This window comes from Phyllobates terribilis, unplaced genomic scaffold, assembly GCF_046119375.1.
Source record: "Phyllobates terribilis strain yellow unplaced genomic scaffold, ASM4611937v1 Scaffold_2__4_contigs__length_985480577, whole genome shotgun sequence".
In the NCBI taxonomy this organism is placed as follows: domain Eukaryota; kingdom Metazoa; phylum Chordata; class Amphibia; order Anura; family Dendrobatidae; genus Phyllobates; species Phyllobates terribilis.
Genome location: NW_027362762.1, coordinates 388982303 through 389054391, shown reverse-complemented (window position 1 = coordinate 389054391; position 72089 = coordinate 388982303). Strand labels below are relative to the sequence as shown.

At 46.1% G+C, this 72089-nt stretch overlaps 1 protein-coding gene across 1 annotated transcript; it reads left to right on the top strand.

Moving 5' to 3' along the window:
- The first annotated feature begins 32979 nt into the window (after nucleotides 1–32979).
- On the top strand, nucleotides 32980–69337 carry LANCL3 (LanC like family member 3). Its single transcript, XM_073670512.1, has 5 exons — nucleotides 32980–33614; nucleotides 49935–50058; nucleotides 54089–54286; nucleotides 66654–66861; nucleotides 67568–69337. Exons 1-5 carry the CDS (start codon nucleotides 33084–33086, stop codon nucleotides 67725–67727), a joined length of 1221 nt encoding a protein of 406 aa, XP_073526613.1. The 5' UTR covers nucleotides 32980–33083; the 3' UTR covers nucleotides 67728–69337.
- The last annotated feature ends 2752 nt before the right edge of the window (nucleotides 69338–72089 follow it).

The following is a 72089-nucleotide window of genomic DNA, read 5'->3' as shown; positions in this document are numbered from 1 at the left end:
AGGAAGCTAGGTCAACTTGCAAATTGTATGGAAATCAAGCAATGTAGTCAAATGATGAAGTGCACTAGCTGTCTTAAATGGAAAATGTCCAGAAAATCCGTTCCTAAAGTAAGCACCACTAGATCTGCACATCCACTGGATTTGATACACACAGATGTTTGAGGTCCAATGAGTGTTCAAACTCCAAGCAAGAAGAGATATTTTCTAACATTTATTGATAACTACTCCAGATATACAGTCGCCTACCTGCTTCACAGTAAGGATGAAGTTCCACAGAAACTTGAAGAATATCTTGCCGTAGTATTTAACAAATTTGAAAGAATGCCAAAAGCCCTGCGTGCAGATAATGGGCCTGAATATACAAGTGGTAAGGTGCAAACCATTTTGAAAAAGAATGGAATCGTGTTCTAGACTACCATCCCATACAACCCAGAACAGAATGGCATTACAGAGAGAAAGAAGCGCACTCTCTGTGAAAGTGGAAGAAGTATGCTGTTTGATCCGAATCTACCTACAACGTATTGGGGAGAAGCCATCACGACTGCTTGCTATCTTCAAAATAGACTGCCAGGTAAAGCCACAAATAAAACTCCATATAAGCTATGGAACTGTGAGAAGCCTAACCTGAAGCACCTAAAGATTAGAGATGAGCGTTGTTCTACTCGAACTGTTCGCCAATCTCAAATTCGAGCTGTTTTGGGCGGTGTTCGAGCCGGTCGGCGAACACGAACAATTTGAGAAAAATTCGGCTGTTCGAGGTTATGTTCGATAACTGTTCGTGCACCAAAATCATAACTGGATTTTTTCTCAGTAATGATGAAAATTAATGTTAATACGCAGTTTGAGTGTACAGCGGGGAGGGGGGAGGGGCAGGGGATGGATCTCTGCAGGAACAATGAAGATCTCCATTTTTTTTTCTCTTTCCCGCATTTGCAGTGGGGAGGTGCAATCTGTCAGCCTATCAGCAGCGCACACACGGAGCGAAGTGCTTTTTTTCACACAAGCAAGGGCATGTGTGATTGGCAGTGTATGTCACATGTCCTTGCCCTATAAGACCAAGCCATTTTCCCCGTCGCCACCATTTTCTCACTGCTGCAGCTGCGTGTTAGACGGCACCGCTGTTGCTGTGTGCGCTATACCTTGTTAATTTCAAGCCAATTTTCGCACAAATATACAGATAGCTTGGGAGTAGGGAATAGTTGTGATTGCAGTCCTTTTAAGGACTAGGTTACAGCATTTCCTACGACTTTTATCAGGCAGGTCTGTGCTCTTAAATAGATAGATTGTGGGAGTAAAGACTAATTGTAATTGGAGTCCTTTTCAGGACTAGGTTACATCAGTTCCTATCAGTTTTTGCCAGGCAGGTCTGTGCCAGTGCTGTGCAAGTTTTTTTCACAGCATTTGGCTGAATCTAGCAAAGCTAATCCTTTTTGGCCTATTGCAGAGTGTGTTAGTCAGTGGAGTAGCCTATCTGTGTTGCAAGATATACCACCTGTGTATAGAATACCAATTTTTTTACTGCACCTAGTGAAGTAAAATCTTTTGGGCATAGCATCATTCTATTAGTCCATCTATACTGACCTCCATCAGGTTGCAAACTGAATATAATTTTTTTCTGCATCTAGCTCTGAAAAAATATTTGGGCTTCTAGCGGTGTGTGGGACTTGGTCTATTAGTCCATCTATACTGACCTCCATCAGGTTGCAAATTAAAAATAATTTTTTTCTGCATCTAGCTCTGAAAAAATATTTGGGCTTCTAGCAGTGTGTGGGACTTGGTCTATTAGTCCATCTATACTGACCTCCATCAGGTTGCAAATTAAAAATAATTTTTTTCTGCATGTAGCTCTGAAAAAATATTTGGGCTTCTAGCAGTGTGTGGGACTTGGTCTATTAGTCCATCTATACTGACCTCCATCAGGTTGCAAATTAAAAATAATTTTTTTCTGCATCTAGCTCTGAAAAAATATTTGGGCTTCTAGCAGTGTGTGGGACTTGGTCTATTAGTCCATCTATACTGACATCCATCAGGTTGCAAATTAAAAATAATTTTTTTCTTCATTTATCTCTGAAAAAATATTTGGGCTTCTAGCAGCGTGTGGGACTTGTTCTATTAGTCCATCTATACTGACCTCCATCAGGTTGCAAATTAAAAATATTTTTTTTCTGCATCTAGCTCTGAAAAAATATTTGGGCTTCTAGCAGTGTGTGGGACTTGGTCTATTAGTCCATCTATACTGACCTCCATCAGGTTGCAAATTAAAAATAATTTTTTTCTGCATCTAGCTCTGAAAAAATATTTGGGCTTCTAGCGGTGTGTGGGACTTGGTCTATTAGTCCATCTATACTGACCTCCATCAGGTTGCAAATTAAAAATAATTTTTTTCTGCATCTAGCTCTGAAAAAATATTTGGGCTTCTAGCAGTGTGTGGGACTTGGTCTATTAGTCCATCTATACTGACCTCCATCAGGTTGCAAATTAAAAATAATTTTTTTCTGCATCTAGCTCTGAAAAAATATTTGGGCTTCTAGCGGTGTGTGGGACTTGGTCTATTAGTCCATCTATACTGACCTCCATCAGGTTGCAAATTAAAAATAATTTTTTTCTTCATTTATCTCTGAAAAAATATTTGGGCTTCTAGCAGCGTGTGGGACTTGTTCTATTAGTCCATCTATACTGACCTCCATCAGGTTGCAAATTAAAAATAATTTTTTTCTGCATCTAGCCCAGCCAATAGTTTTGGCCTAATACCACAGTTTGGCCACTCAGCTCTGCTCGGTTACCATCCATTGTTTTTTTGTGCAAACAACTCCAGAGTTGTGAATTAGTTAACCACCAAAATGAGTGGAAAAAGGCCTGCTGCTGGTGGAAAGGGGAATAGGCGTGTTGGGAAGGGGAAAAAAGGTTGTGTCCGTGGGGTAGGTGCAGAAGAAAGACCATCTTCCAGCCAAACTAAAATGTCTACTTCTTTTAGCGGACAATGTGATAAGATCCCTTTCTTACGGCCACGCCAATCGCTACAAATTCCAGATGAGGCACAAAAACAGCAGGTGCTTCAACGGATATCAAGTGCTCCTTTAAGTGGGCTCTCCTCCACATCAACTTCAACATCACAAATACTCCAGTCCTCAAAGGTGTCACCCAAATCGCACTTGCTTCCTCACAGCTCCCAAATCTCCAGCTGCCCGTCTGAGTATGAGGTAGAACAGATGGTTGAGTCTGCAGAGCTGTTTACTCATACTATAGCCTGGGAATCAGAGGTCGACTCCAGCGCTTCTGTGAATCCAGACGAGGAAATGATCTGCACTGATGCCCAGAATCTTTATGAGTCGGATCCAGGACCAGACGCAGAAGGTTCTGACCATAATGTAGACCCTCATTCCCAAACTGTAACTCCTGTTGGTGGAGACAATGAGGAAGACGATGATAAGACTCAAATACCTGATTGGAGCGACAACTTTAGTTTTTTGTCAGGGCAGGAACAGGTTGGCTCTGAGGACGACGGGTGTGATAACGCACAGGGTGATGATGATGAGGTCGGAGATCCCACTTACTGTCAACCCACAGTCAGCCAAGAGATGAGGTCAGCAGAGGAGGTGGAGGAAGATGCTAGTGACGACGAGGTCAGGTTGCGCCTTCCTGGACAGAGACGTAGTACTGGAAGCACGTCAACAACTGCATCCTCAAACACAACTCTGCCTCTCACCACAAGTCGTGGTGGCTCTTCAGATCGCATGGGTGCTAAGCCTTGCATAGCCTGGGCATTTTTTCAGATCGATAAAGATGACCCAACTCGTGTTATCTGTAACATTTGTCAGCAAAAGCTAAGTAGAGGCCAAAAAATACATAGTTTGAGTACTTCATGCATGAACCGGCACATGGACATGAAGCATAAGTTGCAGTGGGAAGCTCAGTGTGCTACAATGCGGCCTAGCCGGCCAGGCCAATCACCGTCTGCCATATCTTGTGCATCCGCGGCCTCTTCATCCTCTGTGACTGGGGGGACAGCAGTCACACCTGTTTTGGGGCGCAGACCTGCCACCTCTTTACCCGCAACAGCCAGCGTGATTGGCAGGTCATCATTTTCTTTGGAGGTGGTAACACCAGCTGGTGTTGAGCGCTGTCCGACATCGATAGCACCACCTTTGGATCAAGGCAACCTAACATGTCCGCCTGCATCTTCCTCACAGACCGGCAGTTTGCCGGGGACACCCTTATCAACCCCGTCTAAGCACAATAGCCAGCCCTCGGTCCCTCAGATGTGGACAAGTAAAAGACCATTTCCTCCTAGCCATGAGAAAGCTAAGAGGTTGAATTTCACCATCTGCAAGCTCTTGGCTACAGAAATGCTGCCTTTCCGCCTGGTGGACACAGAGGATTTTCGAGACCTTATGTCCGTCGCAGTGCCCCAGTACCAGATGCCCAGTCGGCACTACTTCTCAAAGAAAGGTGTGCCTGCGCTCCACCAGCATGTCGCACACAACATCACCGCTTCTTTGAGAAACTCTGTGTGTGACAGGGTGCATTTCACCACAGACACTTGGACGAGTAGGCATGGACAGGGGCGTTACATGTCGCTGACTGGGCACTGGGTAACTATGGTGACAGCAGGACAAGGGGCTGCTGTCCAAGTCTTGCCGTCCCCACGAGTTGTGCGTCAATCCTCTTTATGTCAAAGTTCCTCCACTGCTTCTGCCTCCTCAACCTCCTCTCGGTCTTCCACCTGCACCCAAAGCCTGTCTGGTCATGCCACAAGCTTTCTAACTGCGCAGAAGGGATCCTGCACACCTCCTTACTATGCTGGCAGTAGGGCTCAACGTCATCAGGCGGTTTTTACATTGAAATGTCTGGGAAATGTGAGTCACACAGCTGAGGAGTTGTGGTCAGCTCTGGAGAACCAATTTCATGAATGGTTGTCTCCACTGGACCTGAAACCAGGGAAGGCCGTGTGCGACAATGCTGCAAACCTGGGTGCGGCCCTTCGCCGGGGCAATGTCACACACGTGCCTTGTATGGCTCACGTGTTGAACCTGGTTGTCCAGCAATTTTTAGCCCACTATCCCAGACTAGATGGCCTTCTGCAGAGGGCACGGTCGCTGTGTGCTCACTTCCGCCGTTCGCATCCCGCAGCTCAGCGACTTACATCTCTACAGAAGTCGTTGGGCCTGCCACTTCACCGGCTAAAATGCGATGTGCCTACCCGGTGGAATTCAACTCTGCACATGTTGCAGCGACTGTGGCAGCACCGACAAGCCCTGGTGCAATACGTTCTGACGTATAGCCTGGGCCAACGAGATTCAGAGGTGGGGCAAATCATGCTGGAGGAGTGGTCTCAGATCAGGAACCTATGCACCCTTCTGCACAGTTTTGAAATGGCGACGAAGATGTTTAGTGCTGACGATGCCATTATCAGCATGACTATTCCGGTGATTTACATGCTGGAGCACATGTTAAACAGAATTCGGAGTCAGGTGGTGGCACAAGAGGAGGTGGAGGAAGTAGAGGAGGAGGAGTTGTATGCGGAAGGGCTAACATCTGCAAGGTCCAGACGGTCGGCAGCACCAAGGCGGCAGGCATGTGAGGGTGGGGGAGATGGTTTTACCAGGGCGCATGGTAGCAGCCAAACTAGTGAGGAAGGTGCAGGAGCCCAGGAAGAAGTGGAGGACGAACTGATGGAAGACTCATCAGATGAGGGAGACCTTGATCACATTTCTGTTGTGCGAGGTTGGGGGGAGAGGACAGAGGAAGGAAGCATGATTGTTACCTCGCCACCAACACAACAGGGACTTGGTGCTCCTGGATGCGCAACACACATGAGTGCCTTCTTGCTGCACTACCTGCAACATGACCCTCGAATTGTGAGAATTAGAAATAATCCTGACTACTGGGTTGCCACACTGTTAGATCCCCGGTACAAAAGTAAATTTGCAGAAATTATTCCTGCCATAGAAAGGGATGCACGCATGCAGGAGTATCAGCAGAGACTGTTGCAGAATCTTACATGTGCTTTTCCACAAAATACCAGTGGTGCACGTAGTGAATCTCACAGTTCCAACTTGCCAACCGTGGGACCGTCAAGTGTTCAGCACTCAAACCGTAACAGAACCACAGTATCTGCTGGTAACATCAATTTTGCGGAATCATTTCACCACTTTTTTAGCCCATCCTTTGCAAGGCCACAGGAGACAAGAAGTCTGACACATAGTCAACGCCTAGAGACGATGGTACAGGAGTATCTCCAAGTAAACATTGAAGCCATGACTGTGTCACTGGACCCTTGCTCTTTTTGGGCTTCCAATCTGGATAAATGGCCGGAGCTAGTCACTTACGCCTTGGAGATCTTGTCATGCCCCGCAGCCAGCGTTCTGTCTGAACGTGTGTTCAGCGCTGCTGGTGGTGTGCTGACAGATAAGCGCACGCGGCTCTCCACTGATAATGTAGACAGACTCACGTTCATAAAGATGAACAAATCATGGATCCGAAACGACTTTTCTACCCCTGTGTCATCCTGGGGAGAGTAAAAGCTTGATGATTGGTTAAAATCACCCTACCAACCGTTTTAAGCTTTCAAATTACTAATCATGTTTATCTGTATCTTGACTGGAAAATAATTTGGGCTTTGTAGCAGTGTGCAGCACTGATCCTATTAGGCCATCTATAATAAGCTTCACCAGATTTAAAATTAAAAATAATTTTTAGCTGCATCTAGCCCGGAAAATAATTTTGGGGCTCCGAGATGCGCAAGACACATAAGTGCCTTCTTGCTGCACTACCTGCAGCATGACCCTCATATTGTCAGAATTCGAAGTAATCATGACTACTGGGTTGCCACACTCTTAGATCCCCCAAACTTTTCGATCAACCTTTTCATTTTAATAAAGACCAAAAAAATGGTCATTTTTGAAATTATAAGCATTAGCAGGTTGTTAGAAACTGAAATCAAACAGTTTTCAACTCAAAACTTTATTCTAGGTGATGTTACATTTTCACATAGGACCCCTTGTTCGAAAGGAGCTTCTGAACTCTCTCGTCCATTGAATTTGTCAGGTTTTGGATGGTTTCTGCTTCAATTGTTTTGCATGAGGACAGAATACCCTCCCAGAGCTGTTGCTTAGATGTGAACTGCCTCCCGCCATCATAGACACTCCTTTTAATGATGCTCCAAAGGTTCTGAATGGGGTAGAGGTCAGGGGAGCATGGGGGTCACACCATAAGTTTGTCCCCTTTTATGCCCATATCAGCCAGAGATGCAGATGTTTTATGTGCAGCATGAGATGGTGCATTATCATGCAGAAAAATGATCTTGCTGTGAAATACACGGTTCTTCTTCTTGAACCATGGCAGGAAGTGCTGTTTGAGAAAATCCACATACATTATGGAGTTCATCTTTAGCGCCTTCAGGGATCCTAAAGGGGCCGACAATCTCTCTCCCCATGATTCCAGCCCAAAACATTACTCCACCTCCTCCTTGTTGGCGCTGTAGCCGTGTTTGCGTGGGGTGTCCATCAACCAGCCATCCTCCACTCCATTCATCTGGACCATCGAGCGCTGCACGGCACTCATCCGTGAACAAAACAGTTTTGAAATCAGTCTTCATGTAATGTTTGGCCCACTGGAGCCGTTTCTGCTTGTGTGAAGTGGATAGAGGAGGTCGACAGGATGGCATATGCACAGCTGCAAACCTCTGAAGGACCCTGCATCTTGTTGTTCGGGGGACGTTGGAGGCACAAGCAGCTTCAAAAACTTGTCTGCTGCTATGACAAGGCTTTTTTGCCGCTGCTGTTTCAACCTGACGTAATTGCCTGTAGGAAAGAGTCCTCAATTTGCCCTTATCAGCACGCACACGTGTGTACTGTGAATCAGCTACATACTTCTTGATTGCCAAGACACTTCATCCTGACCATCGCACAATGTTGATTGTAGTCATGCCTTGACCTAAACACTCCACAATTTGTTGCTTCTCAGCAGCCGACACATCCTTTTTCTTTCCCATTTTGGCAGAAAATGTAGGCTGCTTAATAATGTGAGAGAGCCTTCTTAAGTAGTCTTGCCTTTCATTGGACACACCTGCCAAACTAATTAGCACAGGTGTCTGCAATTGCTTACAGTGATATAAAGAGCCCTGACACACATCACCATCAATGAGTTTAACTGACAAACAAACAAATTCTTCCCTTATCACTCCTAAACACTTTTTGCATAATAATTTGGAACGCGGTGTACATGTGCTTTTCCACAAAACACCAGCGGTTCACGTAGTGAATCTTACAGTTCTAACTTGCCAACCGTGGTCTGTATGGAATTGTTCAATAAAGGGCCCAAAATTAAGATAACATAGATGGGAGAGGTCTCTATGAATAGGAATTCCTAAGTATTTGATACCCTGTGAGGGCCAGGCAAAGGGAAAGTTGGACTGGATGGAATCCTATATGGATTTAGGGAGGGAGACATCGAGGGCCTCAGACTTCGCTGCATTGATTTTAAAATTTTACCATGTAACAAAGTGATCTATTTCAGCCATAACAGCAGGGATGGATATATGTGATTGAGTGATATATACTAGGACATCATCAGCAAATAGAGAGCACTTGTACTCGGTGCCTCCCACCTCAATCCACCTAATATTGGGGTTATGGCGAATTGATGAGAGCAGGTGCTCCGTCACTAGGATGTATAAGAGAGGGGACAGAGGACATCCCTGCCTTGTCCCATTGGTGATTGTGAAAGGTGATGAAAATGTTCTGACGCACCCCCTGGGCCTTGGGACACCCGGAGCCGGACCCTTTTTGGTGGATGCTGGTGGTTGTAGTCTTCGTGGCGGCGATCCGGTTCCGTGGCTCAGGGCGGTCAAACAAGTGGCGGAACTATTTATGTGGTTTTGATGTTTAAATGTCCGACTACGCCACCCGTGGATTGCGGTCAGAGTGAACCGCCGCTACAGGGCAGACCGCTAAGGCTGGTGTTGTGGGTGCAGCAGAGCGTAGCATAACTCCCCACGGGAGGAGTATAGCCTCAGGGCAGTGTATGCGGAGGATGGGGGTGATGGTGCAGGGCAGCAGCAGTAACGACACGGAGTCAGTGATGCAGTTCAGGGCCTTTACTCACAGTTCTTATTATCCAGACCACGTCTGCAGGTAACGGCTGCCCACGTCGTACTGTGCTCACCAGGTGAGGGGCTCAGACAACTCCCAGATAACTTTGGAGCGCTTCACAGGACCCCCTTTGTGTGTCCTTTGTCTGGCCTTTCTTACCAACACTTCTGTCCGGCTGCCTCGGGCCTCCTCTTGGTAAACTTGGCGCCAGTTTCCCTGACCCTATGTGGTGCCTTCCTAGCGGGTGGAGCAAGTGGCTGCGCCACATAAAATGTCAGAGCCTCCGTTTTCTAGCTGAGGGTCGTTTCCTGCCTCCACTAGTTCGGGGACCGGTCTCCCCCTTTGGCCTGACCCCTCCACGCAGGTGGATTCGGGCGTGCGGTGGCGACTCGCCCGTCCGCACCCCTGGGATCCCTTCATTCCTCGTTCCTGGAGCCTTCTCCGCTCCTCTTCCTTCCTTCTCCCTCTTGCAGGCCTGGGCCTCTGTTACTAGGCCCGCCTCCGGAGCAGAGCTCATGCAGAGCCCCTGCTCCCTGCCACTTCTGCTCAGACTTCTCTGCACTGAACTAAGATGGTGCCCACCTTTTATACTCCCTTCTCAATGCACCCAGGAACTGCTTCCTCCCTGATCCTGCACTGCAGGGTTCCCCTTCCTCAGTGTTCCCTCCCCCCACTCCAGCCAGGGACAGGGACTGTCGTGCCCATCTCAGGGGCATATTGGTCGCCCTGCCCCACGGCAATGTGGTGTAATGCATGCAGGTGTCGGGTCCTGATCCACACTCCATCCTTATCTGAGAGTGAGATATCACACCTCTGGGTGAGGTGCAATACGTCTGTAGCAACCGAGCCCTCGGTGCTACAGTTCCATTTATCTTCAGCCTAGGTGACGTATTGTGATACAGGGCCGTGATTTTGGCTATAAAAGGGTCCCCTAGACCCCTACCCCAAGCTTTTTAAGAGAATCATATATGGCGTGCCAGGAGACTCTATGGAATGCTTTCTCAGCATCCAATGAGAGTATCTACTTACAAATTTTTAACTGCATCTAGCCCAGGAAATACTTTGTGCCTAGTAGCAGTGTCTGCTAGTCAGCGGATTATCCCGGCTGTTAAGCAAGCTACACCACCTGTAGTTTGGACACTTAATTTTTTCAAAGGAAATGCTTCGGGACCACGGGATACTTAGTGAAGAGCATCAGGAGGCACCCCAAGGCATAGGGGCTGGGACTGGCACTAGGATGCCTTGCGGTGGACAGCCGAGCTCGATCCTTATAAAAGCTTTTTAACTGCAGCAGCTTTAGTGGACGCTACTGGAGCTGGAATTACGCGGCTGCTGGCATGAGACTTGCCCTCCAATAGATCCTTGTAAATGGATTTAAAGTGTATTCATTCAAATTAGAGGGACAATTTAAATTAAAAAGCTTAGAGCTGCCTCCACCACAGGGGGGCTCTCTCGACCCACCAGCGGACAGGCACCAGTATTGGGAGAGGGGGGCTGGCCGTCAGGGTTCACCGCGGCTCTGGCACAAACCCGGCGACACGGAGGTGGCACGGGCAGGAGCGGACTGGCCGTCTCGGCTTCTCACTTTTTGGATTTTAGAAGGGCATGACATGCCTATATCTGTGTCTCCCCCTCCTTTTACTCCTCCACCTCTTTTCTTTTCGCATGACTATATGTACTTGTCACTTTTCCATGTGTTAGTTGTGTCTTCTGAGCAGTTTGTCAGCTTTTGGACACCTTTGAAGGTGTTTTCTATGTGTTTCTATGTGTTTTTGTTTGCCTGCCATTGGTTTTAACGGTGTTCGAAGGTGTTCGACGAACAGTTCGACGAACAGTTCGGCGAACACACGGGTGTTCGACGAACCGAACCGAACTCGAACACTACGGGGGTGGCTCAACACTACTAAAGATATTTGGAAGCAAAACGTTTGTGTATGTTCGAAAGAAAAACGTTCCAAGTGGGAATCACATGCAAAGCAAGGAGTCCTGGTGGGCTATAGCGAAACTCAAAAGGGATACAGAATCTTGCACCCAGAGACCAACACAGTAACAATCAGCAGAGACGTAGTGATTGATGAGAACTCAGTTTCGCTCAAATTCCATGAAGTTACATCAGTCATTCAAGCCAAGAAACAAGAACAAGAATCTCAATCACCAAACCCAGACACTGAAAAAGAAAACACTGAAGTCTGGATAAGCTCTGAAGCCAGCAAGAAAGAAACAGAAGAACCAAGTCAACCTCCAGTCAGGAGACCAGAAAGACCACACAAAGGTATCCCAGCTCGACGCCTTTCTTATATGGTCAGAACAAAACCATTGCCAAGAGCCAAGTTCGAGAATTTCAGAACCGCAATGGGACTAACAGGATAAGTAGTTGTTGAGTGGGGGTGTTGGAATATGTTTAGTGCAACAGCTTCATTCCTGTGTATGTAAATGTTCTATTGATAGGTTTATGTATTGTCTATAAAATAATAATAAAACAAAAAGCTCCCAGAGGCTCACACACACAAAAGACCATTAGACTGTATCCGGTTTCCTGTGTCTGTGCATGAGAGGAGAAGCAGCCTGCTGATGCTGCACAGAGACACTGAAGATATGTATATTCCTGATTCCACAAAGCCGATCATATCTGTACCTGTTTATAGGTAATTAAAGCTTTGTTCTGTTGTCAACGCTTTGGGAGTATCCTGAATGATCCGCTGCCAACACTATACAACTCCAGGGCCCCACTTCTCAACTACATGCAAATGTGACATTATCCTCAATCACAATTAACTGGGTAGATTGGTAAATTAATAAGATGCTGCCTTTGTCTGTACATAGTGATTCAAGTATATTGTGCCAAGTACTGCTCATATAAGAGGTTGGTGGCCCACTCCTGCACAGCCCACCGGAGGATTCTCCTGTTCTCCTGTGGGCCAATCCAAGCCTGGACGAGATGTTGGGGGGTGCCGCACTGTGGAGAGCTTTGTGGGTGAGAACAAGCAATTTAAATTGGATCCTAAAACAAGTCTGTCGCAATTTTTTATTTTTGCATTAATAATTATTGATTATACAATCAATTATTTTTAACCCAAAATTGTATTTATTTACTATTTTTTCTGCAGCCGTTGGGGGCTGTAATTTTTATTTGCTGATGTGCAGTGTCTAAGCACAACACGTAGACACTGCATATGCAGCAGCCATTGGGCATAGGAGACTGAGTTCTTTGTCTGACCACATCCTCTTCACTGTGGCTGCCTCACCAGTGACCTGGGCACGTCCCCTGGGCTGTCCAGTTCTCAGATGAGGGAGGAGTTGGGTGCCATTTTATTGTAGTTCAGAGCTGTGCTTTGAACTACAATTTCCCCCTTTCACTGCTCACTCAGTATTTTGCAGTGAGCGGTAACTGGGTAGAGGCAGCGAGTACAGGACGGACAGTGGAGATGTCAGGAGCACATGGGCAGCGGCGGTGAGTACCGGTCAGACAGCTGAACCATGCATCTAATCCCATCGTGTGATATACGAGCAGCTGAGCCATGCATCTAATCCCATCGTGTGATATACGAGCAGCTGAGCCATGCATCTAATCCCATCGTGTGATATACGAGCAGCTGAGCCATGCATCTAATCCCATCGTGTGATATACGAGCAGCTGAGCCATGCATTTTATCCCATCATGTGTTATATGGTCCGCTGAACCTTGCATCTAATCTCATCATGTGTGAGATACGATCAGCTGAGCCGTGCATTTTATTCCATCATGTGTTATATGGTCCGATGAACCATGCATCTAATCTCATCATGTGTGAGATACGGTCAGCTCAGCCATGCACCTTATCCCATCATGTGTTATATGGTCCGCTGAACCTTCATCTAATCTCATCATGTGTGATGCGTTCCCATGAGCCATGCATCTGACTCACCCCCTGGGCCGTGGGGCACTCGGATCCGGGCAATAGGGAGACGATGGGGGTAGTAGTGGCGACCCGGTTCCGTGGCTCAGGGTGGTCAGGCCAATGGTAGTCTGCTACGTTCTGTTGATAATGTCCGACTACGCCACCCGTGGATTGCGGTTATTAGGAACCGCCGCTACATGCAGACCGCTGGGGCTGATGAGGTGTGCAGCTAGGGTAGTGTGACTCCCCACGGGAACAGTGCTGCCCCAGGGCAGTATAATGGATGGTGGGAGTGATGGTGGTGAGAGTCCCAGTACCGGTAGTGCTGGAGGCGCGAAGGAGCACACAGACAATAGGTTGCAGTCCAGGGTCTTTACTGAAACAGGTAAACTGACCCATAAACAGTCCCAGCTAGGAGGGGACCTGGATGTCTGAGAGCAACGGGGAAATTGGCCCTGGTCAGGGTGAGGGTATAGGCCTACCGTGCTTTCTGTGCTCCTTCTGGCTATCTCCTCCTTATAGGGTAACAGCCCACGTTTCCGAGCTTTCCGTGTACTCTCGCCTGTATGACCTGCGACGTGGGTTCCTTTCTGCTCCCGGCCTGGTACGGCTTTACTGGTCCCTTCTGTTGTGGCAGGGCCTCCAGGCTTCTTAGGCCAAGGAATATACAGTCCCCTGCGGACTGGTTATCTGCTGGGGGATGTGGAATCCTTCCAGCCTCAGACACCAAAGTCTGGTAAATTAAGTTCGTGATCTGCCAAGACAGGCTCTCTTCGCCTCTTGTCTCTGGCTTGTGGCTCTCCTCCTGCCACACTTCCTCTTAGGTGCAATACAAAACTGTCTGTCCCTGCTCTGCTCTGGGACAAGTCTCAGTCCTGAGACAGGCCTTCAAGTTCTCTCTAACCCTGCCCCCAGTACCAGCTTTTATAGGGGCAGCCAGCTCCCCCTACTGGCCTGAGACAGGAGGCATTGCATGCTAATGTTCCCCTGACTAGAGAACCTCCCCCTTGCTCTCAGACACAGCTTTATTACATTTTGTCACATACAGGCCAGGGTGACACACATCTAATCCCATCATGTGTGGAAAGTTCTGATGAGGCGTGCATCTAATCCCATTATGTGTGATATGGTCCACTGAACCCTGTATCTAATCCCTTCCTATGTGATATGATCTGCTAAACCCTGTTTCTAACCCCATCTTGTGTGATACTCTCTTTTGAGCCCTGTTGCTAATCCCATCGAGTGATAAAGTCCACTTATCTAATCCCAGTGAGGGATAAAGTCAGCGTATTGAATCCCAGTGCGTGATACAGTCTGATTTTCTAATCCCTGCGTATGGCACAGTCCGCATATCTAATCCCAGAGCATGATGCACTCCGTTGACCTGTATAACGAATCCCATTTTGAGGAAAATACTCAGTTTAGCTAATCTCATCCTGGGTTATACACTCCGTGTAACCCCCTCCTATGTGATACACTCAATGTAGCTAACTCCATCCTGGGTGGTACACTCCATGTATCTAATCCCATACTGTGTGATATACACCGCTGAGCCCTGTATATAATCCCATCATGTGATACACTCTGCTATGGCTTGTATCTAATCCCATCATGTGATACACTCTGCTAAGGCTTGTATCTAATCCTATCCTGTGTAATACATTCCATGTATCTAATCCCAGCACATGATACAATCTGCTGAGCTGTGTACCTAATCCCATCACATGATACAGTCAGTGTATCTAATCCTGGTGCGTTATTCAGTCCATGTATCTAATCCCAGCAAAGGATGCAGTGTGCATATCTCATCCCAGCTCGTGATTCGTGTATCTAATCTCATTCTGTGTGATATACTCCCTGTATCTAATCCCATCCTGTGTGCATGAGAGCAGTATGGTCACATCATAGTATCAGAAAAAATGCAAACAAAAACAGAAAGGAAAATGTATGTTCAGGTATACAGACATGAGGTGTCAGTCTGCGGGTGTCATATAGAAGAAAGGCAGCAGAGACCACTTAGTTCTGATATGTGTATTAAAGCAGAAAAGTGGGCACCACAAATTTAAAAATAAAGGGGCGCTACAAAAGGCTATACAAAAACAGAAACTATGGAGAGAGAGGAAAAAGCTGCACAGCAAATAAAAGCAGAACATCCAAATATTATGTAAAAGGATAAACATAGTTTTATTACAAATCAAAAGTAATGCTGACAAACAAACAGATGCCCAAAATTAAAGAAATTAATTAAAACATTAAAAAAGACATATAATGATCCAACATAACCCCCAAAACACCAGGCATATGTAAATATAATAAAGGATCTCCCGGATAATGAGACACTCATATATGTACAGTTGAAACCAGAAGTTTACATACACTATATAAAAAGACACATATTCATGTTTTTCTCAATATCTGACATGACATCACAATAAACCTTTCCCCTTTTAGGTCAATTAGGATTACCATAATTTTTAATATTTGCCAAATGCCAGAATAATGAGAGAGAGAATGTTTTAAGGCATTTTTATTACTTACTGCAAAGTCAAAAGTTTACATACACTAAGATTACTATGCCTTTAAACAATTCTGGACTGCCCATATGATGATGTCATGTGTTTGGAAGCTTCTGATAGTTTTTTTGGCAATATCTGAGTTAATCAGAGACACACCTGTGGGTGTATTTAATGCACACGTGATGCACACTGCTTCTTTGTGTAGCATCATGGGAAACTAAAGAAATCAGCCAAGATATCAGGAAGAGAATTGTGGACTTGCACAAGTCTGGCTAATCCGTGGGTGCAATTTGAAGATACCTGAAGGTGCCTCATTCATCTGTACAAACAATTACATGCAAGTACAAACAAGATGGGAATGTCCAGCCATCATACCGCTCAGGAAGGAGACAGGTTCTGTGTCCCAGAGATGAACATGCTTTGGTCTGACATGTGCATATCAACCCAAGGACAAAACCAAAAGACCTTGTAAAGATGATGGCAGCAACTGGTAAGATTGTGTCAATAACCACAGTGAAACGAGTACCGTATAAACATGAGCTGAAAGCCCACTCTGCCAGGAAGAAGCCATTACTCCAAAAGAAACATAAAAAAGACAGATTAATGTTTGCAAATGCACAGAGGAACAAAGACCTTAATTTTTGGAGACATGTCCTGTGGTCTGATGACATTAAAATTGAACTTTTTGGGCGTAATGACCATCGTTACGTTTGGTGGAAAAAGGGAGAAGCTTGGAAGCCTAAGAACACCATCCCAACAGTGAAACATGGAGGTGGCAGCATCATGTTGTGGGGTTGTTTTGCTGCAGGCGGGACTGATGCACTTCACAAAATAGATGGCATTATGAGAAAAGAATATTATGTGGCAATACTAAAGCAACATCTCAAGGCATCAGCCAGGAAGTTAAAGCTTGGGCGGAAATGGGTCTTCCAAATGAACAATGACCCTAAGCATATTGTCAAAATGGTAACAAAGTGGCTTAAGGATAACAAAGTCAATGTTTTGGAGTGGCCATCACAAAGCCCTGATCTCAATCCTATTGAAAATTTATAGGCAAAGCTGAAAAGGCAGGTGCGAGCAAGGCGACCTACAAACCTGGATCAGTTACACCAGTTTTTTTTAGGAGGAATGGGCCCAAATTCCGACCAACTATTGTGAGAAGCTGGTGGAAGGATATCCCAAACCTTTGACCCAAGTCATTCAGTTTAAGGGCAATGGTACCAAATACTAATCAAATGTATGTAAACTTTTGACTTTGCAGTAAGTAATAAAAATGCCTTAAAACATTCTCTCTCTCATTATTCTGGCATTTGGCAAATATTAAAAATTATGGTAATCCTAACTGACCTAAAACGGGAAAGGTTTATTCTGATTTCATGTCAGATATTGAGAAAAACATGAATATGTGTCTTTTTATATAGTGTATGTAAAGTTCTGGTTTCAACTGTAGGTAAGATAAACAAAGTTGATAAATAAATGACTAAACAAATGAATAAATAAATTGATAAATAAATAGATAAGAAAAAAAATCATCAAGACATGTAAGTGCTATAATAATAATTGAAAGAAATATATACAAAAGCAATCAGAGAAGTACAAAATATAACCTGAAGGTGGAGAATTGATAAATGAATACTGGCAAATGAGACCAAGGGAACATGCAAATATGCAAAGACATGCCTGGTGGAAGATACTTGAACCCAACGCGCGTCGCTACCTATTGTAACTTCATCAAGGGTAGCCTGTCCAACGTCAGGTAAGTGATATATATAATAAATAAGGGCACTTACATAATAATTGATAAATGCCGCCACATCACGGTAAGGCCGCTGAGAAGGCAAAAACGTATGTGTGAGAACTATGACCCGGAAATGGTCATGCATTCCACCATCAGGAAGTCATTGTGCGTTCCACCACAGAGGATGAAAGAAAAGGGACTGGTTCCACCAGAGAAGGTGAAAGACAAGGGATTGGTTATACCATGAAAAAATCAATTGATATATTGTATGAGAGGGAACGTATCTCTAGGTCATGGGTTAAAGCTGAAAATTGTATAGATGCCATAATAGATTGGGGCAAATACTTCAATGATTGCAGCGATACCCACAAAAATATAACGAGTATGAATGATTATAGAAGACATGATAGAGACGATGCAGTTGAAAGTAATGATAAAAGAGGAAGAATCAGCTGACGCTTCTTCCTCCATCATTCTTCCTTGGCTTCTCATGTCTCAGCTCAGCAGGCACGATGACGTCACTAAATGGTGCCCGCTGCGCTGAGATGTGCGGCGCTTCAGAACGCTCGCAGCAGAGACCGATGCAGTGGAGGAATGAGGAGAGATGAGTATTGTTTTTTTTTTTTAAATCAGTGAGTACATTGTGGTGGCCTTAATACTGTATGGAGGACTATGGGAGTGCATTATACTATATGGAGGACTATGGAGGTGCATTATACTATATGGAGGACTGTTGGGAGAGCATTATACTATATGGAGGACTATGGGGAGTGCATTATACTGTGTGGAGGACTATGGGGAGTGCATTATACTATATGAAGGAATATGGGTAGTGCATTATACTGTGTGGAGGACTATGAGTAGTGCATTAAACTATATGGAGGACTATGGGTAGTGCATTATACTGTGTGGAAAACTATGGGAAGTGCATTATACTATATGGAGGACTATGGGTAGTGCATTATACTGTGTGGAGGACTATGGGTATTGCATTATACTATATTGAGGACTATGGGGAGTGCATTATACTATATGGAGTACTATGTGCAGTGCATTATACTATATGGAGAACTATGGGAGCATTATATTATATGGAGGACTATGGGGAGTACATTATACTATATGGAGGACTATGGAGGTGCATTATACTATATGGAGGACTGTTGGTAGAGCATTATACTATATGGAGGACTCTGGGGAGTGCGTTATATTATGTGAAGGACTATTGGGAGTGCATTATACTATATGGAGGACTATGGGTAGTGCATTATACTATATGGAGGACTATGGAGGTGCATTATACTATATGGAGGACTGTTGGGAGAGCATTATACTATATGGAGGACTATGGGGAGTGCATTATTGTGAAGAATATTTAAAACATAATCCCATGTCAATCATGGTGCCCTGTTTGGCGGGGGATTATAGAGGTCTGCAAATGCCAAACTGAAAACGGACACTTCAGCGGCAAGAAGAAGGGAGGGGGCTGAGAGGCAGGGAGTGACAAATACCTCACAGCAGCTGTGGAGCTGCACAGGAAGACCCCCTGTGGACCTCAAGCCATGCGGTCCTTTTTGTCAGACAATTATAATTCAACACCGAGTTATTGGAATACAAAACATCCCAGTGATACACTAGATTTTTGGAAACATCCGAAACGGGGGAATGTCACCCTGGCTTTCAGCACAGTCCAGCACGTAGGGAAAGGGAGATACATGGCACAGCCTTTCAGGAGCTCCTAGGGCCACTGTGCTTGGTCTCCAAGAGTAGCAGGAACCCGGCTGGATCCGAAGACACCAGAACCGGCTCCCTAAGACCGTCCCTTAAGGAAGTATAGCCCATTTTAGTTTTTGGAGTTTTTAGCTGAGAGAGACCAGGGGTGGAGATTTAGGTTCGGCCAGGAGGCCGGAGGGGGAGTGACCCAGAGGGGTTAAGAGCTCCAGCAACAGCTAGCTCAGTGTCTTTGTCCCTGGGAGGTAGCGAGGATTCATTGTGTGGGAGAAGTCCTGCAACCAAGAGAGAAGGCCACACAAGCCTCCCATGTGGCAGACCCTCCTCCACAAGCCAGGTCTTTCATCTGACTGGTGAATGACTCTTAATACAGTTATATGAAAAAGTTTGGGCACCCCTATTAATCTTAAGCTTAATGTTTTATAAAAATTGGTGTTTTTGCAACAGCTATTTCAGTTTGATATATGTAATAACTGTTGGACACAGTAATGTTTCTGCCTTGAAATGAGGTTTATTGTACTAACAGAAAATGTGCAATCTGCATTCAAACAAAATTTGACAGGTGCATAAGTATGGGCACCCTTATCATTTTCTTGTTTTAAATACTCCTACCTACTTTCTACTGACTTACTAAAGCACTTTTTTGGGTTTTGTAATCTGATTGAGCTTTGAACTTCATAGCCAGGTGTATGCAATCATGAGAAAAGCTACTTAAAGTGGCCACTTGCAAGTTGTTCTCCTGTTTGAATCTCCTCTGAAGAGTGGCATCATGGGCTCCTCAAAACAACTGTCAAATGATCTGAAAACAAAGATTATTCAACATAGTTGTTCAGGGGAAGGATACAAAAAGCTGTCTCAGCGATTTAACCTGTCAGTTTCCACTGTGAGGAACATAGTAAGGAAATGGAAGAACACAGGGACAGTTCTTGTTAAGGCCAGAAGTGGCAGGCCAAGAAAAACACCAGAAAGGCAGAGAAGAAGAATGGTGAGATCAGTCAAGGACAATCCTCAGACCACCTCCAGAGAGCCGCAGCATCAACTTGCTGCAGATGGTGTCACTGTGCATCGGTCAACTATACAACGCACTTTGCACAAGTAGAAGCTGTATGGGAGAGTGATGCGAAAGAAGCCGTTTCTGCAAGCACGCCACAAACAGAGTCGGCTGAGGTATGCAAAAGCACATTTGGAGAAGCCAATTTCTTTTTGGAATAAGGTCCTGTGGACTGATGAAACCAAGATTGAGTTGTTTGGTCATACAAAAAGGCGTTATGCATGGCAGCAAAAAAACACAGCATTCCAAGAAAAACACTTGCCACCCACAGTAAAATTTGGTGGAGGTTCCATCATGCTTTGGGGCTGTGTGGCCAATGCCGGCACCGGGAATCTTGTTAAAGTTGAGGGACGCATGAATTCCACTCAGTATCAGCAGATTCTTGACAATAATGTTCAAGAATCAGTGGCAAAGTTGAAGTTACGCAGGGGATGGATCTTTCAGCAAGACAATGATCCAAAACACCGCTCCAAATCTACTCAGGCATTCATGCAGAAGAACAATTACAATGTTCTGCAATGGCCATCCCAGTCCCCAGACCTGAATATCATTGAACATCTGTGGGATCATTTGAAGAGGGCTGTCCATGCTCGGTGACCATCAAACTTAACTGAACTGGAATTGTTTTGTAAAGAGGAATGGTCAAAAATACCTTCATCCAGGATCCAGGAAATTATTAAAAGCTACAGGAAGCGACTAGAGGCTGTTATTTTTGCAAAAGGAGGATCTACTAAATATTAATGTCACTTTTCTGGTGAGGTGCCCATACTTATGCACCTGTCAAATTTTGTTTGAATGCAGATTGCACATTTTCTGTTAGTACAATAAACCTCATTTCAAGGCAGAAACATTACTGTGTCCAACAGTTATTACATATATCAAACTGAAATAGCTGTTGCAAAAACACCAATTTTTATAAAACATTATGCTTAAGATTAATAGGGGTGCCCAAACTTTTTCATATAACTCTAACTGCTTTATATCTTTTGTACCACTACTATTGTGTTTGCATCTCTGACCATTATGAATGTATAACCCTTATGTATATATTGCAATGTCTAGTGTGCCCTTACGGCGATTAAATATATAATTTAACCTTGGGCTGCTCTTTTATCTCCATCCACAAACTCACACGTCCGTTGTTCGGCTTAATCCTCATGCTACCGGGGCTGGTTTCTGGCCCGATATAACTCCCGTTAACGGACCGGGGGTCTTATATCTAATAGAAACTGGTGGCAGCTTTACCAGGCCAACAAGGTTCTGCTTCACTGGGGCAAGTGAAAGGACCTCTAAGCCTGTCAGGGGTGTGAGCCAGTGTGGTGCCACGTCAGTGACTGAGTGGGCCACCTCTTCTCACTCCCGGTACCTTCCTTTACCTGTATGGACAGGGGGTGTCTGTGTAGAACTGTACCAATCTGACCTTATGCGTCTCCGAGGGGGTGCAGAACGTCACGTTGGTGCAAGGGGCAGATCCATATCACGTGTTCCGTCTGACGTAACTGTGATGTCAGGCGGGTGGCGGGGTGTGGATCCGTCACAAGTGGTGGCAGAAGTGGGATTCTGCGAGATCTCTCTGGTGCCATGTCTTCACGTGCATTATACTATATGGAGGACTATGGGAGCATTATACTATATGGAGGACTATGGGGAGTACATTATACTATATGGAGGACTATGGAGGTGCATTATACTATAAGGAGAACTGTTGGGAGAGCATTATACTATATGGGGGACTGTGGGAAGTGCATTATACTATATAGAGGACTATGGGAGCATTATACTATATGAAGGACTATGGGGAGTACATTATACTGTGTGTAGGACTTTGGGTAGTGCATTATACTACATGGAGGACTATGGGGAGTGCATTATACTATATGGAGGACTATGGGTAGTGAATTGTACTATATGGAGGAGTATGGGTAGTGCATTATACTATATGGAGGACTATGGGGAGTGCATTATACTATATGGAGGACTATGGGGAGTGAATTATACTATATGGAGGACTATGGGGAGTGCATTATACTATAAGGAGGACTGTTGGAAGAGCATGATACTATATATGGAGGACTATGGGGAGTGCATTATACTATATGGAGGACTATGGGTAGTGCATTATACTGTGTGTAGGACTATGGATAGTGAATTATACTATATGGAGGACTATGGGGAGTGCATTATACTATATGGAGGACTATGGGTAGTGAATTATTGTTAGAACCCTCCTGTTAGTTTTTGCTATCTTGTGTTTTGCGGTCACGTGACCAGCTGCCTATATATTCCAGCTCCGCCCTTCTGGCTTTGCTGGACTTCAGTGTTATTTGCCTGTCTCTCTAGCCAGGTGCTTTGGTGCCTATCTCTAGTACTTTTTGTCAGTTTGTCTTTTTGCTCTGCAACAACTTCTGTTAGGAGGTGTCCCATTTTTGTCCCAGTCCTTAGTTCTTTTAGGGACCCCTCCCTTTATTCTATAGGTCTCCGTTCAGACTAGCCGAGGACGAAGGCGGGTCTGTTCACAAGGAACAGGCTGCCCGCTACATCGCAGGGATTCAGCTTAGTCTTACTGTAGGGACAGCTTTTCCCATTCTTTCCTTAGTTTATGTTGCAGATCATAACAATTATACTATACGGAGGACTATGGGGAGTGCATTATACTATAAGGAGGACTATGGGGAGTGCATTATACTATATGGAGTACTCTGGGGAGTACATTATACTATATGGAGTATTATGGGGAGTGCATTATACTATATGGAGGACTATGGGTAGTGCATTATACTATAAGGAGGACTATGGGGAGTGCATTATACTATAAGGAGGACTATGGGGGGTGCAGTATACTATATGGAGGACTATGGGGAGTGCATTATACTGTAACATACCTGGCGGCGTCCTTGCATGGTGGTCCATCTCCCACTGTGCAAGAGCGCGCACTTGATCTCCAGTCCAGAATGTCTCTCTGGCTTCCCTCCATGCTGTCTGTTTGTGTCTGTTTCTGCTGCTTAAGGGCGGCGCCCGATCACTTCCTGCTTTTTGTACCTGCTGTGGGCACACCCCTTGTGCGTCCTCAGCCTATTGCTATCTGTCACCTGGTATATAGCTCAGCTGCTCCAATCAATCCCTGCCTGAGCATAGTGTTTCATTCAGTGTGTGCTTGCACTCTGAAGGTGCCAGGTCCCGTTCTGTGTTCTCTTGTCTGCCTATCCTGGAGGCTGTATTTCCAGGCCTGTCTGAACACGCTCCTAGCCTGTTCCTCCTGCCTTCTAGGGGCCGATTACCTAGACCCGCTCCTGTATCTTGTCTGACCTGTCTGAACACGCTCCTAGCCTGTTCCTCCCGCCTTCTAGGGGCCGATTACCTAGACCCGCTCCTGTATCTTGTCTGTCCTGTCTGAACACGCTCCTTGCCTGTTCGTCCTGCCTCTCTGGGGGCCGTATTCCCAGACCCGCTCCTGTATTCCGCTGCAGTGTCGGTCTCCTCCGTACACTCAGTTCCAGTCTGAACTCTCTCCTATCCTTTACCTGTTTTGCCTCTATGTCCATTCCCTTCCTTTTTCTGCAGAGTCTGAACTCGTACCTAACTCCTGCTTGTTGTCTCTGTACTCCCGTTTGTGAGTTTGTGGTCCACTCGCTACTTCACGGCAAGTACCTGTGGGTATCTGGCTCTGCCTTTCCCTTCCTGTCTGTTCCATGTGAACAGAGCCCTGTCCCCCCTGCTCAGCCTTGCCTGCTCTGACTCCTTTGCTCACCGCTCCGGCGGTTCTAGCCTGCTCTTACTCCTTTGCTCACCGCTCCGGCGGTTCTAGCCTGCTCTGACTCCTTTGCTCACCGCTCCGGCGGTTCTAGCCTGCTCTGACTCCTTTGCTCACCGCTCCGGCGGTTCTAGCCTGCTCTGACTCCTTTGCTCACCGCTCCGGCGGTTCTAGCCTGCTCTGACTCCTTTGCTCACCGCTCCGGCGGTTCTAGCCTGCTCTGACTCCTTTGCTCACCGCTCCGGCGGTTCTAACCTGCTCTGACTCCTTTGCTCACCGCTCCGGCGGTTCTAGCCTGCTCTGACTCCTTTGCTCGCTGCTCCGGCAGCCTTGCTCCGCTCCGACCCTTTTGCTCACTGCTCCGGCAGTCTCGCTCCGCTCTTATCCTTTTGCTCACTGCTCCGGCAGTCTTGCTCCACTCTTGCTCACCGCTCCAGGCGGTCTCGTCCTGCTTTACTCTTGCTCACTGCTCCGGCAGTCTCGCTCAGCTCTGACCCTTTGCTCACCGCTCCTGGCGGCCTTGTCCTGCTCTACTCTTGCTCACCGCTCCAGGCGGTCTTGTCCTGCCCTGTTCTCGCTCACCTCTCTGGGCGGCCTCACTCTGCTGTGTTTGTCCGCCACATCTGTGGTTCTGTTCCTGGGTCCCAGTGTGTACTGGGTCCTGTCCCGCCAGTGTCCCTACCTGCTAGTGACTCCCTGTCTGCACTCTAGCTGTGCTTGCCTGTACCCCTCTGCCTGTATTGTTCCTGAGTCCCAGTGTGTACTGGGTCCTATCCCGCCTGTGTTCCTACCTGCTAGTGCCTCCCTGTCTGCACTCTAGCTGTGCTTGCCTGTACCCCCCTGCCTGCATACCCGCCTGCCTGCATACCAGTCGTGCCTGCCTATACCCACCAGTCTGTGCGCCAGCCTAACCAGCCTGTTCCTGTATTCCCGTGTGGGTCAACAGCCGTGTCCGGGGTCTGTCCTGGAGTAGCACCTGGTCCCTCTGCTCGGTTCCTCCTTGGTGCACTGGCGTCGTATGCCGTCGTGCGACCCTGGTCGGATCGGGTGAATACCTAGTTACGCCCCTCCAGGCATTCACTCTCCGGCACGGTCCAGTGGAATCACACGCACACGCCGCTCAGCCCGGGCGTGTGCATTACAGCATTCTCAGGCCATGGTTCCCGTTGAGCCCCACGGCCTTCGCTCTCTGAGAAGTTTTCCAGCGAATACATGCATTAAAATAAATAAATAATTTTTTTTTTCTCTAGCTGAGTTCCAGGCGAATTACGCACCCGTCCAGATGGATCTATCTGCTCTCGTTCCTGCGGATCCGCTACGTTACTATGGGGATCCAAGACAAAGTCGTGCATTTGTGGAGCAATGCATGCTACACTTCAAGTTCTACCCTCTATGTTTTCCCACCGATCGGGTTAAGGTGGCATTCATTATGTCTTACCTAGCGGGTGATGCCTTGGAATGGATCAACCCCCTATTTGAAACACAGGATCCGATCATCCTGGACCTAATGTCCTTCCTGGTGGCCTTTCTAATGGTCTTCGATGATCCTAACCCGGAGGCTCCTGCTGAAGCTTCACTTCCCAATATCCTGGAGCAGCCCCGATGGGTAATGTGTGTGGGTAGCGCAATAGTCCTCCAGCCCAATGAGACTACTGCCCACCCAGAATCCTCACAGGGTGACTACGCTTTCCGGAATACTTCTCCCAACCTCAAGAGGCAGTCCAGACGTGCTAGACGTAGAGGCAAGCCGTCACGCCAGGGTCTGTCCTCCCTGAGACCTCCTGACCCCAACCTTGAAGTCCCTACTGAAGCTTCATCTCCCTGTATCCTGGAGAAGCCCCAACGGGTAATGTGCGTGGGTAGTGCACCAGTTCTCCTGCCCGAAGAGACTTCTGCCCATCCAGACTCCACACAGGAGAACTTCCTGCACCCGGCATCAGATGCTTCACCCACTTTAACCGGTGTGCATGTCCAAGGATGCTCCAAAGCTGTGGTTACCTCAGAGTCTGTGCACCTCTACTACCTGGCGGAGGACCCCCTGTTGCCTCCTGAATCCTCCGGGATACCACTCGCTGACAAATGGAGAGAGACTTCTCTACACCCGGTACTCGATACTTTGTCCGCTTCGTCCAGTGAGTCCAACCTAGTGTACTCCGAAGCAGAGGTTACTCCCGAGTCTCTACACCCCTCCGACCAGGCGGAGGACCTCCAGTTGTCTCCAGAACCCTTCGGGGTGCTACCTGGTAGCGAAAGGACAGAGACTCTCCTATACTCTGTACCTGATACCTCGCTCGCTTCGTCCACTGAGTCCAACCTAGTGTACTCCGAAGCAGAGGTTACTCCCGAGTCTCTACACCCCTCCGACCAGGCGGAGGACCTCCCCATCCACTTTTTACATCTTTTTATCACTATTGTGTAATTAAATGTAATATTGTGCAATAAAAATTTATATACTTTTTGATTCAAACCCCTTTTGTGTCAGCCTGGGATTACTTATTGAATAATATTAGTAATCATTTATAGTACAGGGGTTTTTCCCTGTCTGTTTTGCTTTATTTATTTCTTTTTTCCCTAGCTGAACTTTTTTGTTGGTGTTGGAGGACCTCCAGTTGTCTCCAGAACCCTTCGGGGTGCCACCTGGTGGTGAATGGACAGAGACTTTCCTATATCCTGGATCTGATACCTCGCTTGCTTCGTCCAGTGAGTCCGACCTAGTGTACTCTGAAGCAGAGGTTACCCATGAGTCTCTACACCCCTCTGACCAGGCGGAGGACCTCCAGTTGTCTCCAGAACCCTTCGGGGTGCCACCTGGTGGTGAATAGACAGAGACTTTCCTATATCCTGGATCTGATACCTCGCTTGCTTCGTCCAGTGAGTCCGACCTAGTGTACTCTGAAGCAGAGGTTACCCATGAGTCTCTACACCCCTCTGACCAGGCGGAGGACCGCCAGTTGTCTCCAGAACCCTTCGGGGTGCCACCTGGTGGTGAATGAACAGAGACTTTCCTATACTCGGTACCCGATACCTCGCCTGCTTCGTCCAGTGAGTCCGACCCAGTGTACTCTGAAGCAGATGTTTTCTCTGAGCCTCTGCACTCTTCTGACCCGGCGGAGGACCTCCAGTTATTTCCTGAATCCTCCGGGGTACCACCAGATAACAAAGAGACAGTGACTTTTCCTCATTATGTACCTGATAACCTGTCTATTTCTTCCTGTGAGCTTGACAAGATGTACCTTGAAGCAGAGATTACCCCCAAGTCTCTGTCCCCCTCCAACCCGGTGAAGGACTTCCAGTTGTCTCCTGTACCCTCTGGGGTGCCACCTGAAAATATGTGGAGAGAGACTTCCCTGTGTGCAGTTCCTGGTACTCCACCCGTTTCGTCTGTTGCTGAGGATGGCTGGATAGGAGGTAGCATCCTAGCTAACCAGATGGGATCAGTTTTTCCTGTGGACAGTGGAAGTGATCTCCTTGAAGTGAACGACTGGTCCTCGAATTCCCTGCGGAAGATTCTGGCAGGCCTGAAGAAGAGGGGGCGTAAGGGGGGGGGTACTGTAACATACCTGGCGGTGTCCTTGCATGGTGGTCCATCTCCCACTGTGCAAGAGCACGCACTTGATCTCCAGTCCAGAATGTCTCTCTGGCTTCCCTCCATGCTGTCTGTTTGTGTCTGTTTATGCTGCTTAAGGGCGGCGCCCGATCACTTCCTGCTTTTTGTACCTGCTGTGGGCACACCCCTTGTGCGTCCTCAGCCTATTGCTGTCTGTCACCTGGTATATAGCTCAGCTGCTCCAATCAATCCCTGCCTGAGCATAGTGTTTCATTCAGTGTGTGCTTGCACTCTGAAGGTGCCAGGTCCCGTTCTGTGTTCTCTTGTCTGCCTATCCTGGAGGCTGTATTTCCAGGCCTGTCTGAACACGCTCCTAGCCTGTTCCTCCTGCCTTCTAGGGGCCGATTACCTAGACCCGCTCCTGTATCTTGTCTGACCTGTCTGAACACGCTCCTAGCCTGTTCCTCCCGCCTTCTAGGGGCCGATTACCTAGACCCGCTCCTGTATCTTGTCTGTCCTGTCTGAACACGCTCCTTGCCTGTTCGTCCTGCCTCTCTGGGGGCCGTATTCCCAGACCCGCTCCTGTATTCCGCTGCAGTGTCGGTCTCCTCCGTACACTCAGTTCCAGTCTGAACTCTCTCTTATCCTTTACCTGTTTTGCCTCTATGTCCGTTCCCTTCCTTTTTCTGCAGAGTCTGAACTCGTACCTAACTCCTGCTTGTTGTCTCTGTACTCCCGTTTGTGAGTTTGTGGTCCACTCGCTACTTCACTGCAAGTACCTGTGGGTATCTGGCTCTGCCTTTCCCTTCCTGTCTGTTCCGTGTGAACAGAGCCCTGTCCCCCCTGCTCAGCCTTGCCTGCTCTGACTTCTTTGCTCACCGCTCCGGCGGTTCTAGCCTGCTCTTACTCCTTTGCTCACCGCTCCGGCGGTTCTAGCCTGCTCTGACTCCTTTGCTCACCGCTCCGGCGGTTCTAGCCTGCTCTGACTCCTTTGCTCACCGCCCCGGCGGTTCTAGCCTGCTCTGACTCCTTTGCTCACCGCTCCGGCGGTTCTAGCCTGCTCTGACTCCTTTGCTCACCGCTCCGGCGGTTCTAGCCTGCTCTGACTCCTTTGCTCACCGCCCCGGCGGTTCTAGCCTGCTCTGACTCCTTTGCTCACCGCTCCGGCGGTTCTAGCCTGCTCTGACTCCTTTGCTCACCGCTCCGGCGGTTCTAGCCTGCTCTGACTCCTTTGCTCACCGCTCCGGCGGTTCTAGCCTGCTCTGACTCCTTTGCTCGCTGCTCCGGCAGCCTTGCTCCGCTCCGACACTTTTGCTCACTGCTCCGGCAGTCTCGCTCCGCTCTTATCCTTTTGCTCACTGCTCCGGCAGTCTTGCTCCACTCTTGCTCACCGCTCCAGGCGGTCTCGTCCTGCTTTACTCTTGCTCACTGCTCCGGCAGTCTCGCTCAGCTCTGACCCTTTGCTCACCGCTCCTGGCGGCCTTGTCCTGCTCTACTCTTGCTCACCGCTCCAGGCGGTCTTGTCCTGCCCTGTTCTCGCTCACCTCTCTGGGCGGCCTCACTCTGCTGTGTTTGTCCGCCACATCTGTGGTTCTGTTCCTGGGTCCCAGTGTGTACTGGGACCTGTCCCGCCAGTGTCCCTACCTGCTAGTGCCTCCCTGTCTGCACTCTAACTGTGCTTGCCTGTACCCCTCTGCCTGTATTGTTCCTGAGTCCCAGTGTGTACTGGGTCCTATCCCGCCTGTGTTCCTACCTGCTAGTGCCTCCCTGTCTGCACTCTAGCTGTGCTTGCCTGTACCCCCCTGCCTGCATACCCGCCTGCCTGCATACCAGTCGTGCCTGCCTATACCCACCAGTCTGTGCGCCAGCCTAACCAGCCTGTTCCTGTATTCCCCTGTGTGGGTCAACAGCCGTGTCCGGGGTCTGTCCTGGAGTAGCACCTGGTCCCTCTGCTCGGTTCCTCCTTGGTGCACTGGCGTCGTATGCCGTTGTGCGACCCTGGTCGGATCGGGTGAATACCTAGTTACGCCCCTCCAGGCATTCACTCTCCGGCACGGTCCAGTGGAATCACACGCACACGCCGCTCAGCCCAAGCGTGTGCATTACATATACTATATGGAGGACTGTTGGGAGAGCATTATGCTATATGGAGGACTATAGCGGTGCATTATTCTATATGAAGGACTGTTTGAGAGAACACTATACTATATGGAGGACTATGGGGAGTCCATTATACTATATATGGAGGGTGCATTATGCTATATGGATGACTATGGGAGCATTATACTATATGGAGGACTATGGGGAGTACAATATACTATATGGAGGACTATGGAGGTGCATTATACTATAAGGAGGACTATGGAGAGTACAATATACTATATGGAGGACTATAGAGGTGCATTATACTATATGGAGGACTGTTGGGAGAACATTATACTATATGGAGGACTATGGGGAGTGCATGTTACTATATGGAGGACTATGGGGAGTGCATTATACTATATGGAGGACTATGGAGGTGCATTATACTATATGGAGGACTGTTGGGAGAGCATTATACTATATGGGGGGATGTGGGGAGTGCATTATACTATATGGAGGACTATGGGGAGTGCATTTTACTATATGGAGGACTATGGGATCATTATACTATATGGAGGATTATGGGGAGTACATTATACTATATGGAGGACTATGGAGGTGCATTATACTATATGAAGGACTGTTGGGAGAGCATTATACTATATGGAGGACTATGGGGAGTGTATTATACTATATGGAGGACTATGGGTAGTGTATTGTACTATATGGAGGACTATGGAGGTGCATTATACTATATGGAGAACTGTTGGGAGATCATTATGCTATATGGAGGACTATGGGGAGTGCATTATACTGTGTGGAGGACTATGGGGAGTGCATTATACTATATGGAGGACTATGGGGGGTGCATTATACTATATGGAGGACTATGGGGGTGCATTATACTATATGGAAGACTATGAGGGTGCATTATACTATATGGAGGACTGTTGGGAGAGCATTATGCTATATGGAGGACTATGGGGGTGCATTATTCTATATGGAAGACTGTTGGGAGAGCATTATACTATATGGAGGACTATGGAGAGTCCATTATACTATATGGATGACTATGTAGGGTGCATTATACTATATGGAGGGCTATGGGGGGTACATTATACTATGTGGAGCACTATGGGGAGTGCATTATACTATATGGAGGGTGATGAGGGGGCTATTATAATATTTGGAAGGTTATGTGGGAGCCCTTATACAGTATGAACGATTGTGTGGGGTCCATAGTACTGTGTGGAGGGCTGTGTGAGGACCATTATACTATTTGGAGGGCTATTGGGGGCCATTATACACTGTGGTGAGGTGTGGGCTTTTTATACTGTAAGTAGGCCCATTATACTGCAGGGAAGGCTGTGTGGGGGTCACAGTTGGGGGATCATACTGTGTTGGGGTCACCATACTTTGTCGGGGGAGTTGAGGTGAGGTACAGTAGGGTCATCACACTGCGCGTGTGGAGGGTACTGTGGAGGAATTCACTGTGGGGTATCATACAGTGTTTGTGATGCACTTTTGTTGGCATCATACTTTCTGGGTGCAATGAAAGGGGAATCTAGGGCTTCTCTAGAAAGAGAGAATTACTTTGTAAAGGCTGCAAAGTTGTGAGATATGCTCTTCTGTGGTCCCTCTGCTGACCAGTTAAAGAAGAATTGTCTTAATTTTTTTCCCCATAAATCAGTATTAGGCTATGTGCCCACGATGCAGAAATGCTCAGGATTTTTTCCTGAGCGTTTCTGCATCTCCCTGGCAGAAAAAAACGCATGTGGATTGTACATGCGTTTTCCTGCCAGGGACATGCGGATGTGAAGCGTTCTTCACTTGCGTTTCCGCATGCGGGTTGACAAGCGCTTTCCAGGCGATTTTAGCATCACTTGGAAAGTGCTTGACAACTTGGTCACACAATATAAATCCATGCAAACGGCATGGATTTATATACTGTGACCGAGAGAATGTCAAAAAATAAAAAAATAAATCTATACTTACCCTCCGATGGCCCGCGCTGTCTTGCTTCACCAGCCCGGCTGCCGGCAGCGGTAGAGTGAAGGACCTGCCGACGTCAGCGTCGCGGGACCCGTCACATGACTCTGACGTCAGCGCAGGTCCTTCATTCCATCGCGAAGTGCCGGGAAGCAAGGAGGAGCGAGCCGCGGGCCGCCAGAAGGTAAGTATATATTTATTTTTTATTTTATTCTTTTTTACAGATTTTTAATGGTACCTGGGTGTGGATGAGACTCTCCTCTCCTCCACACCCGGGTACCATCCGCACATTAGAACGCACCAATTACGCAAGTACAGATGCAGTCTTGCGGAATTGGTGCGTTCTAATGCAAGTCAATGGCGGCGAAAACGCAGCACTTCCGCAAAATAATTGGTAGTGCTGCGTTTTTTCCCGCAATGATAACCCGCAGCGGAAATTTATGCAGTATGTGCACAGCACATGCGGATTATCATTGGGGAACATGGCAGGCCTTCTACCATGCGTTTTTTAAGCGTTTCTGCAGCGTTTTTTCCGCTGCGGAAACGCTTAAAAAACGCATCGTGGGCACACAGCCATACAAGTGAAAATAAGAAACTTTGTAATATATCTTATCAATAGTGTTGAGCGAGCACTGAAATGCTCGATACTTGAATCTCTCTCTCTCTCCAGCTCACGAAAAGTCAAGCTGACAGAGGAGCCCCTGCACTACAAGTAGGGGGAATACCCAGTTTCAGTGCAGTGCGCGGCTCAGATGATTCCAATGAGCTTCTTACTGGATCCAAGCACCATGCAATACTCGGCACTGTTGGATACTCAATCAAGCACCCCAATCAGCACGCTCGCCCATCACTTCTTATCAGAAAAATCTGCTTCTTTCTCCTCCTGGACTGATCATTCATTTTTAAAATTCTCATGGGTAAAATCTGTGTTTATTGAATAGATTTTTTTCCTATTATTGAATTAGGAGATGACAGTTGGTGCTCATAAAGTTCTATGGAGAACAGTAACAGTGGCTTGCCGCAGAAAGTCTCTGCCTATATCTCCTCCTCCTCCTTTTTATTTTTATAAGCACTATCATCTCCTATCTCTGTAATAGAAAAATTTGTGATCACTAACTACAGATCTTACCAGTGAATTAAGAATGAATGATCAGTCTAGGAGGAGAAAGAAGCAGATCTCTCTAAACAGATATATTACAAAGTTGCTAATTTTCACGTGTACTATTGATTTATGAAATTAAAATGAAAATGTTGCAATCACATGACATATAAAATTTAGTTGACCGCTGCAGCCAATCTCTGGCCTCTTCAATGACACTGAGACCAGTGATTGCCTACAGCGGTCATATGAATGATGTACAGTATGTGATTACATCACATGTGGGTTTTGCTTACATAATTGGTGCGCTGATAGTGACATGACACTTCTGTTTGCAGGTGATCTCAGGGTGAGCACATCCTGCTGGGAGACCCTCTGCTGGTGCTACCTCCATGTACACGTGTGATACCCTGATGGCAGTGTATACGGCTGAGGGGTTACATTACATAAGCCATTACCTATGGTCACCGGCTGTGCGCACGATCTCCCTCCTCCTCCCATGAGATGAGCGCCGCCCCGCTCTGCATGTACAATCTCCGCATACACTGACAGCTCTGCCACCAGCCAGTGTGGGCACATCTGCCACCTCCATCCCCAGGAGCACAGATGGAGAACAAGCGCTGCTTCACGAACCGCTTCTCTGACTACAAGGGCAGCCTGGTGTCTGGCCATGGCAGTGAGCCGGGGGCACCGCTCGTCCTCAGGACGGTGGAGCGCATCCTGGAGAAGCTACCGGCACAAGGCGGGCAGGAGGGCGGGCTATACGGAGGGCTGGCCGGGGTGGCATACATGTTGTACCACGTCTCCCAGTGCCCGCTGTTCAGTGCCCATCGGGACGGCTACCTGCGCCGTGCGGGCTCCATCATCGAGGCTTGTGTGCTGCACTATGACCGGGAGCAGGACCGGGAGACCCGCGCGTCCTTCCTGCTGGGGGGCGCCGGGGTGTACGCTGTGGCCGCGCTCATATACAGGGCGCAGGGACGGGCGGACTTCTCGCAGGTGCTGGACAAGTTCCGGGCGCTCAGCGACTTCTGTGTCCCGCTCGGCTTTCTGGAGTGCGGCTCGGACGAGCTGTTCGTGGGCAGGAGCGGGTACCTGTGCGCCGCCATGGTGATGAAGCAGAAGCTGGGCATAGAGGTAAGAGGCTGCCCTACTGCTGCCCTGTATATGGTGCCAATCACACATAGGGGCATGCCACAGGCTAAGTCATCATTCTTTGTGTCAAGGTCATACAACTTGCCAGCAGATGCCAGAGAGTATTACACATGGGGCAAGTAAAGATGGTGATGTCCTAGTGCCAGTTAGTAGGTGTGTGAGTGGTGCTGACATTTATTGTGCCACGCCATTGATAGGTGCCATCCTTCAGCTACGCTCTGCCCATACACCGCCTGAAGAGAGGATGGGGGCAGGTCATGGGGGCTTCTCCACATACACATTGTGTTATCAGCCAACTTTGTGTGTAGCTAATTTTTAATTTTTGGAAGAAACTAGTGCACGCTGCTGTTTTTTTCACACGCAGATTCGGTCAGTGAAAAAAATCACAGTCATGTGAACGAGCCCTAATAGTGTCAGGAGGGAGGGGCAGCTTTATACATTGAACATTACATATAAATATTAGTGATGAGCGAGTGTGCTCGTTTAACCCTTTTGCCGAGCACGCTCGGGTGCTTTCCGAGTATCTTCGTCACTGCGTCTGCATGATTTACAGCTGTTAGACAGCCTCAACACATATTGTTATTATAGCGCCATTTATTCCATGGCACTTTATATGTGAAAAAGGGGTATACATACAAGAACAATTACAATAATCTTGAACACAATGTGACAGCGACTGGCACAGGAGGAGCGAGGACCCTGCCCGCGAGGGCTCACAGTCTAGAAGGGATGGGTGAGGATACAGTAGATGAGGGTAGAGCTGGTCGTGCAGCGGTATGGTGGAGCAGTGGTTACTTGGTTATAGGCTTGTCAGAAGAGGTGGGTCTTCAGGCTCCTTTTGAAGGTTTCCACGGTCGACGAGAGTCTGATGTGTTGGGGTAGAGAAATCCAGAGTAGGGAGGAAACACGGGAGAAATCTTATATGCGATTGTGGGAGGAGGAGATAAGAGGGGAGTAGAAAAGGATATCATGTGAGGATCGGAGGTTGCGTTCGGGTATGTAACGGGAGACTAGGTCAGAGATATACAGTATGGAGGAGACAGGTTGTGAATGGCTTTGTATGCCATGGTTAGGGTTTTGAACTGGAGTCTCTGAGCAATGGGGAGCCAGTGAAGAGATTGACAGAGAGGAGAGGCCGGGGGATAGCATGGGGACAGGTGGATTAGTCGGGCAGCAGAGTTTAGGATGGATTGGAGGGGTGCGAGAGTGTTGGAAGGGAGGCCACAGAGCAGGAGGTTGCAGTAGTCAAGGCGGGAGATGATCAGGGCGTGCATTATTGTTTTTGCAGATTCATGGTTGAGGAATGTGCGGATCCGGGAGATATTTTTGAGTTGGAGTCGGCAGGAAGTGAAAAGGGCTTGGATATGTGGTTTGAAGGAGAGTTCAGAGTCCAGGGTTACCCCAAGGCAGCGAGCTTGAGGGATGGGGAGAGTGGACAGCCATTGATGTTGATAGATAGGTCAGTTGGGGGGGGTGAATGAGATGGCGGATAGATGATGAATGTTAAGTTTTAGAAATCTAGCAGAGAAGAAGGATGAAATAGTAGACAGACATTGTGGGATTTTCGTTAGTAAGGAGGTGATATCGGGTCCAGAGAGGTAGATCTGTGTGTCATCAGCATAGAGGTGATAATGAAAGCCATGAGACTCTATCAGCTGTCCCAGGCCTAAGGTGTAGATGGAGAAGAGCAGGGGTCCTAGAACTGAACCTTGGGGGACACCGACAGATAGGGGGCGAGATGAGGAGATGGTGTGTGAGTGGGAGACACTGAATGTCCTGTCTGTTAGGTATGAGGGGATCCAGGATAGGGCCAAGTCTGTGATGCCGAGAGATGAGAGAGTTTGTAGTAAGAGGGAATGGCCCACTGTGTCGAAGCCAGATGACTGGTCTAGGAGGAGGAGGACAGAGTAGTGTCGCTTAGATTTGGCGGTTAGTAGGTCGTTGGTGACTTTAGTCAGTGCAGTTTCAGTAGAATGGTGCGGTCGGAAACCAGATTGTAGGTGGTCGAAGAGGGAGCAGGAGGAGAGGTGGGAGGACAGCTAAGAATGGACGTGTTGTTCCAGTAGTTTTGAGGCATAGGGGAGAAGTGATATGGGCGATAGCTAGTCAGAGAGGATGGGTCAAGGGAGGGCTTTTTGAGGATGGGTGTGATTGAGGCATGTTTGAAGCATGAGGGGAAGACACCAGTTGTTAGTGACAGGTTGAAGAGGTGGGCTAGGGGTGGGATGAAGATAGTGGTAAGGTTTGGGATGAGGTGGGACGGGATTGGGTCAAGTTTACAGGTGGTGAGGTGTGATTTAGAGAGTAAAGAGGAAAGTTGATTTTCCGTAATGGTGGAGAAGGTGGTTTTGGAGGAGGAGGGTTGAATAGGTGTGCGGAGGGGCTGTTGGGGCTTTAGGCAAAAGCATTGTCTGATGGTGGCAATCTTCTGCTTGAAGAATGAGGCAAAGTCTTCGGCTGAAATAAGAGGAGAGGGAGGAGGCACTGTGGGACGGAGGAGAGAATTGAAGGTGTTGAATAGTTGTTTGAAAGATGCGAAGTATGTTTGTTTTGCTGCAGTGAGTGTGGACTTGAAGGTAGTGAGGGACTGTTTGAATGCGATGAAGTGCTCATTGGAGTGGGACCTTTTCCATCTACGCTCAGCAACCCTGGAGGCCCGTCGCTGTTCTTTAGTTAGGCTGGTGTGCCAGGGTTGTCTGTTGATTGTGCGAGCTTTGGTATGTGTGAGGGTGGGCGACTGAATCGAGAGCTGCAGCTGTTGTGGTGTTGTATAAAGTGGCAGCAACATCTGCATCATGTAAGGAACTAATGTCTGTAAGAGGGAGAAGGGATTCAGAGAGTGAGTGTAGGGCAAGGTGTTTGAGATTTCTGCGAGGGTATGCAAGTTTGTGGAGTGGGAATTGTTGCCCTGGAGAGGAGAGGGTAGAGAATGTAAGTAGGTTGTGGTCAGAGAGAGGGAGAGGTGAGTTAGAGAGGTTAGACAGGGAACAGAGGCGGGTGAAGATGAGGTACAGTGTGTGGCTGTCTTTGTGGGTGGGTGTGGAAGACCACTGAGTAAGACCGAAGGAGGAAGTGAGGGATAGAAGCTTAGAGGCAGCTGAGAGGGAAGTGTCAATGGGGATGTTAAAGTCGCCCATGAGGATAGTGGGGATGTCAACGGAGAGGAAATGAAGTAGCCAAGTGGTGAAGTGGTCAAAGAAAGTGGTGGTTGATCCTGGGGGGTGGTAAATGACAGCCAGTTGGAGTTTGGAGGGGGAGTAGATGCGCCCGCAGTGCACTTCAAAAGAGGGGAGAGTAATTGAGGGCGGGAGTGGGATATGGGTGAGGGAGCAGTTATCTGAGAGGAGGAAACCTATTCCTCCACCGTGCTTGCCGGTGGGGCGGGGGGGTATGGAAGAGGTGGAATCCACTGTACAAAAGTGCAGCAGGAGAGGCCGTGTCGGAGGGGGTGAGCCAGGTTTCAGTGATGCCGAGGAAGGAAAGCTTGTTACTGATGAAGAGGTCGTGAATGTAGAAAAGTTTGTTGCAGACGGAGCGAGCGTTCCATAGAGCTCCTGTTAGAGGTACTGGGGAAGCGGGGGCTGGGCGGATTGGTATAAGGTTAGAAGGGTTACGAGAGTTTGGGATAGATCGTGGGTAGGAGGTGGAAGTAATTGTAGGGATATGGTGAGGAGGGCCGGGATGTGGAGAGATGTCGCCGGCAGTGAGGAGGAGCAGAGAAAGCGTTAGTAGGTGGGAGCAGGAGAGGGCATGAGGTGGCTGTCTGTGTTTGGAGACAAAGGATTGTATGTTGAGGAATAGCTCTGAGGGGGAGGTGAGATGGGTGGGGAGAATGGAGGGAGAGATGAAGAGTTAATTACTATGTGTAGGGATTAGGGGTGGTTGGAAAAGGTGAAGGATTAAGGGGGTGAGAGTGAAAACAAACATTGTTTACTGTGACTTAGTATCCAGTTACCTTCAGTTCACTTCAGGTTCAATTAATGTGAGGATTCCCTAACAAATGGGCAATCTCTGCATGTGTTGAGGCTGACTAACAGCTGTAAATCTTGCAGACGCAGGGACTCGACCTTAATATAAGAGCACGCCGAAGATACTCGGAAAGCACCCGAACATGCTCGCTTGTCACTAATAAATATATATCAGATGTCCGACATTCCTAAAGTAGAGGATAGTACGAATGTCCAGTTACCATTATGTTAAATCTTCGGACCCTCTCACTGTCTGATAGATTATCAATTTTACTTTATTTTTCAGTTTATGTAGAACCAACCTCCTGCATAGAGATTGTCATGATACACATCTATCCCTTCTTGTTACATGTGATCATAACATTGTTATCCAGGCATAGGTCATCAATATCAGAGTGGAGGTCTGATACTCGGCTCTCCCACCGAATCGCAGTGGTTACCAGCTCTGGCAGGGGGCTGATGTACACATTGTGCGGAGGGAACAGCACGGCTGTGCTTAATGTATAGCTGGCGCTGCTGAGTCCTGCAGATCAGCTCTGTACCATGTTTAGACAGAGCTAATAACAGCTGATTGGCTTGGATCTGATAGTGATGAGCTATCCTATCATTTCATCAGGATTTGTCTATGTGGTTTGTTCTTGAAAAAGAGCTCGGTGTGAATACGAAACGCGTAAAAATAAAAACTGCAAAATTACTGTTGCATTTTGGAGCTGCTTCCTCTCTACAGCAGCACGGTCTACTTTAAAATGTCAATTTCCTTTTCTACTAATACTACCATTGATATCAAACGATCGGGCAACCCCTTTAATTCCAGCGCCACATACTGTGCCATAAATGCAACACTTACTTGTTCTAGATAATTTAGTAAATGGTGCTGCTCTTATGATGTCCCAATCGCCTCTTTTCCCTAGAGTTGAGGTTTTCTTCACCATTGCCTGCATGGCTGCTCTCCCTTATTACAGAGGATTATATTGTATTATGAAACACTGCGGCATATTAGAGAAAACATAGCGATTATAAGGAGACATGGACAAGGAGAAGAGTCTGCTGAGCGTCGCCCTCCAGCTTCTTCCTGCCTGGCTCATCTTAATTGACAGGTGTCTCCTATTTGCTTATAAGACCTAGTAACTGAGCTAAGCCAGACAGGAGAAGGCAGCAGGGAGCTGCTCAGCGATTTCTTCTCTCTGTGCCAGGCTTGTTTATTAACCACATAATTTCAGTGGATAGCTGTCTGTAATGAGGGAGGCCATCCGAACCTCAAAAGCCTGAACGTAAGAACGTCAAAAACCTGAACATATCAACTTCAAAAGCCTGATTGTTTGAACTCAAAAGCCTAAATGTATGAACCTCAAAAGCCTGAACATAAGAACCTAAAAAGCCTAAGCGTATGAACCTCAAAAGCCTGAATGTATGAACCTCAAAAGCCTAAATGTATGAACCTCAAAAGTCTGAACGTAAGAACCTCAAAAGCCTGAACATAAGAACCTAAAAAGCCTGAGCGTATGAACCTCAAAAGCCTGAATGTATGAACCTCAAAAGCTGGAACATATGAACCTAAAAAGCCTGAACGCATGAATCTAAAAAACCTGCGTGTATGAACCTAAATAGCCTGAACGTAAGAGCTTCAAAAGACTGAACGTATGAACCTAAAAAGCCTGATTGTTTGAACTCATAACCCTGAATGTATGAACCTCAAAAGCCTGAATGTATGAACCTCAAAAGCCTGAATGTATGAACTGAAAAGTGGGAATGCATGAACCTAAAAAGCCAGAACACATGATCCTTAAAAGCCGGAAAGCATGAACCTAAAATGCTGAAACATATGAACCAAAAAAACCTGAACACATGAACCTAAGGGTATGTGCACACTATCCGTACTGGCAGCGCTTTGAACGCAGTATACTTTATGCTGCGTCCAAAGCGCTGCACGCAGGTGAAGCCACATGTGTTCATTGAACCATGCGAATTGACCGGATTCAATACATTGCAGTGATCTAATTTCTTTTGCAGACACTAGTCACACTGCAAGAGAAATTGACATGCTGCAGACTGTAAAGACACGCTGCATGTCCGTGGGAGATCCACAGGTGCACGGAGACGCATAGTGGGCATGGGATTTCTACAAATCCCATCCACTATGCTGTAACCACCCTATATCAGCAAAGAAAAAGCCTGAATATGACAGTGACATAAAAATAAAGTGCAACGTAACACTAAAAAAAGACGCAAAATTTATTTGAATATCTGAAAGAGAAAAGTTCTACAGCTCTTTAATCCGCATGTACGAAAAAACCCTGTAATGTGCCTGGTGAGGAACAGGGATAAATGACCCTGTTTTGAACTGTTTAACATTACTATACATATAAGTAATGTAAAATCACAAGAAAATAAAATATTGCATTAGTTTAATAGGGAAATGTGCAATATGTTTAGTAGCAAAATCAGAAATCCTTGTAATTAGTGGCTACATGTACGTCAATAGCTTGTAATGTTTTCTAGACTCCTTTAGATTGACATTGAATCACAAAGATTACTTGGTAGCACTTAGATTGTTTGGTATGTCACTTAAAAAGCTTTTAAGTAATTACCTTTGGCCATAATCACATAGGAAAATATTTCTAGGAGGAAAAAGTATTTATATAATGGCTGCCTTTCATTTACTTCTGTGTTATATCGGCCCATCTTTGCTTTTATTGCTTCTACCCTTAGATTCCATTCGTTTTGGATTCTTGCCAGAAAGTCACTATTCTTCCAATATAAAATGTATAAATAGTTAAATTGGTAGGTGTCCTGCTCCCATTCCTTGTGAAGACAAAGTATATATGGTTTTGACTGTCTCAGAGGTTGGAGTCCCAAACAAAAAAATTGAAAAATTGGTAGCTTACCTTATTAAGGAGCAAGTAGAGGGAGGTGGGGTGAGGTCTGAAATTAATATTGATTTTCATCCTCAATGTCTCTCTCTTTATTTTCATAATATAATAGTTTTTCTAATATGGTTTAATTAAAAAGTCCTTACCCTTCCCTCTCTAATCTTACTGCTTTATTTTATTTATTTTCATTACCTATTTCCGTTTTGATGATGATTTATTTGAGAATCCCCACTGAATACAGGGATACTCAAACGGGATGTCATCAGGGAGCAGAAGCTGCGGTCACTGCCACAGCCGATGTCCCCACCTTGAAACGAAGCATCACCAGTGATGTCCGTTTCATGGGCAGGGCTAGTCCCTGCTGTACTGAGCATGCATCAGTTATCAATTCTGATTTATGTTGTGTACGCGCTTCCTTCTTACTATGTTATATTCTTCTCAGTGCACAGTGATCGTGCATTTCCTCGCCGGCTCTAATGAGAAGTGACGAGTCGGCAACAGAGCGCACTGTCAGTGTGCATTGTAAGGAGAGAACGCAGCAAGCAGAGACCAGCCCCCAAAAGAGACGTCTGTTTTGGGGACGGAGCTGATCTCTGCCCGCTGTGTTTTTTCCTTGCAGCTCTGTTGGCTGCTCATCACTTCTCACTAGAGCTGGCGAGAGAGCGCACTGTCACTGCACGGAGAAGAATATTGCACAGTAAGAAGGGAGCTTGTACTGAGCATATGTCGGAATTGCATGCTCAGTACAGCAGGCACAATGACAGCCCCTGAAATGGACGTCACTGATGATGCTTTGTTTCAGGGTGGGGACAGAGGCTGTAGCAGTGACTGCAGCCTCTGCACTCTGATGACAACCCATTTGAGTATCTCAGCATGCATTGAGGCTCCTCAAACTAAGCGTCATCAATATGGAAATAGGTAAAAAGAAATTAAATAAAGAAGTTAGATTAGAGAGGGAAGGATAGGGACTTTTTAATTAAACCATATTAAAGAAAACAATTTTATTATTAAAATAAATATAGTGACATTTAGGATGAAAATCAATATTAATTTCGGACCACCCTTTTTAGTTTGAGGTGTATTTTCACCTGATACATTGTCCGTAGCTATGGTGGGGTCTGACTTCTGTGACCCCTAGTGATATTTGTTATGAACTGTTTCCCCTCCATTACGGTTTGAAAAGGGCCAAGCGGCAGTGCTTCCGATTCTCAACTGTGCAGGAAGAACATGGAAGGAGACTCAATGTTCCCATCTTATATATGCTATGATATTGATAGGATACATCCGTGGGGGGTGACCTCTAGGATACTCACCAATTCTAAAAATCTAGGGATGGCAAAGCAGGTGTAACACTGCATCCCCTTCCGCCATTCAGTTTAGCCCCATTTATATAAATGAAGCTTTGCTGCAGTTCTCTGTAGCTCAGATTACCAGGGCACTGTAAAACAGTGAAAGGGTCTCTTAGGATCGGCAAGGGTCTCAAACATACCCCAATACAAACCCACTGATCATAATATGAAGGCATTTCCAAGAAGCATGCTTACAAGTATTTTGATGGGTATACCCTTTCAACAATTAACCATGAATTTTCATTAAGAAAACTTGTCAAAGTATATAGGATATATAAAAAGTTTTATACGCATATTCTTTTTCAAATTTTCCTTTGAAATTGATATGTGCGAAACTTCAGAATGGATGGAAAGCTTTAAAAAAGACAATGGGAATATATAAACCTTAAAGTGCATGCGCCGCCACAGCGAATTACATGAGGTTTCATTGTTAAAGGGGTTGTCCACTACTAGGACAACCACTTATTAAACTAAATGTTCGGCCCTGATAAAATAAAAAAACAATACTCAGCCCCGGGACCGTGAGTGCCGACACCACTGGAACGGAGCCAGCATCGGAGGTGAGTACAGGCTTTTTAATTTTTTTTAGGCAGAAAATTTAGTTTAAGAAGGGGTTGTGTTAGATGTGGACAACCCCTTTAATGAAGATTTAGTTCAGCAAGTGAAATTCTAATTCTAAATTATGTATAATATTTCCATTTACTTAATCATACAAATGTCCATACTGTTACAATAATGAAGTAAAACAGCATTTTTCAACAGGAACAGTTTCAGTCAAACAACTGAAACTTGAGATTTATTAAGAGGCAGAGATGCAGGAAAATGGAGAAGGCAACAACCTGAAATATTGATGAGGCTATGGCTGTGTGCCCACTATGCGTTTTTTAAGCGTTTCCGCAGCAGCAATTCCGCTGCAGAAATGCTTAAAAAACGCATGGTAGAAGGTCTGCCATGTCCCCCAATGATAATCCACATGTGCTGTGCACATGCTGCGGAAATTTCTGCTGCAGATTATCAATTATTTTGCGGAATCGCGGAGTTTTAGCCGCCATTGACTTGCATTGGACCGCATGACATCTGCACCACTGCATCTGCACATGTGGATATCCAATGTGCGGATGGTACCCGGGTTTGGAGAAGAGGAGACTCTCCTCCGGACCTGGGTACCATAGTACCTGTAAAAAAAAGAATAAAATAAAAAATATACATTATATTTAGACCACCGCGAGCTGCCGGCAAGCCAGGACGGATCGCTATGGACACCGGGGCCATCAGAAGGTAAGTATATATTTATTTTTTATTTTTTACCATTCTTTTACGGTCACACTATATAAATCCATGCAGACCTGCAGTGGACAGACATAGCCACAGCCTGAACCAATGCTGAGATAAGGGGTGTATTATAGATTGCTGCCAATCTGTGGAGGCACACCTGCAGGGGAGGGACATAGTCACAACCCCAACCAATGTTAAGATAGGGAGGGTGTTATAAACCGCTGCCAATCTGATGAGACAGACCTGCAAGGAAGGGTCATATCCACAGCCTAAACCAATGATGAGACAGGGTGTTTGTTATACACATCAGCCAATCTGATGAGACAGATCTGTAGGGGAGGGACATAGCCACAGTCTGAACCAGACAGGGTGTGCTATACCCAGCAGACAGTCTGTGGAGGCATACCTGAAGGGGAGTACATATTCAAGAATCTGAAACAATGATGTGACACAGGCTGTGTTATTCATAGCAGACAATCTGAGGAGGGACATAGCCACAACCTGAATCTATGATGAGATAGGGGTTGTGTTATACGCAGCAGACAATCTGATGATGCAGGCTTGCAGGGGAGGGACATAGCCACTGCCTGAAGCAATGATGAGACAAGAGGTGTGTTATACAGAGAAGATAATTTGAGGAGACAGTACTGTAGGGGAGGGATATAGCCACTGCCTGAAGCAATGATGAGATATGGGGTGTGTTATATTGCAGTGTTTCAGAGAAAGCACAGTTTGAAGAGTAACCTGGGGACTGTAGGGAGTGCGAGAACTGTTAACTTGGGGACTGTAGGGAGTGTGCGAACTGTCAACTTGGGGACTGTAGGGAGTGTGAGAACTGTCAACTTGGGGACTGTAGGGAGTGTGAGAACTGTCAACTTGGGGACTGTAGGGAGTGTGAGAACTGTCAACTTGGGGACTGTAGGGAGTGTGAGAACTGTCAACTTGGGGACTGTAGGGAGTGTGAGAACTGTCAACTTGGGGACTGTATGGAGTGTGAGAACTGTCATCTTGGGGAGCGTATGGAGTGTGAGAACTGTCATCTTGGGGAGCGTATGGAGTGTGAGAACTGTCAACTAGAGCAGTGCAGGGAGAAGCCTGCCATGGGCAGTGCCAGATTAGTCTTGTCTCTCCCTGCAGCCCATGTCCAAATCTTCCAACCGTGGCCCCAATTCATTAAGACCGGCGTTCTTCACACTGGTTATGACAAGGGTGTATGTTAGAGTTGGACGCTTCTGAGGCGCACGCCTCTCAATGAATCAGAACCGTCGGACAAGTGGCATGCACCTATGTGTGTGCTTCGCCACAAATCCTACTCCAGTTGGGACTAGGGAAAGATTTATTGGCCTTGTAAACTAGGGTGCTAGACCGTGTGGGGTGCACAGATATGATGCTGGGCAGCCTGCCTAATCTAACAGTATGGGTGTCACTAATAGCCTAAGCAAGACACTGTGCACTACATCTGTGTGATTGGCGCCCTATACAAGCCTTATTCGTGTGCAATTCTATTACTAGGCGACCACCCCTTTATGCATTTGTAGATAGGTGAGTGGTTGCTTCATCTGTATTTTGCACCTGTGTTGGTTAAAACGGTGCTTGTGCATCTTGGCACAAATATCGACCAATACCTCATGCATATTATTTATATTATATTGCAGTTATATTTTATAAGTGTATCTGACGCGCCCCTGGGCCTGTGTCGCGCTGCGTTGCGCACGCGGGAGCTTACCCGGAGCCGGATCTCTTGAGGGTTGTAGTCTCGTGGCGGTGATCCGGTCCGTGCCCAGGGAGTCAGACTAAGTGGCGCTGTATCAGCGGTAGATGTAGGACGACTACGCCACCCGTTGAATGCAGCTATGGAGCTGCCGCTGCAGGGCAGACCGCTGAGGCCGGTGGTAGGATAGTGCAGCGTAGATGGTATAACCCCCAACGGGAGGGGTATGGCCTCAGGGCAGCCGACGTGGATGATGGGGGTAGCAGGAATCACTCAGAGACGATGCGGTGTGATTCAGGGTCTTTACTGGTGACAAAGATAGACCCTCCCGGAGTACTGGCTAGCGATCGTGGCCTGGTCAGTCCTTGAGCAGATGGGATCTCCCCTGGCCAGGCGGAGTTGTAGGCCTCCCAAACTGACTGTACTCTTCTGGCTACCTTGCTAGAGGCGGGTATAAGTAGCCCACGTCCCTGAGTGTACCGTGTGGTGCTCACCCGTATGGCCGGTGACTCGGGGCCTTCTAGTAGCTTCCGCTCCATGACGGCGGTGCTGGTCCCATGCGTGTGACTGTGCCTTCGGGTTTCTTGGCCAGAGGACCTGAAATCCCCTGCCTGACGGATTCTGCTGCTGGATAGGAGTTAGTCCCCACAGCCTCGGACTCCGGGTCCGGTGATAACTTCTCAGTCAGGGCGAGCTCTGCAGCTGCCAGCCCCTGACTCCTTGTAGCACTGCTCCCACAGAGCTCCTGTTGTTTCTTCCTATGCTGCTTCTCTTCTCTGTCTCTACTTCTTCTCTACTTCTGGCATGGCCCAGGAGCTGGGCCCAGCCGGAGCCACAGCTCCCTGTCAGCCCTCCTGGCTGCACTCTCCCTCTGAACTCTCTAACCCTGCCTCAGCCCCAGGTTTATACAGGGGAAGTTCTTCCCCTCCCAGGACTGGGCAGGAGGTGTGGCATGCATAGGATTCCTGACCAAGAGACCTCCCACCTGCTCTCAGACATAACATTGCCGTTACTGTGGAAACCAGACCCCTGGGGTGCCACATTCCCCCCTAGTGAAATTTAGTACTCCGGGACTAAACATATTTTTAGAAAAACATAACAAGATAATAACAATAATAATACAATAAGAAAAACACATAAAGATGGTTACGGCGTGTCCGCAACCGGGCGCAGTCTTTGAAGAAAACAAAGGTGTCCATTTCACCAAAACAGGGAGACGTAACCAGGTAGGGGTCTGTCCTGCCCCGAGTCCTTAACAGTCTTTAGTCCATTCCTAGGTTACGCTCCAACCATGTACAAGGATTCCCGGTAAATCCACCAAGGACTCCTAAAAATAACTAGAAACACATAATTATTTACAGGATATGGCCGCTCTCAGTCCTCGGCCAGGTAGAGGGAAAGAACGACCGCTCTCAGTCCTCGGTCAGTGGGGATAAGGAATGGCTGCTCACAGTCCTCAGCCTGGTTTAAGATAGGGGCACATGGGGAACAATTCACTAATCCCAACGGGGACCATATTTTAATTAGCAGCAGTCCTTGTACCCTTACGGGTAACTATTTACAGCTCTTTATTCACGCTACTTCCCTTCAGTAGCTATGTCCTCTTTGTGCTCCCTCCTGAGGGTAGTCCTCAGACCCGTCCGGGTCCTCTTGGCTTTCCTCGTATTGGTAGTACTGCAGCTCCTCCTCGGTTAGCTGGGTTAGTATCTCTGCGACAGTCCTCCTCCCAGGTGGCCAGGACTTTACCTCCCTTTGGGCTGCCCCGGTTAATTGGGCCACCAGGATGCTCACTTTTTGCTCCTCTGTGAGGGGGTACACCTGGAAGAGGCTATCCAGCTTTTCTCTAAAGTCATGCAGGGTATGTGACTCCCCTGAGTACTGGGGTAGCCAGGCTGCCCCCGGGATATAGGGCATGGTGAAAGGCATGACCGCAACGGCGGTGGCGCTGGCGGGGGTTGAAGCGGTGAAGCTCTCCTCCGTATCCGACATCCTTCTCCCCCCTAGTGGACCGTGGCCTACCTTGCGATGATCCTCTTCCGTAGGCCGCGGCTCCGCAGTGGATCGTCAGGGTTGAGGACCTTCCGTCGCGCTCCTGTGACGTCAGCGTCTGCTGGGCTCCTTCCAGGACCTTACGCGACGTCTGGACGTGAGGCGGGGCTTCAGTTCTCGCGCGCTTTTGGAGTCCACGCCCCTCTTCTTCCCGTGCGGCGTCTTCAAGATGGCGTCCAACGGCGGGAAAACTCCACGGAAGGCGGGAAGAAGGCTGAAAATGGCGCCGGATGGCGGGAATCTTCACCGATGGCGGGAAGAAGGCTGAAGATGGCGCCGGATGGCGGGAATCTTCACCACTGGTAAGTTTGAACAGTCTTTTTCAGGCACGCAGTACCCGGTGGTTGCGGGCACGAAATCCTGCTGACTACGCCAAAAGTTGACGCGCCCCTGGGCCTGTGTCGCGCTGCGTTGCGCACGCGGGAGCTTACCCGGAGCCGGATCTCTTGAGGGTTGTAGTCTCGTGGCGGTGATCCGGTCCGTGCCCAGGGAGTCAGACTAAGTGGCGCTGTATCAGCGGTAGATGTAGGACGACTACGCCACCCGTTGAATGCAGCTATGGAGCTGCCGCTGCAGGGCAGACCGCTGAGGCCGGTGGTAGGATAGTGCAGCGTAGATGGTATAACCCCCAACGGGAGGGGTATGGCCTCAGGGCAGCCGACGTGGATGATGGGGGTAGCAGGAATCACTCAGAGACGATGCGGTGTGATTCAGGGTCTTTACTGGTGACAAAGATAGACCCTCCCGGAGTACTGGCTAGCGATCGGGGCCTGGTCAGTCCTTGAGCAGATGGGATCTCCCCTGGCCAGGCGGAGTTGTAGGCCTCCCAAACTGACTGTACTCTTCTGGCTACCTTGCTAGAGGCGGGTATAAGTAGCCCACGTCCCTGAGTGTACCGTGTGGTGCTCACCCGTATGGCCGGTGACTCGGGGCCTTCTAGTAGCTTCCGCTCCATGACGGCGGTGCTGGTCCCATGCGTGTGACCGTGCCTTCGGGTTTCTTGGCCAGAGGACCTGAAATCCCCTGCCTGACGGATTCTGCTGCTGGATAGGAGTTAGTCCCCACAGCCTCGGACTCCGGGTCCGGTGATAACTTCTCAGTCAGGGCGAGCTCTGCAGCTGCCAGCCCCTGACTCCTTGTAGCACTGCTCCCACAGAGCTCCTGTTGTTTCTTCCTATGCTGCTTCTCTTCTCTGTCTCTACTTCTTCTCTACTTCTGGCATGGCCCAGGAGCTGGGCCCAGCCGGAGCCACAGCTCCCTGTCAGCCCTCCTGGCTGCACTCTCCCTCTGAACTCTCTAACCCTGCCTCAGCCCCAGGTTTATACAGGGGAAGTTCTTCCCCTCCCAGGACTGGGCAGGAGGTGTGGCATGCATAGGATTCCTGACCAAGAGACCTCCCACCTGCTCTCAGACATAACATTGCCGTTACTGTGGAAACCAGACCCCTGGGGTGCCACATATCTCTGTGGGGTACACTTATATAGTGCTGGGCAGCTCATCTCATAATATGGGCATCACTAGTAGGCTGTGGCAGACACTTTGCACTACATCTGCATCTGTGTGGCTGGCACCCCATACAAGCCTTATCCTTGTGCAATTCTAATACTAGGCAACTGCTTTGCTTGGCCTGTTAACTCCTTCACGACATATGACGTATATTTACATCATATGTCATGTCCCTGACTTTGATGCGGGCTCCGACGCTCAGCCCTCATCTTTCCCCTTCTGTTTTATTCTGTTTTTTACCCTCTGAGCAGGTTTCTTATACCATTTACAGACAAATGTAGTTCCCACTGGAAATTCCCATCAGCTGCCACCTTCTCACAAACATGTTATGAGATTTTTTTAGCTATTATGTCTTTCTCAGCATACAACCCTTAAGACACAGTTTCTCAAAGCATTGCATATGAGACAGGAAAATATTAGACCAAATATGAAACTTTAAGAAAAATATTAAACAAAATATAAGACTATGACACTAGTTAATACTAAAAAAATATAGAATATAAAAGAAAATATTAACCTTTCGATATCAGGGGGTTCAGACTATATAAACTAAACAGTTGATGTGATTGCATATTCATTATATGCATTAATGTATGGCATCATGGAATAGTAGTACCATAATATTGATACCATGGTATTACTTATAGCTGTATCTTCTATTCTATTCTTCTATACTCAGTTGTTTCCTTGACATTCACATCCAAGTGATTATGAATTTAGGTTAATTAAGAGGAATCCTCAAAGGGACGAATATAACAAATTCAGTGCTTGCATATTTTAGATTTTTTTTGACAATGTTTGTTCAGATGAGGCCTCTGGGGGGGTTGGCAGGAGACTTACCGTAATCTCTGCTTCTCTCAGATGTTCTTAATATTAATTAAAACCTTTAAAATGATGTCAGTTAAATGTGGTTGTCTGGTTGTGAACACATCTTTTCAAATACCTTATTAGACAAAGAGAATTCTCAGTTTTTATAAATTCTCTTCTCTGCAACTAAGGAATGCTATAGTCTGTTAACTATTACTGTTGGGATATCTATCACACCACCGAGCATCACCATCCACCCAGAGTGCTGACCTTTCTCCTGGCTGAGGGACAGTCACTGTCTATAGTATGTCACCGCTGCCTCCAGTGATTGACAGTGGTGGTCACATGTCCTTGAGACAGGAGGTCATCGCTGGAGCAATAAAATGAGACCAGCAGGTAACTAGGCAGGACAGAGCCGCAGGGGATTAGTAAAGTGAGTATTGCCTCTTATATTTTTTAGCACATTCTGAGCCTTTTGTAAAAATATTTACCCTAAATCACAGGGAAAGACAAGACTAAAAAATGGAGAGCTCTCCATTTTGAGATGCACTTGATTATTTGGCAAAGTATGTGAAATAGAATGACACTCCCCTACTTGTGAAATCCATATAAAAAAGTGCTGGCGACCAGTAGAATGAGCATCACTGCTTCTTTTTATTTCATCTTAATTTCTCCTTTTACACCACCTGTTGGATTTCAAACTAAAAAATGCAATGGTCTTTTGTTTTAAAATAAAACGCTATACTATGATATTTCCTCCACCACAGATATTAAAACCAGCACAGATCAAGTCAATCTGTGTCGCCATCCTGGAGTCCGGGAAGCAATATTCAAAGAAGAAGAGGAAACCATTTCCACTTATGTACTCTTACTATGGGACAGAATACATAGGTAAATGCTGTTTTTTTTTTTTATAGATGGGTTAATTAAAAAAGAAAGTTATTTTCCAGGCAACATGCTTCCCATAACCTGGAAGAGCTTATTTACATATCAGAAAAACATCGATTTCTCTGGAATAATACATCGGTTTGCAGATATCAAGGTATCATGTTATTAAGCTTCCTATGACCTACATGACCATATAGACGGTTTAGGAGGGTTTATCGTATTGACGGATTCCCTTTAAATATGTTTTGCGCTTACTGCTTTTATGTACACCGATCAGTCCTCTAGGTTGTGAGGTCGATCAGACTTTCCAGCATATCAGACCTGTGGTGTATTTAGGTTTTCTGGCACCCGGGGCAAGAATTCAGTTTGGTGCCCCCCAAGCACATATGCGATTTACACACATACTCACATGCCGACAAGCTGCTCTTCCTAATTCTCTCAATTTTCAGTGAAAAACAGAGAAGCAAGAGTTGTCACGTGACCGTAAGTATGAAAATCGCATATGAGTGAAGTGGCCACTGCTGGAACCTGCAAGCAGAGCTGAATCCTGACAGCGAGTATATTACACAGTTAGGACTGGCATGCTCCAGGGCTTCATTTTATAATTTAAGGGCTTGTCCAGGTTTGAGATGCAAGTCACTCTATGTGACTCTATGTGACTGTAGGCTTCTGAATTCTCAGCGCATGCTGATTCTCCCTTGCACAAGTATGTGATTTGTATACTCCTGACCACATTCCAACTAGACATGTCCAGCATAGGTCAGTTAATTTTCACTGAGTGAGGCCTTGCATGTCTAGTCGGCATGTGACCACATGTATGCAAATTTCCGGCACGAGAGAATCCTGACAGCGTGCAGTGCGCTCTGTGAGATTTCAGAAATCTACAGTCACATAGAATGACTGCAGACTCATCACAAACTTGGACAACCCCTTTAATGCTCCTAACATGAATAAAAATATGAGAATTAGTCAGTATCACAAAAAACATTTACATCCAGGTACCTGATGGATGACCTTGTCACTGGAGTCATTCTTTTTCTTTTCTTCATCTTGTCCAGACGCCATGATGACTTTTCTCATCCATAGCTCGTCTCTGCAGACTTCCATCTTCTCTGGTATTCTGCAGCGCATCCCCACACGATGGACTTAAAGATAGCAGTGTCATTATAATGCTCCTGAATAAAAATATCTGCCCTGTGTTGAGACCCTGATTAAATAATTGTCCCTCACTATATTCCCTGCATAAAATATGACCCCAAACGTTCCCTCTTATGGTACATGCCCTCCACACTGCCCTCCCCTTTCCGTACTGGATCCCCTCTTCACACTGTCCTCTCACACTGTGTCCCCCCTATAGGGCCCAGTCGCTATACTGTGACCCCTCATCACACACCCCCTCCTTGGCTTAATATCCCTTCCTGGCTGTGTCCTTACACTATCCACCCAATGCTACCCTGCCCCACACACACTACTCAGTCTTTATTCTGTCCCTATACTGTGTCCGCACCCATCCCATCACCCTTGCTCCCTAAACATTTTTCCCCTTGTTACTCATATTGTGTCTGCACCCATCCTCCGATACATGTCCCCCATCTCACCCCTTGCTCCCCATATTGTGTCTGCACCTGTCCCTTCTTTGCTCCCCAAACTTGTGTCCTCAATCACCCCCCATTACATTAAATCTCCCCCACCCACTGTAAATCACAGGAACAGCAGTATAGTTTGAAGGATAGGCAAGTTGTATAGTCAAGAATAGCTAGAGGTCAGTACACAGGAATAGCAGTATAGTCTTGGATGGGGCAGCAGGTGAAAGGAGAGCTTGACTAAAGGCTGGGAGCTCAATCATCTCGCAAGGAAAGAGGTGCCAGGTCAGGTTTATAGAGGGTGATCAATCAGGAAATCACAGGATGAAGCCAATCAGGAACAACACAGGATGGAGCCACTCAGGAACAACACAGCTACTAGTATCTGGGCTAGCAAGGCACTGTCTAGTGACCTGAATAGCTCAGAGGGAAGAGCTGCCGTCTGGTGCATAAGAGCTGCTGGGTTTGAGTCCTGACACCCACCCTCTGTAAATCTTCCCCACCCTCTGTAAATCACTCCCACCCTAAATCAACTCCCCCCTAATGTGAAGCACTTATCACCAATTTGCGCCGGTGAGTGACGTCATCAGCGTGATCACATGACCTGGTGGTCAGAGCTTCAATTGTACTTGCGTCTGAGCAAAATGCAGCCGCATGGGGAGAAAATTCAGACTTCTGCATTAGGGGGTCCAACTACGCCCCCCTGCACATGCCCAGGCTGCCTTCCCCTATATGCCTGTGCATCAGACAGATGCTCAAACAGATTGTGATCAGGGGAATTTGGAGGCCAAGTTAACACATTTAAAGAGAACCTGTCATCACGATTTTGCATGTTAAAGTAAAGATATGACCATAATGGCGCTGTTATAAATATTCAATGCATACCTTTAGTGAAGAAATCCGCATCCTGGTTTTTGCTTAATCAGCATTTGAAGTTTTAGCACAGAATAAACGTATCAATAAACATTGTGTATCCACTGCATTATTTAGACCTATATATATGACTCACAACTAAATATATAAATAGAAGATCAAAAATGTCTTATTAATCACAAAATATATTGAAAACCGACAGGGAAAATATCTTCAACCAGATAAAAAGCAGGCTGTGGGTGGTTTCACAGTATGATATATGTAATCATATACGTTGATGTAAAAATATATCATGCACATACATATAAAAAACACTCAAATGGATATTCCTGCAGCATGCTGAGATGCAGATATAAATAAATATCATACATACATGACAGATTAATGTACCCAAAACATGCTCACATACAGGTGCATCACATAAATGAAAGTCAACATCAAGGAGAAAATATATATAATACTGTGAATGAACAGTGTCCTTAATCCGATTTTAGACACAGGTAATAATATAAGTCAGTGGTCACTTTTAATAATTATAATAGACCAAGTGGTATTGTATATACAAAATAAAGTGACAAGTTCTTCAGAAAAATAAGTTAGGAATAGGTATGCCAATAGATGTAAACCGGAGATAGGCTGAACTTCATATATATGAGATAGATAAATCACATGTAAAACATAAGGTAGATAAATTACATGAGAAATATGAGGTAGATCAATTACGTATAAAGCAATAAGTTGACTATGCAAATGTTAGAGACTGACCCCACATTTACTGCTACATGCCCAATGCACGTTTTGCTTACAGCTTTCACAAGGGAACCAAAGCATTTGAAGTTTGGTTAAAATAAGCCAGGAATTCAATCTGCTCAAGTGCCGCCAGCAGCAATGACAGTGTCAGCGCAAACTTTAAAACGAGGAAGATACAGCAGAGGCAGGCAGTGGGGCTGGGCAGGAGCTGAAGACCCTGCCCACAGTCCTGCACTTATGAACTGAAAGTTAATTTCACCAAACTTCAAATGTTGATTGAACAACAACTAGGGTGCGGATTTCTTCACTAAAGGTATCTATTGAATCTGTATAACAGTGCCATTAAGGCCATACCTTTAGCATGCAAAATCGTGATGACGGTATTGGCACTTGGACAACTCTCTTTGCTTTTGTGTGGACTGCTCGGTCCGGGGGTATAAAAATCGAACTGTGAACTACCCCACAGACTATGAAAAGCACTGATAGTACTTTTATGAAAAAGAATGGTATGTGAAGGAACACGAACAAAGACCTCTACATTGCATCAGAGGCTTACAAAACAATTATATATGGCATGTTGGAAGCTTTTCGTATCTATGCATATTACAGAAGCAGCGAAAAAATACATTTACTTTCATACACAATGCAAAATGTGTACATTGTTGCAGTGTGATACATTGTTAGATTATACATCGATGCAGTATGATCCATTTGATGCAGTACTGTCCATACAAACTAGACTGTGCCAGGGACTTACAGCAAATTAAGATATTTTACGATAAGCCATTCTTACACAGTCCTGATCATGTAGTTTCTTCTTGCTGCAGGGGCAGCACATGGACTTTCTTCCATACTACAAATGCTACTGTCTTGTCAGGATTACCTACAACCTGCTGACCGGGACCTCGTATGGCAAAGTGTAGACTTTCTTGTGAACCAGGAACAAAATTGTAATTGGCCACCAGAGCTTGGAGAAGTAATAGAACGTGAAAATGAACTTGTCCACTGGTGTCACGGAGCCCCAGGTTGGTCATTTTCTTTGGGTAATGTCTAATCATAATCTGGACGGAGTGTAAAAAAGGTCCTCTAACAATGGGATTGTATGATATAAAAGCATGTAGTATTCATACCTTGGTGTAGGGGGCTGTAATTGTGAAAAGTGTGAATTCTCAGGACAGTCACATCTGCAAGTTAGGGATGTGACAATGTTCCAATGCAGCTCTGTGTGCTCATCTGTATTGTGAACGAACACACATCCAGGGTGGTATTTGACACAGTAGAACCCTTGGTCCATATGGAAATCCATCATGTGAGCTGGCCCATTCACTTACATTGGTGTATGTGCTGTCATGTGAAGCTCGTTGCCCACAAGGACGTCATATGGACCGAAATTATGCTTGTCTAAACTTGACCTTAGGTAAAATCTATCCTAGAACTTGCTTACTCATGTCTTCTATAGTGCTCTCAAGGACAAAATATTAAAGGGGTTGACCACTACAAAAACACATTTTATCTAAATGAGTTCAAGGTGATGAGAAAATAAGAAAAAATTTCACCACTGCAGCTAACAAGCAGCCCTGATCAGTTGCAATCTTCACTTTTGGCTCGAGCTGAAATAAACCATTTGTGTTTCGGAAGGATGTACAGGCTGCAGTCGATCAGTGACAGCTGATTGGCTGCAGTTGTCATGTGATGCCCCTGCCAGAAAAGGAAAGTTAGAGACAGGCAGATGATGTAGTACATTGTAAGGAGGAGCAGTGATAGTCCAATCCTGTTTCCTATTAGTGTGCAACCATTCTAGTTTTAAAGTGGACCTGTCATGAGGTCAAAAGTGACCAATTTTTTGTGCTGATCTTCATATTGTTTACCAAGAGGGCATTACTCACATGATTCTCTGGGGGCATAGCTTCATGCTGCTCTGCATTATTATCCAATTATCAAATAAACCAACAAAACAAGAACAATTTAAATAGCTCAATGCAATTAATATAATATAACAAGTGTTTTCTTCAAGTTCAACACAAATTGCCACTTTTAATGACTCCTGCAGTCTCAGAATTATTCTAACCCTTCATAACAAACATCTTTGGTACTTAGTAGAAAACCCTTTTAGCTGTTGTGACCTGCTGCAAATGTGATGCATAGCCAGATACCAGCCTCTAGCAGAGTTCCTTAGGAATCTTAGCCCATTCCTCCTGGGTAATGGCATCCAGTTCCCTAATAATCTTGTGTGGTCAAGAGAGTGGTCCAAAAAATTAAGAGAAGAGATCATCTTCTTGCACAAACAAATAAAATATACAGAAAGGTATTAAAGGCATTGGATGTTCATAGAGATTCAGTTTTAAACATAGTTCAGAAGTCCAAAGTTAAAGGCTCACTGACTACAATACTTGAGCGTGGCAGAAACAGGAAGCTATTACTCGCTGCCACTAGATTCCTGAGGAGGCAGGTGGTCAAAAACTGCAAAAGACCTGTAGCAAGATTTGGTGGTAGCAGGCTCTGAGGTTTCAATGCCTGAACTCCAAGATGTTCACCTTTACTAATGCAAAAGCACAAGAAAAGTTGGCTACAATATACTCAAAACCATATAAATGAGCCACAGAAGGCTGGCATACTGTTCTATGGAGGGATACAACAAAATATATGTCTGAAGGAGGAATAATGAAGCATACATTCTGTCTACAGTGAAGCATGTTGGTGGCTCAGTGATACCTACAGTGAAGCATGTTGGCGGCTTGGTGATGTCTACAGTGAAGCATGGCTGTGGCTTGATGAAGCTCTGGGGCTGTTTTGCTTTCTCTGGCACTGGAAATATGCAGCTGATGCCAAGATGGATTCAATCACGTATCAGCAAATTCCAGCTAATACCTTGCATGAAAAAGCTGAAACTTGGGAATAATTGGACCTTCCAACAGGATAATGATCCCAAGCATACCATGACTATGGACAGTTCTGTGTTCAAATGCGTTGATTGTTGCCTTGATGCAATATTTTTAATATACCTGTAACCTTTTAAACTGTATTAATAAATTGATGAAGATTTATATCCAAACAGCTGAATACTTTCATTTGCTTTGTCTACCTCAAAGTAAACCGGAAGTAGTTCTAGACGATTCTGGAGTGGCTGTCACAGTCATCTAACTTAAACCTAGACATAGAAAACATAAAAAACATAGAACATCTTTGGTGAGGTTTGAAAAAGGTGGTTGCGGCATGCAAATCCAAGAATTAAGTAACCTAGAGGCCATTCTCTATGAGGAATGGGCTAAGATTCCTCAGGAATGCTGCTAGAAGCTGGTGTCTGGCTATGCATCATTTTTGCAGCAGGTCATAACAGCTTTAGGCTGCTCTTCTAAGTAGGAAGGGGTTGAATAATTTTGAGACTGCAGTAGTCATTGCAAATTGCATTTTGTGTTGAATTTGGAGAATACACTTGATATGATGAGCTACTTAAATTGTTCTTGTTTGACTGGTTCATTGTAAAACACAGAAATATGCAGTATGGGTTGAATAATTTTGATTGCTACTGTACCCATTATAGTTAATGAGGCTGTTGACATGTCCATGTTTTTTTGCGGACCAAACATCCTAAAAAAAAATTGAGACACATCCGATTTTCGTCAAATTATTTTTATTAAGGGAATTTTACCATAATAGGGGAAACAGGAAAAAACATGCAAATCACAAAAACTTGGAAAAAGGGGATAGGAATGGAAAGAAAGAAGGAAAGGAGGGGGAGACTGGAGATGGGGAAAAAGGGTGTAAAGATTAAAGGAAAATAGGGTATGGGGAAGGGATGGAAGGGAAACAACAAAGAAATATAGAGTCGCTGTGAATCATCTTACTTCCGATTTTGATACAATTCACAGACCAGATCGCACATCCAAGTCTATAAGTACATAAGAAAAACAGGCAGCGCATGGATGCCATCTGTGTGTCATCCGAATGATATCTGTTTTTTAATGTTTCATTGGTAGGAGAAGCTTGAAAATATATATATTTTTTATTTGCTTGCCTTTAAGAAAAACAGATCCCACACTAATGGTGAAGATGAACTCACGGACCAAAAACGGATGAAAATCAAATAAAATACAGTGATCAAAATCGATCCATTTTTCTTGTATGCAAAGAACACAGACATCGGAATGAAGGCTTACACTAGGTTTAGACGATGACCTACCACAATGCAACAAGCACTAAAAATCCATTGCTTTTTAATCTTTGGACATAGAGTACCGGTTAAAAGTTTGGACACAGATGTTCATGTAATGTTTTCCTTGTTTTTCTTGGAGTATGCACATTGTAGATTGAGACTGAAGGCAGAAAGACTACAAAGGAACACATATGGAAACAGGTGAAACAAACCAGTTTATGTGTTAAGCCTTAGAATCCTTAAGGTATGCCCCCCTTCCTTTTACCTTTTAGAACAGCTTTACACCATCTTGGCAGTCTCTAAAGCTGCTTCATCAAGTAAATCTCCTCTAATGGCTTAAAATTAACAGGTATACCTCGTCAGCATTCATTTGTGGAATCATCGGCTTTCAGAAAATGTTTGCAACCATCAGGTGTGTTTTGCAGAGGCAGTGTTGGTGACGCGCCCCCTGGGCCATATTCTTTAGGGGAATACCCGGAGCCGGATCAGATGGGGGTTGTAGTCTCCGAGTGGCTGTGACCCGGTCCGTGCCCAGGGTGTCAAGCTCAGAGTATGTGGCAGTCCTACAGATGTTACAAAGTTCTTTATGTCGACTACGCCACCCGTTGGATTGCGGTCACTACGGCCGCCGCTGCAGCAGGGTCCGCTGAGGCTGATGGTGTTGGTGCAGCTTTAGATAGTATAACCCCCAATGGGAGGGGTATGGCCTCAGGGGGTCAGGTGCAGAGGATGGGGGTTGTGGTGGTGCAGCGTAGATGATAATTAAAGACAGAGTCGGGTTGTGCAGTTCAGGGTGTTTACTTACTGCAGATATTCCGGTCACTCCGGCCTTGAGTGACCACCCGAGCCGTGCTGCGTCCACCAGGTCCTAGATTCAGCCAACCCCCAAGCAAGTCCGGAGCGTGTCCCTGAGCCCTCCTTCTTGTCCTTTCTTCTGGCCGTCCCCACCAGGAATCCACCTAGGTCCAGCTCCCTCGGGCCTTCTGTTAGGAGACCCTTGGCCTTGGGTTCCCTGACCCTACACGTGGTTTGCCTTCAGGGTGGATGTGGTGGGTGGCCGTGGCAGATCCTGCCCACGGCCTCCGGTCTCTGGCTGAGGTATGCTTTAGCCCCCACCAGTTTGGGATCCGGTACCCTATTGCCAACTCTTCACCCTAGGGTTGTACTTGGGTTCTCAGAGTTCCTTCTGTCTCCCCCTCTGGGTCTTTCTTGCTCTCCTCTCTCACTCTCTCTGGGGCTGCTCTGCTCCTCTTCCTCTGACTTCTCTGCAAAGACTGGCTGACTGACTGACCGACCCTGATCTTAGATGGTGCCCACCTTATATACTCCCTCTATGTGTGAGCTCAGGTGACCAGCACCCAATGAGCTCCTAACTTTACCCAGGCTGCTCCCCCTATCTGCCCCTACACTACTGGGATGTACCACCTCCCTCCCACTCCAGCCAGGAACAGACTCGGTCGTACCTGCACATTTCTAAGTGGGAGTACCATTGGTCTGCTCCTCGGAAATGGGATGTGTGTAGTGCATGCAGCTGACTGAGCTCAGTTCCACACTCCATCCTTACCCGGGAGTGGAATATCACACCTCTGGGTTGAGGTGCAATACCCCTGTAGCAGCCGAATCCTCAGGGTGCTACATTCCCCCCTGGTAAATCACAGCACGTCCTCGGGCTGTAAGATATAAACAACACCAAAACATACAATTTTTGCATAAACAACATAATAAAACATATAAAACAGCATATATTAGCAGCATCATAAAACTTTTCATATAAAACTTTCTCGTAGTCGTTTCTTGCTTCTAACTCCTCCTCCGGACACTGTGCAACGTGTGCCCGGGAAAAGTGCAACAGTTTCTCTAGAAAAATGGTCTTCCTATAAAACCGGTAGGGGGCGCTTTAGGAAGCGCAACTATATACAAAGGGATATGGCCGCTCTCAGTCCTCGGCCAGGTATTTAGGAAAGGGATGACCGCTCTCAGTCCTCGGTCAGAGGGAGTAAGGGAACCACGGGTAACAGTTCAATTTGCTGGTCCCAACGGGGACTATAATAGCAACAACAGTTCACTGTGCCCCGACGGGCAACTATATACAGCTTGTACTCTGCTGTACTCAACGACGACGTCCTCCTGCTCTTTCTTTGTGGTTACCTTTAACTTCAGACCCGTCCGGGTCCTCTTGCTCCTCCTCACACCGCAGCTCCTCCTCCGTCAGGCGATGCACATGGAGGGCGTAGGGTCCTTTGGCACACTTGTGCCGGGTGAAGGTGACCTCGTCCCCTATATACAGGTCACGTCCTCTGTGTCCCTCCGGTAGGTGGGACTCAACGTCTCTTCTTGTCACGAAGACGTCGCCTGGGGTGCGGTGATCTCGGATGAAGCCCCACCCGTGCTGCATATTAAACTTGATCACAGTCCCGGTGGAAGGGCGACCATGAGCTGCACGGGGACTCCTCCTGGCCCGGCTCTTCTGCTCTGCGCTCCTTATCTGGGCTTGTTGTTCCCGGACCCGCCTCTCTCTCCGCTCCCTCTCAAAGACCTCGAGCTGCTGCCGGCAGCACTCTGCACGCTCCGCTGCAGCTGCCCGGGTCTCCTGAGTGAACCCCATGAGGTCTTCTCCGGTGGGGTCCCACTCAAACTGTGCCTCCTCTAGCGGGGGCGAGGTCCTTTTTACGGGCTTTGGAACCGGAATCAGGGGTTCATCTAGGGGCCTCTCTTTCCGGAGTCGGGGATGGTGAAACTCCGGTGGCCATATAAAGGGCTGCCCATCCGGGCACGTATGTTGGGCGAACAGATCTTCTCCCAGATGCGGCACTCTTGGTTTTATGGGCGCGGTGGTGGTGGCGCCCGGGTTGCCCAGGCCTTGCGGCCAGGCCTGGGGCACCTGGAAAGTGAAGGGCACCGTAAGGACGGCGGCGCCCTGGGCTACTTGGCCCTGCGACCAGGCCGGTGGCTCCGCGGAGGTAGGGGGCGCTGTTGGTATTGCGGCGCCCGGGGGTACTAGGCCCTGCGACCAGGCTGGTGGTACTTCCTGCTTGGTCACGCTCGGGGTCGAGGCGTGTTACGTCACAGGGGTCGCGGCTGCGGCTTCCGGTTGAGGCCTAGTCTGTGGCGGTGACGTTGCGATTACGGGCACGGCAGGGGGTACTTCGGGCTCTGCGACGGGGAGCTGGGGCAGGTACGCGGTTTCCCGGTTTGGGGTAGAGACGTCCCCTTTACCTGCCTCCTTTCGTTCGGCTCCCTTCTCGGCGCCGTCTCCGGCCTTCAGTCCTCCTGCGCCATCCTCAGAGGCGGTCTGTCTCCTCGTCTCGGGTGGCGTGCTCCGCTGACGAGTTCTTGTCTGCTGGGCCATCTCTCGGCTCCACTCCGCCAACGTCTCTCGCTGCACCCGGGCCATCCTCCGTGCGAGGCCCTCCAGCGCAGTCTGCGCACACTCCCGATCTCGGGGGAGCTGTGCCAGGACCTCCACTAAGCCTAGTGGGGTCGTTGCTTCTAGCAGGCTCCTGACCAACGGGTCGGTGCTGCTCTGCTCTCCTTCTGTTGTCTCCAGCAGGCTCCTGGCCAGCGGGCCGGTGCTGCTCTGCTCTTCTTCCATCTCCGGGTAAGCTTCTTCTGGACTCAGCTCTAGGCTTCTTGTCTCCGGGTGCGCTCTCTCCAGACTGCTCCAGGCGACACCCATCTTTGCTCTCTTCTTCTCAGTCCTCCCACTTCGAGGGCGGTCCCGGGGCCACTTGGTGATTGTCAGCTCCAGGGGCAGTTCTTTCACGCTGACAGACACCTCTAGCATCACAGTCTCTGTTGGTGGGGGCGGTTTCCACTTTTGGCGCCATTTTCGGTCCTGGCCCACGATGGGAGGTGGCCTCTTGCCATCCTCTGGTACGCCCATAATGGCGTCCGCTCTGACAAGGCGGGAAACCTTTGGAAATGGCGGGAATCGTCTCCCAGTGGCGGGAAACTCTGCAGATGGCGGGAAAAAGCTGTTAATGGCGGACAACCGGCGGGAATCGATCTGTGACGGAGTCCGATGGCGGGGACCCTCCGGAACCGGCAGGAGACTTCTTTTTGAGGTAAACTTGTTCTTTTCTTCAGGCACGCAGTACCCGGGTGTTGCGGGCACGTGATCCTGCCGACTACGCCAAAGTTGACGCGCCCCCTGGGCCATATTCTTTAGGGGAATACCCGGAGCCGGATCAGATGGGGGTTGTAGTCTCCGAGTGGCTGTGACCCGGTCCGTGCCCAGGGTGTCAAGCTCAGAGTATGTGGCAGTCCTACAGATGTTACAAAGTTCTTTATGTCGACTACGCCACCCGTTGGATTGCGGTCACTACGGCCGCCGCTGCAGCAGGGTCCGCTGAGGCTGATGGTGTTGGTGCAGCTTTAGATAGTATAACCCCCAACGGGAGGGGTATGGCCTCAGGGGGTCAGGTGCAGAGGATGGGGGTTGTGGTGGTGCAGCGTAGATGATAATTAAAGACAGAGTCGGGTTGTGCAGTTCAGGGTGTTTACTTACTGCAGATATTCCGGTCACTCCGGCCTTGAGTGACCACCCGAGCCGTGCTGCGTCCACCAGGTCCTGGATTCAGCCAACCCCCAAGCAAGTCCGGAGCGTGTCCCTGAGCCCTCCTTCTTGTCCTTTCTTCTGGCCGTCCCCACCAGGAATCCACCTAGGTCCAGCTCCCTCGGGCCTTCTGTTAGGAGACCCTTGGCCTTGGCCTTGGGTTCCCTGACCCTACACGTGGTTTGCCTTCAGGGTGGATGTGGTGGGTGGCCGTGGCAGATCCTGCCCACGGCCTCCGGTCTCTGGCTGAGGTATGCTTTAGCCCCCACCAGTTTGGGATCCGGTACCCTATTGCCAACTCTTCACCCTAGGGTTGTACTTGGGTTCTCAGAGTTCCTTCTGTCTCCCCCTCTGGGTCTTTCTTGCTCTCCTCTCTCACTCTCTCTGGGGCTGCTCTGCTCCTCTTCCTCTGACTTCTCTGCAAAGACTGGCTGACTGACTGACCGACCCTGATCTTAGATGGTGCCCACCTTATATACTCCCTCTATGTGTGAGCTCAGGTGACCAGCACCCAATGAGCTCCTAACTTTACCCAGGCTGCTCCCCCTATCTGCCCCTACACTACTGGGATGTACCACCCCCCTCCCACTCCAGCCAGGAACAGACTCGGTCGTACCTGCACATTTCTAAGTGGGAGTACCGTTGGTCTGCTCCTCGGAAATGGGATGTGTGTAGTGCATGCAGCTGACTGAGCTCAGTTCCACACTCCATCCTTACCCGGGAGTGGAATATCACACCTCTGGGTTGAGGTGCAATACCCCTGTAGCAGCCGAATCCTCAGGGTGCTACATTCCCCCCTGGTAAATCACAGCACGTCCTCGGGCTGTAAGATATAAACAACACCAAAACATACAATTTTTGCATAAACAACATAATAAAACATATAAAACAGCATATATTAGCAGCATCATAAAACTTTTCATATAAAACTTTCTCGTAGTCGTTTCTTGCTTCTAACTCCTCCTCCGGACACTGTGCAACGTGTGCCCGGGAAAAGTGCAACAGTTTCTCTAGAAAAATGGTCTTCCTATAAAACCGGTAGGGGGCGCTTTAGGAAGCGCAACCTAAATAAAGAAAAATTACAATCCATTATTACTTTAAGACATGAAGGTCTGTCACTCCAGACAATTGCTAGAACCTTGAAGGTATCCTCAAGTGCAGTCATGAAAACTTTGAATCACTATGAAAAAACTGTCTGTGACGAGGACCGCCCCAGGAGTGGAATATTCAGATCAGTTCATCACTTTCCAGCCTCAGAAACTGCAAATTGACAGCACCTCAGATAAGAGCTTTAATAAATGATGCACATACTTCACATGGCAGACACTGCTCAACATCAGTTGTCCAGAGGACACTGTGAGAAGCAGGCCTTTGTGGCTGAATTCTGCAAAGAAACCACTACTCAGTACAGGAAACAAGAAGAAGAATCTTGTTTGGGCCAAACAAGTCAAGTACTGGACATTAGGTTAGTGAAAATCTGTATTGTGGTCTAATGAGACAAAATGTGTGATTTACCAACTGTCATGCCTGTGCAAGACACAGGAAACGCAAGCAAATGGTTTCTACATGAATGGCGCCCACCATGAAGCATGAAGGAGGTGGTATGGTGTCTGGTGGCACTGTTGGTGATTCATTCCAAATTCAAGTCACAGTCTCCCAGTATGGCTACAACAATATTTTGCAACAATGTGCCATACCATCTAGTTTGCACAAACTGTTATTTGTGTTGTAAAAGGACAATGACCCAAATCAAAATTCCAAGTTATATAACTTGAAACAAGGAAAACCATTGCATGAACAGGCGTGTCCAAAATTTTGACCAGTACTGTAAGTTGCATGCGATTTTGCATCAAAAGGTTCAATGTTAGGTCTCACTCAGACATCAGTTTTTCATGTACGAGTTGTATCCATGTTTTTCACCGATAAGACTCGTACCTATTAGTCTATGGGGCTGTTTACCCGTCTGTATACTTTTATGAAGCGAGTGGTATGCTCCAAAACATGGAGACATGTCCTGTCACCACTTCAAGTCTATGGGTCCGTGAAAAATATCGGACGGCACTAGAATGCCAAGCGTGTCCTGCCAGATTTTCATGTTTGTTTGATAGACGCTTGAGAAAGATTCTCGTATGCAAAAGAAAAATTATGAAAATCTGATGTTAAAAAATGACAAACTGACCAAACTCTGATGAAATTCAGTCCATTTTAAGTGTTTGGGGAAAAAAACACTAACATCTGAGTGAGGCCTAAGTTACGTTTCTATTTTACAGTTAAATCAGAGCTGTAAAATAATCAGTAAGGAGTGTACTATGCAATGGCGATTGTAGGGCATAACTGAACCCGTCTATGGGCTTCAGGAATATTTCTTATCAGCACTGAAAATTAAAACATGCAGATTAGCAACATAGTAATTATTGTCAGCTATGGAAGTAAAATAACCTCTATTTCACTGGTTACCGTTCTCATAAAATAATCTGTTTTGGCTTAAAAGCTTCTGCTTTGTACTAAATGAAATTACAGATATGATTACTACCAATGAATGAGTTCATCTCATTACATTTACAACCCGCATATTGTGCCAATTAAGCCCTATTAAGGCTCAACAGTAAAACAACTAGATCTGTCGCTGCGATCTGTTTCCCAATGAACCTGTTTCTTGCCAGTAAGACAGGATAATATTCTGTAAATGAACATAATTGTAAAGCCTCGTACACATGGCAGGGAGCAAGAGCCTCAAATCAAGCGCACGCCCTGTACTTCTGACTGCATCCTATTTTATATTGCACGCTGAATATACTGGGGTGCTAATAGAAAAAGGCTTCTACTGGTATTGGGGTCATTTCTTTCATGACAGATGCCCCTCTTGTATACCACTGAAAGAAAAATCGAAATACTTTTGTAATAGTATTAGGGAAATGACTAGACGTCCTATATGTGGAGTTTCAATATCTCCGATATGTGATTCTGTACCTTCAGCGTATGTAAAATCGTGAACCTTCAGTCTATGTAAAATCAAGAGATAAATGAATTAATGAAAGTTAGCAAAGTTGTATATTTCTAGACACGTTTTTTTTTTGCACATACATTAAAGACAGAAGTTATTTGAGGATTTAAGTAATAATTTATAACAGTTAAGAATAGGAAGCTGGGGAGTTAGATTTGTGGAATTAGATCACATCAGGGGATACAGGAAAGCATTTATCAAAAATCCTAGTGAATGCAGCCATCAATGACGATGCAATGTATCATTTTAGACAGCTTTCACTCCCTTATTAATGGAAGAGTCCTTATAACTTTGACGAGGATCGCAATGCAATGCTCGGACAGGCCGTTGGCTCTTCCAACAGGAGCATGACAGCATGCATTTCTATGCATCCGACGGCCAGTCCAAGTATTGTGTTGCGATCCTCGTCAGAGTTATACGGCCGTGTCACTCTCCCCTAAGGCTCATTTACAAAGCAGTAACGCAAACCTGTGTATAGATCCATAAGGAGTTATTCAAATAAATCTGACCTCATTTTGACGTCCGTTTTACATGGATAGAACATGTACCCACTGTAGTCTGAAGGCAATAGAAACATGTTTGATTTTTAATCCAGGTAATGGATCAAACTCTACGGTTAAAATCAATGGGTTCGTGAAGAAAAAAAATTGGACCATATAATGATGCTAATATGTCATCCAAGTATTGGATATTTTTTACTGTTTAATGGGTAGGAGAAGCTTGGAATTTTTTTGACATGTGAGAAAAATGGAAGCCACACAGACATTAAAAATGGACACACAGAGAAAAAATATAGGAAAAAGTGTACCCAGCAAATGGATGAAAAATGTCCCTTTTTTCTAATTAATATGGAGGCCTTGTGAAATAATTGTAGCTTATTTCAGTGTATATTGATCAGCATTTCTTCCAGGGAGAATATGATGCCTTTTAAAGGCATGATATAGCAGCTTGCAGAGTCCATACCATTCTGTATTGCCACACTAAAAGTCATAGGCCACTTCTACAAATGCAACACATTGATAAATGAATCTTATGATCTATGTATATAAGAAAAGTCTCAAAAATAACACTTTCTACCAATAGATCCAGCACCAAAATGCTGTCAACATCAAGTCACAGCCCTCCAGAAAGTATCTGTATATTCCTCAGGGAACTTTCCTAGGCTGCAAAAAACAGCTATTATATGCAATATTCTTAACTAGTTTGGAGGCTTTGTTGCCACATTGAGTTTTTGTTGATTATGTTGACGTTCTGCAGCGTTTCTGCACCTGTCGGGTAAATTGTGTTATTTTCATTTTTATTGAGTTTTTGACGCCGCATTTATTGTTTCTTGTTGATATATCATGTTCTAAATAAAGCTTTGTTTTTGATACTTCTACAGTGGGCAGGAGATTTCTATAAATACCATCCACATTTCTGTAACTGTAAGACGCTGCGTTTTTGGTGTACCCAAAATATGCAGTATCAAAAACTCACCAAAAACCCATCCTGGGAACTTAAACTAATGTTATGTGGCTTATTCTTGAGATTGGACCTAAAATTCCTTGTCATGTTAGACTTTTTGTAGTTTTGCCAAGAATCTGAAGAGTGGTTGTTCTCCATCTGTTAGCTCTCTGTCTGATACTTTAAAAGTTCCTTTTAGTTCTACAGTTCTACCATGTTATGTCCTTATATTTGTAGGTATTGCTTATCTTTTTGCAAAAGCATATTTACTATCAAAGAAGCCATGCTACCTGGACACTTGTATCCGCTGTGGAGAACTGACCTGGCAGAAGGGCCTGCTGAAGAAAGGGCCTGGGATCTGTCATGGAGTTGCTGGCAGTGCCTATGTGTTTCTCTTACTTTACAGACTTACAGGCAACTCCAAGTACATCTACAGAGCTCAGAGGTTAGTTATATGGCAGTTCCTTTTTGTGATTCATTTGACTTCATGGGGAATTAATCATTTTGGAAATTTGATTAATTTGAATTGGGTGCAGATGGCATCTTTAGGAATAAAGATATATTTAATCCATAATGTATATAGACTCCTCTATTATCTTTTTTGCTATAATTAGGTATATAAGAAGGCCTTGTCTTAGGCCAACAAATTAGGCTAAATTTGCAGTTTTTATTTAACCTTGAAATTCACATGCTATGTTAAGGCTCCTATACACATTAGGCAAAAAAAAGTCAACCTTCAATCTAATCAGCCCCCTGACACTCTCCTGCAAAATAAAGTCGGGGGAGATAGGCGTCCAGCAGTTTGAATTTTAATGCCCGACCCTTTTGTTGTTCATGAATTAAGCTGTTGCCAAAGCTGTTTGGTGGTGGTTTTCTTCACTCCAAACTTTGAAAACAAATGAATGTTTGGCCGAGCTGAAGGTTCTTATGTAAGGGGGAATTGATAGAGAAAGCAGTCGGATGAACAACTGTTTGGCAGACAGCTATCTAATGTATAAAAGGCCCTTATTCTCTAGCTGTTCCTGTATTACATGGTCAGGATTACAGTGCATGCTACACTAACATTGTCAGCTCAAATACTAAACTCTATGCTAGTATTAGAAATTCCTCTTATTTAGGCTTAGTAATTCTGTACATTTATTTCTCTCTAGATTTGCAGAATTTCTGTCTTCAGAGGAATTCAGAATGGGATCATGCACTATTGAAAGCCTTTACAGTCTCTATGAAGGTTTGTCAGGGACAGTCTGCTTTCTGGTTGATTTACTGCAGCCAAACCAGGCTGAGTTTCCACTTTTCAGTGTCTTTGTGTAAGTCCTTGCAGAAGTGTTATTCAAGTTCTCCTAAATTACTTCAACATTTATATTTCCGAGGGTGTCTATGTGCTTAAAATCAAAGAAGGTCATCCACTTTTGTGAATATACTCTGTAAAAGCTATTGCCCTAACATACAACATGATGGCCCTTTTTCTTTCCATAAAATAATGGAACAGTATGGCTAAATAAAAAAGACTATCTCAGTCAACAAAACTGACCTATATTTTATTAACTTTCGTAATTGCAGTCTAGTGTTCAAGGCAAACACAAAGTATAAGAGAGCAATAAGTACCCCAATAATACTAGGCATATGAGGGGTTAAATGTAATATGCATACTAGCAAAACACCATTTTACAGTCTGTGTAGGGATAAACAATTCACATAAACATATTGCCAAAAAAGACCTAATTTTAGACACTGTAAATAAAACTTAACTCTTAGGCTGTGTGCACAGGTTGCGTTTTTGCTACATTTTTTCAGTGCAGATTTGTCAGAAAACCTGAAGGATTTCCTAATGCCAGCAAAGTGAATGAGAATCCTGAAGTCTCAGGCACATGTTGCTTATTTGTGACTTGTAGATTTGGTGCAGATATAAATCTGCGGAATGTCAATTCTTTTAGCATTTTTGCTGCAGATTTCACCCATACTAATGAGTGGGGAAAAAGCTGCACCCCTCTCTTCAGTATGGAAACTGAAATGTAAGTAAAAAACACAGCAAAAATGTGCATTTTTGTTGTGCTTTTCCTGACAAGATATGCACAAATGAAAGAAGCATATTTACCTTTTAAGATATATTACAAAGTTGCTTATTTTCATGTGTTCTATTTATTTATGAAATAAAAATTAAAACTACATTTACTTTAAGTGTTATTTACAGTCTCTGAATTGCCATATGCACACACAAACCAAAGACCAGTAGTAAGCTAAAGTCACATGGAATAAATGTGCTAAGTCTTCAGTGGTACAACAATGCAGTATAGTCATAGACCCTCATGTATAATTCGATCTATAACTGTGTTAAATAAATATATTGAATTTATATTTTTTTGTAATTCAGGTCAGCATACTGTATAACACCAGCACAATCCCTAATGAGCAGTAGGATATTTTATTTTAAGTGTTTGTTATGCAGACATTGCTGATTTCAGATCACTGGGATGTACAGTATATGGGTACATTCACACAAAGCATGTTTTTACGCAGAAATTTCTGCCACTGCACATTGGCTACATCCATATAAATGGGGTTGTTTTGGGGTCCAGCACATGCAGTTCTGTAAGACCAATTCATAGAAGTGGAACAGTCACGTAAATTTCTGCAACAAATCCAGTGTGGGAATATACCCTAAAGAGGCGAATGAGAAATGATTTAATAAATGATCCCTCACACAAACTGCCCCCTATCAGAAGTGTTACAAAGTAGTTTTGCTTCTATTGAGGCCCCTTAGTGTTCCCACGCACTAAGATACCCCTTTCATGGCCCCCATATAGTAAGATGCTAACAAACGTGTCCCGCAAACAAAGTATGATACCCCCACAGTGAATTGCCCCACAGTATCCCCCACACGCACAATATTATGACCCTAACACACCTACTCTTCTCAAATGGGACACAAGTCCCTCGAGAAAAGAAAACGAGTATTTAAACCTTAAAAAATCAATATTTTATTAAGACAGCATTAAAACATGGTAAAACAAATCACAGTGCTTCACATATAAGAACGGGCATATATATATATACACAACCACTGTTGCTATGGATATGGAGTTGCAAATTTGCAGTATACTACTCACAAATGCGACCGTATTGCTTGTTCAAAGATATAAATGAAATTAAACATAGTAGCCCGTCTGTCGCCCCCTAGCTCTAGCGTCAATATACAGATTCAGGTAATTACATTTAGTATTTCCCTGTTGGCGTGACCTAATTAGGTTTTTCCACTGTTGTTTATGTTTTGATGCTTATGGGCTTTTTCCTGCATCTTTTTGCACAATATTTTATAACATTCCTTCCACTAGCGACCATGGCTTTACAAAGATAGATAATTTTATTGGCACTACTATGTTTAATTTCATTTATGTCTTTGAACAAGCAATACGGTCGCATTTGTGAGTAGTATACTGCAAATTTGCAACTCCATATCCATAGCAACAGTGGTTGTGTATATATATATATGCCCGTTCTTATATGTGAAGCACTGTGATTTGTTTTACCATGTTTTAATGCTGTCTTAATAAAATATTGATTTTTTAAGGTTTAAATACTCGTTTTCTTTTCTCGAGGGACTTGTGTCCCATTTGAGAAGAGTAGGTGTGTTAATGTGAATTGAGTTTAATAACCAGTAACAATTTTCAGGATTCCAAGTGCGGAACTTTGTTGTTAATATTATGACCCTACAGTACTCCTCGCAAAGTATGATACCCCAGTGTCCCCAACACAGTATAATGCCCCCATAGTGACCCCAACACAGTATGATAGCTCCCACAGTTCCCCACACACAGTAAGATGACCCCGACACAGTCACCCACATAGTAAGATGGCCCTGACACAGTCCTCCCACACAATATGAGGCCCCCCCATAGCCCTGCACACAATATGATGGTCCACACACAGGCCTGATGGATCTCATACAACCCTCCACACAGTAAGGCAGACCCCACACAACCCTCCACACTGTATAATGGTCTGCACTCAGTATAATGGCACATCACATAGCACTTCAAACAGTATAATGACCCCTACATAGCAGTCTACACAGTATAAAGGCCACCACACAGCCCTCCAAACTGTTTTTAACTGTTTCATGGCCCCCCACATATCCCTCCATACTGTTTAATGCCCTCCCTCACATAGCCCTTCAAACAATTTAATGTCCCCCCCCCCACATAGCCTTCTAAAAAGTGTAACCCTTCTAACAGTATAATGTTCCCCACAAAGCCCCCCAAACAGTATAATGGTCTCCACATAGCTCTCCACACAGTATAATGGCTCCCACATAGCCCTCCGGGAGAATGATGGAGTAGGTCGCTGACGGCTCCATGTCCCATTATTGCTTTCAACAATATCTGCATCTGGGATGGAGATACAGTTGAAAGTGTGATGGTGGGTGTGATAAGCAGTATGCCACTGCCCCCTATGCTCCATTACTTTTACATCCTTTCACCTCTCACAAATTGCTTCTCACGCCTCCTTATGTTGTGCAGACTGTACCCTATGCCCTTCTAGTTACAAAGACGGCTCCTATAACCTCCTCTCAGAATGTTTCCTATAGTCTTTCTTTCACACTGCTCCCCATGACATCCCCTCTCACACAGACTTCTCCCTTATGATTCCACCTCATAAACTTCTTCTCATATACACTATCTCACACAAACTGCTTAGAATGTCCGATGCTCTCATGAACTGCTCCTCCAACCACACAGATTGTTCAGCTTCCTATTTTCCCTCTGCACTAATGATAAAGATGAGTGAAGGGAGCTGATAGAAAGGGACTGTGCAGCTATAATTGTGCTGCCGTTACTGCACAGTTCTTTCTATATTCAGGCAGTGCATTTCATCAGTGATTTAGCCCATTATTAGGTAGAGAGCTGAGGGCGTCTATACTGTTCCTGTGAAATCATGAGACACTATTATGTCATGAGCATCCAACTGTAAGATGGAGGAAAGCAGGATGTTGGGAGAACATGATCTGTCTCCTCCCAGCATTACTTGATATGCAATTCACTAGTAAGAATGATTTAATGGCAATCATGCTGATAGATCATAGTTATATGTGATCACCATACAGAGGGATTTTGGAATAACACAGGTCAGGTTATCCCAGTACTTTCCAGTACTCTCTAGGCCCATATGAAAAAATTAAAAACAAAAAAATAATGTAAAATAAAAAAAAACAAAGCATAATACTATTAATTAAAATAAGTAGTAAAAAGAAAATTCAGTGAAATAAAAAAAAATGTGCCTCTAATACGGTTCTCATGGACCCATAAAATATTGTGTCCATATCACCAAATTTATGTTACATCAAATCCACATACTTGGTCACTTTGTTTTGTCTCTGTTTCAATCCACTTTTTGCCTAGAATTAAAAAAAAATCTGTATGCTGTTAGGCTAATGAGCCCACTAGGCTAATTACATTAAATTACATGGTAAAGTAAAGGAAATGTTTTTTTTTCTTATAGAAAATTGAAAATTAAAAGATATCTGTTGTGTTTTGGCACTACATAAAAGCCCCATCTGTGCTGAAAATTAAGAGAAAATATTAATATAAAATAAAAAATACCCAAATGTACCAATCCTAAAGGTGAAATGTTGCTATGGACATTTACGCATCTGAAGGTCTTGGTCTTGAATGAGTT

Coding starts and splice junctions, on each gene's coding strand:
- LANCL3 (XM_073670512.1), top strand. CDS start 33,084: ATGGAGAACAAGCGCTGCTTCACGAACCGCTTCTCTGACTACAAGGGC. Junction 50,059..54,088: donor CTATGGGACAGAATACATAG/GTAAATGCTGTT, acceptor TTCTTGCTGCAG/GGGCAGCACATGGACTTTCT. Junction 66,862..67,567: donor TACATCTACAGAGCTCAGAG/GTTAGTTATATG, acceptor ATTTCTCTCTAG/ATTTGCAGAATTTCTGTCTT.